Source organism: Oncorhynchus clarkii, chromosome 18, assembly GCF_045791955.1.
Source record: "Oncorhynchus clarkii lewisi isolate Uvic-CL-2024 chromosome 18, UVic_Ocla_1.0, whole genome shotgun sequence".
Classification (NCBI taxonomy): domain Eukaryota; kingdom Metazoa; phylum Chordata; class Actinopteri; order Salmoniformes; family Salmonidae; genus Oncorhynchus; species Oncorhynchus clarkii.
The window spans coordinates 49,880,694-49,952,782 of record NC_092164.1 but is presented as its reverse complement, the minus strand read 5'-3'; the positions used below and the strand labels follow the sequence as shown (position 1 = coordinate 49,952,782).

The 72,089-nt window shown below is 43.9% G+C and overlaps 2 protein-coding genes across 2 annotated transcripts; one reads left to right on the top strand and one right to left on the bottom strand.

Moving 5' to 3' along the window:
- Positions 1–20,814: 20,814 nt before the first annotated feature.
- Positions 20,815–42,415, bottom strand: LOC139372697 (ubiquitin-conjugating enzyme E2Q-like protein 1). Its single transcript, XM_071112485.1, has 3 exons — positions 42,126–42,415; positions 40,882–41,805; positions 20,815–22,069 (listed from the first exon to the last, which is right to left on the bottom strand). The coding sequence occupies exons 2-3, from the start codon at positions 41,608–41,610 to the stop codon at positions 21,938–21,940; spliced, it is 861 nt and encodes a 286-aa protein (XP_070968586.1). The 5' UTR covers positions 41,611–41,805; positions 42,126–42,415; the 3' UTR covers positions 20,815–21,937.
- Positions 42,416–47,049: 4,634 nt separating this feature from the next.
- LOC139372696 (mediator of RNA polymerase II transcription subunit 10) lies at positions 47,050–49,492 on the top strand. Its single transcript, XM_071112483.1, has 4 exons — positions 47,050–47,322; positions 47,676–47,759; positions 48,370–48,472; positions 48,737–49,492. The coding sequence occupies exons 1-4, from the start codon at positions 47,201–47,203 to the stop codon at positions 48,830–48,832; spliced, it is 405 nt and encodes a 134-aa protein (XP_070968584.1). The 5' UTR covers positions 47,050–47,200; the 3' UTR covers positions 48,833–49,492.
- The last annotated feature ends 22,597 nt before the right edge of the window (positions 49,493–72,089 follow it).

Genomic DNA, 72,089 nt, shown 5'->3' with positions numbered 1-72,089 from the left:
TGTATTTTTCACAGATTCCACATCACAATATTGATTCCACCAGTTTTTGCACAGTAGGACTCTGGGTCTGCCCTCAATGTGTCCCGTTAAGATGATCTGTTTTAGCCGTGATGAGGGAGGGTGTGTGCGTGTGCTCACATGCAATTTAGGAGTCCCACCTCAGGCAAACAGGGTATTATAAATCAAGCCATTCTTCAGGGATAGAGAGTCTAGAGAGATAAGATCACCTTGAGGATCCCCAGTGCAGTCTGCATACACACATATGCAATGGAACAACCCCCCCCCCCCCCCCCCCTCCCCTCCCATCCACACACACACACTACGATCCAACCATCTGAGAGCATTAGGAAAAGTCTCTAAAAATATTTTTCTTCCCACATGGACTGTGCCATATAAAATATTTATAGTGACTCCCAGTCCTTTAGCTCTGGCATTGATGCAGCAAGACTCAGAGGGTGTGCATGTGTGTGCGCATGAGTCAAGTTCAGGTTCTAGGTCCCAGGCCACCACACAGACAAGGTTTAAGGAAGTTTGTTTACTTCAAATAATAATTTTGGTTACACCATTGCACACAAATACTCAGTCCCAAACATAATGTGCATGCTTCTACTCATGGTGGCGCTTCTACTCTAACACTCATCCTGTATTTGCCCGTCGGAAGTCGTCGCCAGTCATTCCTGCATGAGCAGGGAGACATTCTGAACAGAAGTAATCAACCAGACTCACATGTTTAAGGGTTGACCGTCCTGCATACAGTATCTGCCTATAGGAGAGTGTGGTCGACTCAGGTCCCCATCTGGCTGCAAGGTCGTTGGTGGCTGGGGTGATGGCGGCAGCAGCAGATTGGCACTAGTCTTACTCCTATAGCAGCAGTCCAGAAATGAGTTAGAAGCTCTATTATAACCAAGCAGGTTCTTCTTAGGTCAATGAGGCCCAGGTGTGGCAGACCGAGGCCAATTACCGTCTCCCAAGGAGAACAGCTGTTATGTTTGAAAAGAAGCAAACCAACACTTGTTCTCAGTTGAGGCTAAACGAGTAGCATCTCACATACAACAGAAATAGAACAACCAAATCACCTAAGGACTTCTGATAACAACAGATAAAACAGACTGTGCAATTGATGATGCGAATCATAGATACTATACCAATCAATCAGGGATAAACACAACAGACCACCAGCCAAAGGGGATGGGTCTACATTCAATAAAATAAGAAAACAAGAGAAACACAGCAAACCAAGGTAAATCATGCAAAGTGAAATGGCAGACGTTTTGGGAAATGAGAAGTCACTGCAAACTCTAAATACATATTAAATACACACAAAGAAGGCTTGTCTATAATTAGAGAAAATCTAGGGAGGGCAGCATGTGTCAAGTGTGTACCAGATTAATAGAAAGGAGACAAGGATACAGCAGTTTGTTTATATTTTTGGGGCCAGATGGATTACCAGGACGTGTAGGTCACTTGACTGACATTTTCAACTTCTCCCTAACCGAGCCTGTAATACCTACATGTTTCAAGCAGACCACCATAGTCCCTGTGCCCAAGAAAGCGAAGGTAACCTGCCTAAATGTCTACTGCCCAGTAGCACCCACGTCGGTAGCCATGAAGTGCTTTGAAAGGGTGGTCATGGCTCACAACACCACCATCCAGGAAACCCTAGACCCACTCCAATTCACATACTTTCTCAACAGATCCACAGATGGCGCAATCTCAATCGCACTCCACACTTCCCTTTATCACCTGGACAAAAGGAACACTGACAGTGGCAAGAAAAAGTATGTGAACCCTTTGGAATTACCTGGACTTCTGCATAAATTGGTCATAAAATGTGATCTGATCTTCATCCATGTCACAACAATAGACAAACACAGTCTGTCACCATCAAGAGCATCCTGACCAGTTGCATCACCGCCTGTCATGGCAGCTGCTTGGCATCCAACCGTAAGGCGCTACAGAGGGTAGCGCCTTACTTAGGCCTTCCTGCCATCCAGGACCTACAGTTGAAGTCGGAAGTTTACATACACCTTACCAAATACATTTAAACTCAGTTTTTCACAATTTCTGACATTTAATCCTGGTAAAAAATCCCTGTTTTAGGTCAGTTAGGATCACCACCTAATTTTAAGAATGTGAAATGTCAGAATAATAGTAGAGAGAATAATTTCTTTCAGCTTTTATTTCTTTCATCACATTCCCAGTGGGTCAGAAGTTTACATACACTCATTTAGTATTTGGTAGCATTGCCTTTAATTGTTTAACTTGGTTCAAACGTTTCGGGTATTCTTCCACAAGCTTCCCACAATAAATTGGGTGAATTTTCGCACATTCCTCCTGACGGAGCTGGTGTAACAGAGTCAGGTTTGTAGGCCTCCTTGCTCGCACACGCTTTTTCAGTTCTGTCCACAAATGTTCTATAGGATTGAGGTCAGGGCTTTGTGATGGCCACTCCAATACCTTGACTTTGTTGTTCTTAAGCCATTTGCCACAACTTTGGAAGTATGCTTGGGGTCACTGTCCATTTGGAAGACTCATTTGCGACCAAGCTTTAACTTCCTGACTGTTGTCAATATAGCACAACATTTTCCTTCCTCAAGATGCCATCTATTTTGTGAAGTGCACCAGCCCCTCCTGCAGCAAAGCACCCCCACAACATGATGCTGCCACCCCTGTGCTTCACGGTTGGGATGGTGTTCTTCGACTTGCAAGCCTCCCCATTTTTCCTCCAAACATAACGATGGTCATTATGGCCAAACAGTTCTTTTTTCATTTCATCAGACCAGAGGCCATTTCTCCAAAAAGGACGATATTTGTCCCCATGTGCAGTTGCAAACCGTAGTCTGGCTTTTTCATGGCTGTTTTGGAGCAGTGGCTACTTCCTTGCTGAACGGCCTTTCAGATTATGTGGATATAGGACTTGTTTTACTGTGGATATAGATATGTTTGTACCTGTTTCCTCCAGCATCTTCACAAGGTCCTTTTGCTGCTGTTCTGGGATTGATTTGAAGTACATTCATCTCTAGGAGACAGAACGCGTCTCCTTCCTGAGCGGTATGACGGCTGAATTGTCCCATGGTGTTTATACTTGCGTACTATTGTTTGTACAGATGAACGTGGTACCTTAAGGCGTTTGGAAATTTCTCCCAAGGATGAACCAGACTTGTGGAGGTCTACAATTTATTTTCTAAGGTCTTGGTTGACTGCTTTTGATTTCTCCCATGATTTCAAGCAAAGAGGCACTGAGTTTGAAGTTAGGCCTTGAAATACATCCACAGGTACACCTCCAATTGACTCAAATGATGTCAATTAGCCTATCAGAAGCTTCTAAATCCATGACATCATTTTCTGGAATTTTCTAAGCTGTTTAAAGGCACAGTCAACTTAGTGTATGTAAAGTTCTGACCCACTGGAATTGTGATACAGTGAATTATAAGTGAAATAATTAAACAATTGTTGGAAAAATGACAAAGTAGATGTCCTAACTGACTTGCCAAAACTATAATTTGTTAACAAGAAATTTGTGGAGTGGTTGAAAAACTAGTTTTAATGACTCCAACCTACATGTATGCAGACCTCCGACTTCTTCTCCCCAAAACATGGTCAAAAACTCCAGTCACCCAAGTCATAGACTGTTTTCTCTGCTACCGCAAGGCAAGCGGTACCGGACTAGGTCCAAAAGGCTCCTTATTAGCTTTTATCCCCAAGCCATAGGGCTGAACAATTTGTTTTTTTGTTTTTACAATGCTGCTACTTGCTGTTTATTATGTATGCATAGTCACTTCACCCCCACCTACATGTACAAATGACCTCAACTAACCTGTACCTGCTCACATTGACTCAGTACCCCCTGTATATAGCCTCAGTATTGTTATTTTATTATGTTACTTTTTCATTTTTTTTAAACTTTTTTTATTTTGTAAATATTTTCTTATCTCTATTTTCTTAAAACTACATTGTTGGTTAAGGGCTTGTAAGTAAGCATTTCACACTGAATTCTACACCTGTTGTATTCGGCACATTTGACAAATCAATTTTATTTTATTTTGAATGGTAAGTATGTGAAGTGATATGATTCAAATATATGTAAAGCTGGTGTGATGATGACAAGTCAAATAACAACCCATTGCGGTATGATTTATATACAGTGCTTCATATATTATTAATTACACACACACCACACGCTCATGTATTAAGAGGGGGATAACATTCATTATTTAACATTATGTCCACAGAAAGCAGTGGTGGTTGTGGGGCTGAATTAATAATGTATAAAATCAAGAATGAAGACTACTCATTCTTCAGTGCATTCGGAAAGTATTCAGACCCCTTCCCTTTTTCCACATTTTGTTACATTACAGCCTTAGTCTAAAATGGATTCATTTGTTTTTTTTTCCCTCATCAATCTACACACATATCCCATAATGACAAAGCAAAAACAGGTTTTTAGAAACGTTTGCAAATGTATTACCAATAAAAATGGAAATATCACATTTAGATAAGTATTCAGACCCTTTGCTCGAAATTGAGCTCAGGTGTATCGTTTCCATTGATCATTCTTGAGATGTTTCTACAACTTTATTGGAGTACACCTGTGGTAAATACAATTGATTGGACATGATTTGGAAAGGCACACACCAGTCCATATAAAGTCCCACACTTGGCAGTGTATGTCAGAGCAAAAACCAAGCCATGTGGTCGAAGCAATTGTCCGTAGAGCTCCGAGACAGGATTGTGTCGAGGCACAGATCTGGGGAGCTCTGACAGAGGTCCAGAGTTCCTCTGTGGAGATGGGAGAACATTCCAGAAGGACAACCATCTCTGCAGAACTCCACCAATCAGGGCGTTATGGTAGAGTGGCCAGACGGGAGCCACTCCTCAGTAAAAGGCACATGACAGCCCGCTTGGAATTTGCCAAAAGGCACCTAAAGGACTCTCAGACCATGAGAAACAAGATTCTCTGGTCTAATGAAACAAAGATTGAACTCTTTGGCCTGAATGCCAAGCGTCACGTCACACGTCTGGATGAAACCTGGCACCATCCCTACGGTGAAGCATGGTGGTGGCAGCATCATGCTGTGGGGATGTTTTTCAGCAGCTGGGACTGGGAGACTGGACAGGATCAAGGGAAAGATGAACAGAATAAAGTACAGAGCGATCCGTGATGAAAACCTGCTCCAGAGCGCTCAGGACCTCAGAATTTGGCCTAGGTTTACATTCCAAAAGGACAATGACCCTAAGCACACAGCCAAGACAACATAGGAGTGGCTTCGAGGCAAGTTTCTGAATGTCCTTGAGTGGCCCAGCCAGAGCCCGGACTTGAACCAGATCGAACATCTCTGCTGCTGTGCAGCGACGCTCCCCATCCGACCTGACAGAGGTTGAGAGGATCTGCAGATAAGAATGGGTGAAACTCCCCAAATACAGGTGTGCCAAGCTTGTAGCGTCATACCCAAGAAGACTCAAGGCTGTAATCGCTGCCAAAGGTGCTTCAACAAAATACTGAGTTAAGGTTATGAATACTTACTTGATATTTCAGGTTTTTATTTTTAATAGATTTGCAAAAATGTCTAAAAAACAGTTTTTGCTTTGTCCTTCTGGGTTATTGTGTGGAGATTAATGAGGGAAAAAAATTAATTAATCAATTTTAGAATAAGGCTGTAACGTAACAAAGTGCGGAAAAAGTCAAGAGGTCTGAATACTTCCCGAATGCACTGTACATGTATAGAGGAGGAGAAGAGAAAACAGGGAAAACTTCCCCTCCTGACCTTCATCCACACCGATCCATTATCCTGGAGGGGGAAAGGAGAAATAAGTTAGCCTAGCCTGAGGGCACTCTGTGGTGGTCAATAAATATCTAACTGAACATTACTAGATAACCTCTACTTAGATGGTGATGGTTCTAGAATGGCTGTAAAATTCCATCTACAAATGTGTAATAGAATGCGATTCTATGGGGCCTCCCGAGTGGCGCAGCGGTCTAAATCCCTTCATTAAAGTGCTTGAGACGTCACTGCAAACCTGGGTGTGATCCCAGGTTCTGTCACAATCGGCTGTGACTGGGAGTCCTATCGGGCGGAGCACAATTGGTCCAGCGTCGTCCGGTTTAGGGGAGGGTTTGGCTGGGGGGACTTTACTTGGTTCATCGCTCTCTAGTGACTCCTTGTGGCGGGTCAGGCGCCTGCAGGCTGACTTCGGTTGTCAGTTGAATAGTGTTAATTAAGGAGCACGGTTTGGCGGATCATGTTTCGGAGGATGCATGACTCAACCTTCACCTCTCCCAAGCTCGTTGGGGAGTTGCAGCAAAATAATTAATTCTCATTCCTTATACCATGGCATTGTTGAATACTAATTTCTGATTGGATTGAAGGGCATCCTAGAGTGTGCATTATTTCCTTATAAAGCATTGGTATATTTGCACGGTATAATTCAATGGCTATAGTTCATTTTTACAGGTTTTGTTTGAGCTGGTTTAAAAAGCAAAATATGAATTGAAACCTGGACTGGAGTATGGACCTCAGCTCATCTTTCAATCACCCATGTGGGTATATGCTCCTTAAAACCATTGAGGAAAATGCTTGTGCGTTTTTGCTCCTAAAAACCAATGAGGAGATGGGAGAGGCGGGACTTGCAGCGTCAGGCGCCACATAGAACCAAGTTGTAACATGCTGACCACATCACTCGCATCGAGTTGCAAAATAAATGAACACACATATTATTCAATCATTGCACCCACACTGCTCGTGCGCGTCAATGCGGTTCTATTAGTTTTACTCGTGAATCTTGATGTGCTGCAAGTCCCACCTCTCCCATCTCATTAGTTTTTAGGCGCATATGCCAATGTGGGTGATTGAAAGATGAACTGAGGTTCACACTCCAGTCCAGTTGGTGGTGGTAATGCACCTTAAAGTTGGTTGCCAACCACCATATAAAGTCCAAAGAAGAAGAAGAAGACTGAAGGGGGAGAGATTACTAGAAATTAACTCGGTTTACCCTTTTATCTGTGGATTAATTGTCTGAGTAGAGGACCTTGTGCATTTCAGGTAAAATAACAACCCGGTGTTTATATCCCAGGACAAATGCGCTAGCAACAGCAAGCTAGCTAGCTAAATTGCCATTAAATGTTTAATGCTTTTTGATGTATCCCCAAATTAATTTACTTGGTTTAGAGTTAATTTTGATATTTCAACCTGCGTGTCTTGATCGCGTCTGGTGTAGGTGGACAAAATCAACATGTGTGCGATGGTGCACGTGGATGAGCTGTCTGGTCAGCATGTAAGGAAGAATTTAACATCCTTCTGTTTTATAGAAATGGGAAGGGTGAGCAGTACAGCATAAGTAGCTACCTGGCACTCCGGAGTGGGCTGAACCAGTTTCTAACTGACCCACCCATCGGTCACAGCTGGTGCCTTATGAAGGACACTGAATTTATCACCTCGAATCATGTATTTCTGGGCAAAATCAAACAGCTAAGAAGGCAAGGAAAATATATCACAAACAGCCACCCTCCCATCACCGATAAGGACATGGCCCAGCTCCAAAACTCCCAGGCTCTGAATCCCGCAGCACCAAGGGGTCTGGCCCAGAAAGTGTGGTTAGACCTCCAGTTACATCTGGGTCAAAGAGGGTAACAGACAACTAAAGCCCAACTCATTCCTCGTAAAAACAGATGAGAACGGTCTAAGGTATGTTGTTCATAGCCTGTTTGTGTTATTTCTAAGTTGCACTCGTAATTAGGCTACTAGAAAACTATATTATAACAACGCATTCTCTCTCAGATACACCACTTTTCCATATAACAAGGCCACAACGAATCATCTGGACCCAAGGGGAGAGGGCGCAGGGAGTCCAAGAGGGGATTCTGGTTTGAGCAGCCAGGGAACCCACTACGCCCGGTTGCATCACTGGGGAAATATCTATCGAAATGCCTGGAGAACGCCCTTGCATTTTATCTCCACCCAAGGAGAGGGGATCAGGGACTCGATCTGGTACACGTCAGAGCCGATGTGCGTAAACTATCTGGCAGCACTTTTACCCAAGATCTGCAGGGCAGCGGGATCAACTATATACACAAATCCCAGCATCAGGACCATGACAGTCCAGAAACTGGCCAATGTTGGTTTAGAAGCGAGGGAGATTATGTCAGTGAGTGGGCATCGGCCCATAGCTACTGGCGTCCCTCAGTTATAGACAGAAAATGCTGGAGCAACATCCTGTCCGAAAACAGAGAATACTGCAGCACCATCAACACCCAAAAGGCTGAAATCAAATCAAATTGTATTTGTCACATACACATGGTTAGCAGATGTTAATGTGAGTGTAGCGAAATGCTTGTGCTTCTAGTTCAGACCATGCAGTAATATCTACCAAGTAATCTAACAATTTCGCAACAACTACCTTATACACACAAGTGTAAAGGAATTAATAAGAATATGTACATAAAAATATATGGATGAGCGATGGCCGAACGGCATAGCAAGATGGTATAGAGTACAGTATATACTGTATGAGATGAGTAATGTAGGGTATGTAAACATTATATAAAGTGGCATTGTTTAAAGTGGCTAGTGATACATTTATTACATCCAATTTTTAATTATTAAAGTGGCTAGAGAGTTGGCAGCAGCCACTCAATGTTAGTGATGGGTGTTTAACAGTCTGATGGCTTTGAGATAGAAGCTGTTTTTCAGTCTCTCGGTCCCAGCTTTGATGCACCTGTACTGACCTCGCCTTCTGGATGATAGCGGGGTGAACAGGCAGTGGCTCGGGTGGTTGTTGTCCTTGATGATCTTTTGGCCTTCCTGTGACTTTGGGTGGTGTAGGTGTCCTGGAGGGCAGGTAGTTTCCCCCTGGATTGTCTTTATTTTGTCTGAACAGTGTCTGGACAAGAGAGCACATTTTCTCTGCATTGCAAAATCGCTCATCATAAGCTCATTGATATAAATGTATCCACATAAATCTAACTAGGAAATAGCTACTTTGCTGTTATTCTGTCTGCACTGTTTGACGTAGTTAGCCGTAGTTGCATAGATAGCGAGCAAGGAATAAGGATGTTGTCAGCCAGTATGGCAATGGAATATTTAGAAGGAACAACTCGGTCGCGTCCATGGATACAGTATATATGTCATCTATAGAGGAAGAATGATTTATTCAACAATGATGCTTATGTAGCGCCCTGTGGTGTAGATGATGGATTGGGCCTTGGCACACCTCAGTTATCCTGGACCAAAGTCTAAACAACATTTTCTATCTTTTTTTAATGCATTGGGAGTCCTAACTTAGTCACACGAGTATACATCCAATTTATTTTTAATGCACTGGGCCGTGATCTCACTCGCAAAAGAACACAGACAATCTTTTTTTTTTTTTCATGTAAATGGTTTCACTACACTGAACAAAAATATAAATGCAACATGTAAAGTGCTGGTTACATGTTTCTTGAGCTGAAATAAAAGATCCCAGAAATGTTCCATACGCACAAAAAGCTTATTTCGCAAAGATGTTGTGCACAAATTTGTTACATCCCTGTAAGTGACAATTTTTTATTTTGTCACGATAATCCATCCACCTGACAGGTGTGGCATATCAAGATGCTGAATAAACAGCATGATCATTACACAAGTGCACCTTGTGCTGGGATAATAAAAGGCCACACTAAAATGTGCAGTTTTGACACACACCACAATGCCACAGATGTCTCAAGTTTTGAGGGAGCGTGCAATTGGCATGCTGACTGCAGGAATGTCCACTAGAGCTGTTGCCAGAGAATTGAATGTTCAATTCTCTACTATTAGCCGTCTCCAACGTCAGAGGATTAGGAGTATTTCTGGCTGTAATAAAGCACTTTTGTGGGGAAAACAAATTCTGATTGGCTGGACCTGGCTCCCCAATGGGTTAGCCTGTCTCCCAAGTGGGTGGGTCTATGCCATCCTAGGCCCACCCATGGCTGCCTAATGAATTCATTTAAATTGACTGATTTCCTTACAGGCTGACTACACCGCTCGTGTCGCGTGCACGAGCGTTGCAAAATAAATTTAGAAATCTATATTATTCAATTATTGCACCCACACTGCTCGCGCGCTTCAACGAGCGTCTGGGTTGGGGCCAAGGGCTGAAATAGAAGTCAGTTTTATTTCTGACGCAGATCGCGCTGCAAGTCCTGCCTCTCCCATCTCCTCATTGGATATACCCATGTGGTTGACTGAAAGACGAAATAGGTCGGTGGCGGTAATGCACGTAATTTATGAAAGTTGCCAATCGCAATATAAAGTCAAGAGAAGAAAAATCATGGAAGGAGAAGAGATGACTAGAAACTATTTGGTTGACCGTGTTATGTGTGGATTAATTGGTGGAGTAGAGGACCTTGTGCATTTCAGGTAAAATAACAACTCAATGTTTATATCCCAGGACAAATTAGCTAGCAACAGCAAGTTAGTTAAATAGGACAAATTAGCTAGCAAGTGCAAGCTAGCTAGCTAAATTTCCATAAATGTTTAATGCTATTCGACCTGTCCCCAAATTAATATAATTGGTTCAGAGTTTGTTTTGATATTTTAACCTGCGTGTCGTGATCGCGTTTGGGGTGGGGGGGACAAAATACAATTATGCACGATGGCGCACGCGCGCAGCCGGTTTGGGTTCCGTGTTATATAAACTGTAACTAAGCAAAATCTTTGAAGTTGTTGCATGTTGTGTTTATATTTTTGTTCAGTATAAACAATAATTTACTGGTATTCATGTAACTTTTTATCATGTATTATGTCATTCAGAATGAGTTGTAAAAGTCCGAAATGTCGATGTACACTACCTGACCAAAAGCATGTGGACACCTTCTCATCCTACAACTCATTCCAAAATCATGTACATTAATATGAATTTGGGCCCCCCTTTGCTGCTGTAACAGCCTCCACTCTTCTGGGAAGGCTTTGGAACAATGCTGCGGGGACTTGCTTACATTCAGCCATGAGCATTAGTGAGGTCGGGCACTGATTTTGGGCAATTACGCCTGGCTCTGAGTCTGCATTCCCATTCATCCCAAAGGTTTTCGATTGAGTTGAAGTCAGGGCTCTGTGCAGGCCAGTCAAGTTCTTACACATCGATCTCGACAAACCATTTCTGTATGGACCTCGCTTTGTGCATGGGGGCATTGTCATGCTGAAACAGGAAAGGGCATTCCCCAAACTGTTGCTACAAAGTTGGAAGCACAGAATCGTCTAGAATGTCATTGTACAGTGCCTTGCAAAAGTATTCATCCCCCTTGGCGTTTTTCCTATTTTGTTGCATTACATCCTGTAATTGAAATGTATTTTTATTTGGATTTCATGTAATGGACATACACAAAATAGTCCAAATTGGCAATGTGAAATTAAAACACTAACTTGTTTAAAAAAAAATGTTTACAAAAAAATACAAAAAACGGTGCAAAGCGGTGCATGCATATGTATTCACTCCTTTTCTATACAGCGCCTTAATAAGACCTGGTGCAATCAATTACCTTCAGAAGTCACATAATTAGTTAAATAAAGTCCACCTGTGTGCAGTCTAAGTGTCATATGAGCTGTCACAGGAAATCAGTATATACAGTTGAAGTCGGAAGTTTACATACACTTAGGTTGGAGTCATTAAAACTTGGTTTTTCAACCACTCCACATATTTCTTGTTAACAAATTATAGTTTTGGCAAGTTGGTTAGGACATCTACTTTGTGCATGACACAAGTAATTTTTCCAACAATTGTTTAATTATTTCACTTATAATTCACTGTATCACAATTCCAGTGGGTCAGAACTTTACGTACACTAAGTTGACAGTGCCTTTAAACAGCTTGGAAAATTCCAGAATATGATATCATGGCTTTAGAAGCTTCTGATCGGCTAATTGACATCATTTGAGTCAATTGGAGGTGTACCTGTGGATGTATTTCAACGCCTTCCAAACTCAGTGCCTCTTTGCTTGACATCATGGGAAAAATCAAAAGAAATCAGCCAAGACCTCAGAAAAAAAAAATTCTCCACCTCCACAAGTCTGGTTCATCCTTGGGAGCAATTTTCAAATGCCTGAAGGTACCACGTTCATCTGTACAAACAATAGTACACAAGTATAAACACTATGGGACCACGCGGCCGTCATTCCGCTCAGGAAGGAGACGCGTTCTGTCTCCTAGAGATGAATGTACTTTGGTGCAAAAAGTTCAAATCAATCCCAGAACAACAGCAAAGGACCTTGTGAAGGTACTGGAGGAAACAGGTACAAAAGTATCTATATCCTGTCACGGTTTTCTGTATGGGAAAGAGAGTCAGACCAAAATGCGGCGTGGCTATTGCGATCCATGTTTAATGAAACTGAAGCAACACGAATCCAATACAAAAAAAATAAACGTAACGAAAACAGCCTAATTCTGGTGCACATACACACGACGGAAAAAGGCCATAAAGACACTAAGGACAATCACCCACAAAACCCAACACCAAACAGGCTACCTAAATATGGTTCCCAATCAGAGACAATGACGAACACCTGCCTCTGATTGAGAACCATATCAGGCCAAACATAGAACTAGACAAACTAGACATGTAACATAGAATGCCCACCCAGCTCACACCCTGACCAACCAAAACATAGAAACATACAAAGCAAACTATGGTCAGGGTGTGACATATCCACAGTAAAATAAATCCTATATCGACATAACCTGAAAGGCCGCTCAGCAAGGAAGAAGCCACTGCTCCAAAACCGCCATAAAAAAGCCAGACTACGGTTTGCAACTGCACATGGGGACAAAGATGGTCCTTTTTGGAGAAATGTCCTCTGGTCTGATGAAACAAAAAAGGAAAAAAAACAGGAAAAAGGGGTAGGCTTGCATGTCGAAGAACACCATCCCAACCGTTGTGGGGGTGCTTTGCTGCAGGAGGAACTGGTGCACTTCACAAAATAGATGGCATCATGATGGAGGAAAATTATGTGCATATATTGAAGCAACATTTCAAGACATCAGTCAGGAAGTTAAAGCTTGGTCGCAAATGGACAATGACCCCAAGCATACTTCCAAATTTGTGACAACAGCTTAAGGACAACAAAGTCAAGGTATTGGAGGGGCCATCGCAAAGCCCTGACCTCAATCCTGTAGAAAATGTGTGGGCAGAACTGAAAAAGTGTGTGCGAGCAAGGAGGCCTACAAACCTGACTCAGTTACACCAGCTCTGTCAGGAGGAATGGGCCAAAATTCACCCAACTTATTTTGGGAGACTTTTGGGAGGCTACCCGAAACGTTTGACCCAAGTTAAACAATTTAAAGGCAATGCTACCAAATACTAATTGAGTGTATGTAAACTTCTGACCCACTGGGAATGTGATGAAAGAAATAAAAGCTGAAATATATCACTCTCTACTATTATTCTGACATTTCTCATTCTTAAAATAAAGTGGTGATCCTAACGGACCTAAGATAGGAAATTTTTACTGGGATTAAATGTCAGGAATTGTGAAAAACTGAGTTTAAATGTATTTGGCTAAGGTGTATGTAAACTTCCAACTTCAACTGTATACACTTGTTCTGAAAGTCCCCAGAGTCTGCAACACCACTAAGCAAGTGGCACCATGAATACCAAGGAGCTCTCCAAACAGATCAGGGTTGGGTTATAAAAAAATATAGGAAACTTTTAACATTCCACGGAGCACCATTAAATACATTATTTAAAAATGGAAAGAATATGGCACCACAACAAACCCGCCAAGAGAGGGCCGCCCACCAAATCACACAAACTAGGCAAGGAGGGCATTAATCATAGAGTCAACAAAGAGACCAAAGATAACCCTGAAGGAGCTGCAAAGCTCCATGGCGGAGATTGGAGTATCTGACTCTGTATCTGACTCTGGTCAGATGAGACTAAAATTGAGCTTTTTGGCCATCAAGGAAAACACTATGTCTGGCGTAAACCCAACACCTTTCATCACCCAGAGAACACCATCTCACCATCCCCACAACATCGTGCTGTGGGATGTTTTTCATCGGCAGGGACTGGGAGGCATACTTCTTGAGGAAAACCTGTTTCAGTCTTCCAGAGATTTGAGACTGGGACGGAGGTTCACGTTCCAGCAGAACAACGACCCTAAGCTTACCGCTAAAGCAACACTCAAGTGGTTTAATGGGAAACATCTAAATGTCTTCGAATGGACATGTGAAAACCCAGATCTCAATCCAATTGAGAATCTGTGGTCTGACTTAAAGATTGCTCTACACCAGCGGAACCCATCCAACTTGAAGGAGATGGAGCAGTTTTGTCTTGAAGAATGGGCAAAAATCCCAGCGGCTAGATGTGCCAAGCTTTGACATTGGCATGTACAAACCCCCCCCCCCAAAATCAATTTTCATTCCAGGTTGTAAGGCAACAGAAAATGAAAAATGCCAAGGGGGGTGAATACTTTCGCAAGCCATTGTATGCTATAGTGTTAAGATTTCCCATCACTGTAACTAAGGGGCCTAGCCCGAACCATGAAAAACAGCCCAAGATCTCCTCCACCAAACTTTACAGTTGACACTATGCATTCGGGCAGGGAAACTTTTTCTGGCATCTGCCAAACCCAGATTCGTCTTTCGGACCTGCCAGATGGTGAAGCGTGATTCATCACTTCAGAGAACACATTTCCACTGCTCCATTGTACAATGGCGGTGAGCTTTACACCACTACAGCTGACATTTGCCATTACACATGGTGATCTTAGGCTTGTGTGCAGCTGCTCGGCCATGCTCGGCCATTTCATGAAGCTCCCGATGAACAGTTCTTGTTGCTTCCAGAGGCAGTTTGGAACTCGGTAGTGAGTGTTGCATCCGAGGACAGACAATTTTTACACGCTACTCGCTTCATCACTCGACGGCTTACCACTTTGCGGCTGAGCTGTTGTTGCTCCTAGACGTTTCCACTTCACGATAACGACACTTACAGTTAACCAGGGCAGCTCTAGCAGGGCAGAAATTTGACTAACTGACTTGTTGGAAAGGTGGCATCCTATGACGATGCCACATTGAATGTCACTGAGATCTTCAGTAAGGCCATTCTACTGCCAATGTTTGTCTCTGGCGATTGCATGGAGGTGTGCTCGATTTTATATACCTGTCAGCAACGTGTTTGGCTGAAATAGCCAAATCCACTCACATGAAGGTGTGGCCACATACTTTGTATATATAGTGATATTTTAGTTATAGTGTGATGACAGAAGTCTACATGATATGTATAGTGAAGTTAAGAGAGTGAGAGGCTAATTACTTAACATAGTGTTTTTAATGTTCCTAGGAGGTTTCTAGGCTTTCTCGGTTTAACATCTCCAGATGTTCTTCACAAACTCCAGAGCTCTGAAATATTCTATTGTATTCTATTCATTTGTACTTGTTTCTATTCTTTTCTATTCAGATGACATGTGATAGGTACATGTGAGATGTACCCTCCCTACTGTAAGTGACTTGGCTGTATGTGTACTCGTAAATGGTCATATTAAATCAATCAATAAATACAATCAATCGACCACTTCCTCTCTGCTGAGCCAATCCAACCTGGCACAGCTGGCTGTGAAGGACTCTGGGAAATCTCATCAGCAGTCTACGGGAAACAGTGAAGTCACTCAGCTAGCCACATGTAGTATAGATAATGCTATTCTGATAGGGGATGCCTTCCACTCTCTCTCTCTTTCTCTCTATATCTCTATCTCACTCCCTATATATATATATCTCTCACTCCCTTTCTCTCAATCTGTTTCTCTATCCTTCTCTCTCTCTCGCTCTCGCTCTCGCTCTCGCTCTCGCTCTCTGTCTCTGTCTCTCTCTCTGTTGTTGTTGTTTTCTATGGTTCTTGTGTCAAGGTAACCTTCAGGGGCTTGTTCCTTGTCTTTGACATTTTAGTGCCTTGGTGTGCATCACAGTGTGTGTGTGTGTGTGTGTGTGTGTGTGTGTGTGTGTGTGTGTGTGTGTGTGTGTGTGTTTTGTCCTGTTGTGAGAGAGCCACTGCCCAAACAGAGACACAGCTCGGCGGACACTATTAACTGCTGTGTAGAATAATATAATAATATCACAATAATATGATAATCAAGTCTTATAGCTGATTGCTAATTCGTTTACATTGTTGTTTCCTCTTTAGTGAGCACAGTGTGTTGTCATACAATACAGCTGCTCTCCTTTCCCCCTCTCTCTCTCTCTCTCTCTCTCTCTCTCTCTCTCTCTTTTCTCTGCCTCTCTCATTATTCTCTGTCTATCTGTTTGTCTGTCTCTCTCTCTTTTCTCTCTGTCTCTGTCTGTCTTTCCACACTATATTTCTCTCTCTCTCTTTCCCCTCTGTCTCTCTATATATAATTGGGTGATGATAGAGAGACAGAAACAAGTGTGCCCATGGATCAATTAAAGGGTTGTGTGTGTGTCCTTCTGCTGCTAATGAAGGTGACTAGGTCACTGTTCACTCTCCTGACACTATCAGTTAGACCGTGATGTGCTGAACTTGTGTAGCCCACAAATGAGTCACACACACACACACACACACAAAGGCACTCTAACACCAGCAGTCCTTGAGATATAGTCATCCATTCCACATAGTCATCCATAAATGATGTGTTAGTGCAGTATGAAGCTATTACTCATCCACTACGTCCAAACTATCTCCCTGTGCTGCACCATGTCCTCCTGTCCCTCCTGTTTTCAACCTCCCTAACTGAGCACCCTATCAGTCCACTGGGCCAGCCATACACCTGAGCTACTTCACTGTTTGTGTATGTGTACTGTATTTTTGGTATGACACCATCACCTAAAAAGGCATACACAAGACCCTTAGAGGGAGAACCATTGAGCAACTGCAATATTTCCTTGTATGCCTTGGAACGTTTTATTTTATTTGTATCCCTAATTACTTGTTCCTTCTGGACTTTTCTGGGTCATGGTTATTGACAGTACTTCTTTGTGTTGTGTTGGTGTGTAGATTGGGATGGAAACTCCACTCTCTGACATGTATTTGAGAGGATGAAGTAGTATGACAGGTAGACTAGTGGTTAGAGCGTTGGGCCAGTAACCGGAAGGCTGCTGGATCGAATCCCTGAGCTGACAAAAAATATGTCCTTCTGCCCCTGAGCAAGGCAGTTAACCCACTGTTCCCTGGGCGCTGTGGATGTCGATGAAGGCAGCCCCCTGCACCTCTCTGATTCAGAGGGGTTGGGTTAAATGTAGAGGACACATTTCAGTTGAATACATTCAGTTGGACAACTGACTATTAATAGCTGAGTGACTGTAGAAACATAGCGTGCTAGCCTAGTGGGTTAATACACACACACAGAGGATGAAAGCTCATAGAAGACATTCTGTTCTGATACCACTTGAACCAGACCTGGTGACTCTTCAGATAGCAGAGACAAAAGATGAATTTAGCTAAGCTCTGAGACAATGGAGAAAGATCCTGTGTTTCAATATAAAACTGGAGAACAAAGTGGGTCTAAAGTGGGCCAAGAAAATGTGTGCAGCAGTATGTTAGTTTACCTCTTCAGGAATAACTTTTCCCTCTGAAAACAGGTGAAAACTTGGTAAGTCAATGCTTAGTACATTTTTGGTAGAGATCCTAACATTGGACGCTGTTGGCTGTGCCTCCACTATTCAATGTACCGTAACTACTCCGGAATAGCTCTAAGGAAAAACAAAGATCTTGGACAGTGAAGAGATAATGATTCACATGGTCATGATGACATGAAAAACATCAACAAAGATCTTGAATAGAGAAGAGATCAATAGATACATGTTTGTGTATCATGTGAGTGAATACAAACAAAACCAGGTCCATTCATCAGTTTCAATAAGCTGTAACTTTTATTGCACATTCCTGTTTGGTCTTGCAACGACCTTTCACCTTTTGAACTTTTGACCTCGGCCTGAACTAGACACTTCAATCGGGAGTAGGGTGAAGTTGCCCCAAGAAGCTGATCTAGGGGCAGATGTGCGTATTCCATTGTAATCGTGAAGGTTAGGATTTAGGCAGGGTAAGCTGATCCTAGATCTGTGCCAAAGGGCAACTTCTACCCGAGCAGTACCGAAGTCTGGAACCAGAAAAAGAAGGATGGACATCAGTGATATCACAGAAGGGAGTAGGAAATACACGTGAGAGCAGAGAATTCCGATTGATCCTTCAGTTCCAGTGGGTTCCATAGAGTTCTGCTCCCAGTGAGATTAGTTCCTGGAGAATGTTGACATCATTGTCTAGTCCTTCTTAATCTGGTTCTTTGAAAGTCCCCTACAAAATATACAACTGAACACCCTCCTTCTGACACAGATAAGCATCATCATTCTTAGTTCGGATTTATTTCTCTTTTTCTGTGACAATACCTGCGACATGCTTCAACATCTTCATTTTGGCAAACCACAAATAAATTAAAACACAAACATTCAAAGAACATAACGTGAAAGTATTTTTTAGGAAGTCGGAACGAAAAATATAAATACAGAAAACGGAAATCAAGAGAACAAGAGAAGATCAGCATTTTGCTGTTCGTGTTTTACCCCGTCGTCGTTTTTTCCATTGTTTTTCTTGAAAAACAGATAGCTAGCTACCAATCACTTACCACATGCAGATATAATACAACAGAACTGATTCACCCAGTTAGTGTCTGCAAACTAACGATCTAAACTATATCACAAAATGATTCTCTTTAAACCAGCAAACACCCAATTTGGAGATATTTTGTCTTATATTAATTCTTAATTTTACAGTAGTTTTCTCCTCTCATCGTAAGCACAGAGAAACGCCCACAGCCAACCCTGACTTGACTGTCCCCAACAGAAAAGTAAGAAGACAGTCAGCACTGACTTAGGCCTCATCCCATTGGCACCCTATTTCCTACATAGGGCTCTGGTCACAAGTAGTGCACTAGATGGGTAATACAGTAGGGTACCATTTTAAAACGTACCCTTTCTCATGATTAGATACCAGATGGGGATGTCTTTAACTGTGTCCAAGAGACCGTCACACACGAGACAACCACTCTCACACACATATCACCCCCCTGATGATGAACATCGTCTATAAGGATGTACTGTAAGAACATTGCTTTACACACAATGTAAAACAAAAAGTGAGTTTGTCTAGAACCCCCGACCCAGCAGTGCAGGGTGTGTGTGTGTGTGTGTGTGTGTGTGTGTGTGTGTGTGTGTGTGTGTGTGTGTGTGTGTGTGTGTGTGTGTGTGTGTGTGTGTGTGTGTGTGTGTGTGTGTGTGTGTGTGTGTGTGTGTGTGTGAGTGAGCAGAGCAGGAGGTGTGACGTCATCACTCTCACTAGTTATTCATCTGACAACTCTCTGGTCAAATGTCACAGCAACTAACTCCTTGTGGTGCTCATTCCCAACCACACATATACTGTACAGCATAACAAGAGGGATGTTGAAGCTACAGTGTGTGTGTGTGTGTGTGTGTGTTTGTACACACACACACACATGCTTTTTTTCAGCCATTCTGGATTCCAGCTGACATTTCGAGGAGCTGGCAGTAAACATCAAAGTTTGCATCCATCTCTCCTTCCCTCTATTCCTCCCTCTCTTCCTCTCTCCTTCCCTCTATTCCTCCCTCTCTTCCTCCCTCTCTCCTTCCCTCTCTTCCTCCCTCTCTCCCCTCTCTCTCCTTCCCCTCTCCCTTCCCCTCTCCCTCCCTCTCTCCCTCCCTCGCTCCTTCCCTCTCTCCCTCCCTCTCTTCCTACCTCTCTCGTTCTCTCTCTCTCCTTCCCTCTCTTCCTCCCTCTCTCCCCTCTCTCTCCTTCCCCTCTCCCTTCCCCTCTCCCTCCCTCTCTCCCTCCCTCGCTCCTTCCCACTCTCCCTCCCTATCTCCCTCCCTCCCTCCAGACATTCATCAGGAGCTCACTGAGACACAGTCATCTCTCAGAGGGCACATGTTTATTATTCCACCACTCCATCCTCGCCAGAGTTCTGCTCTGTCCATCCTAATTTAGGGATGTTATCATCACACACAGCCACGCTGGCAGGTGTGTGTGTGTGCACGCGAGCCAACGCTAAATGCTGAGTGTGCATGTGATGTGCCAATGCACACACCTTTCAGGGGCCTGATTATTAGCTTGACCATCTGGTACCTAAATCATGGATTATGAATTATAGCTGCTGGTCTTCATCTATACATGATAATGTGACCAGAGAGAGAGAGAGAAAGGGGAGAGAGAGAGAGAGAGAGAGAGAGAGAGAGAGAGAGAGAGAGAGAGAGAGAGAGAGAGAGAGAGAGAGAGAGAGAGAGAGAGAGAGAGAGAGAGAGAGAGAGAGAGAGAGAGAGACAGAGAGAGAGAGAGACAGAGAGAGAGAGAGACAGAGAGAGAGAGAGACAGTGAGAGAGAGACAGAGAGAGAGAGAGACAGTGAGAGAGAGACAGCGAGAGAGAGAGACAGAGAGAGAGAGAGAGAGAGAGAGAGAGAGAGAGAGAGAGAGAGAGAGAGAGAGACAAAGAGAGAGGCAGAGAGAGAGAGAGACAGAGAGAGAGAGAGACAGTGAGAGAGAGACAGAGAGAGAGAGAGACAGTGAGAGAGAGACAGCGAGAGAGAGACAAAGACAGAGAGAGAGAGACAAAGAGAGAGAGAGAGAGACAGAGAGAGAGAGAGAGACAGAGAGAGAGAGAGACAGAGAGAGAGAGAGACAGTGAGAGAGAGACAATGAGAGAGAGAGAGCGAGAGAAAGAGAGAGAGAAAGAGAGAGAGAGAGAAAGAGAGAGAGAGAGAGAGAGAGAGAGAGAGAGAGAGAGAGAGGAGAGGAGAGAGAGAGCAAGAGAGAGAGGAAAGAGAGAGAGGAGAGAGAGGAGAGAGAGCAAGAGAGAGAGGAGAGAGAGAGAGAGAGAGAGATTGCTGTGGTTGACTGTCATTCTATTAATCGTACAGTCTCTGCATATAAAGCAAGTGATTTTTTTTCTCGTTGGAAATCAGTAACCGTCTACGCAACACACTGAGGTCTAAATTTAGCCACAAAGAGAGAGAGAGGAGAATTAACGATAGAAAGCGAGATGGAGAGAGAGCACAGCTCTACATACATTACAATCTTCATGTTGCATTGAACTGTGAAAAACAGCACAGTCAAAAGAAAAGAACAGAGGAGAGAAAAATCTAATCAAAAAGAAGGGGTGAATGCATGAGCTGCCGTCCTGCACTGCCTGTATATTAAACATCAGCAGCCTGGTCTGTATTTAAATGATCAGGCAGACTGGATGGACTTCAGTTCAGTGCATTGTAGTGTCAGCTTAGAGAGAGCGATGAGGGATAAGAGGAAGGAAGGTGAGATGGGAGGGTGGGACAAAAGAGGAGAGGAAGGAAGGTGAGATGGGAGGGTGGGACAAAAGAGGAGAGGAAGGAAGGTGAGATGGGAGGGTGGGACAAAAGAGGAGAGGAAGGAAGGTGAGATGGGAGGGTGGGACAAAAGAGGAGAGGGGATACATCTCCCTCTTCTCAGTAGTCTTTCACAGTCTTTCCACAGATCCCCACACAGTCAGTGTGGGTGTGTGGTTGGTGTGTGGTTGGTGTGTGTGTGCGTGTGTTGGAAACCCAATCCATCAACCGCTGTGACAAACACTCCGCTGACACACACACACACACACACTTTCCTGAATAAGTCCGTTCACGCACATCCCGCAGAACCTTCTACTCAGCCGAAGGAGGGATGAACGCAGAGAGAGAGGAGGGAGCGAGGAGTGCAGCGCAGGAGGGAGGCTTGATGATGACGAGATTATGACGATTATCGGCAAAGTGAAGACGAAGTAGGCAAGCGTTCCTTTATTTGTTCCTTCTGAAGTCTCAGTGAGCTGATGAAGACAACAACAAGAAAAAACCCAAAGCAACCGAAAACAACTGGAGCGGTGGAGTGGTATGGTCAAGGAGGAGGAGTCAAGTTAGCGTGGTGTGTCATGGTTAGCATGGCTGGCTAGCGTCATGGCCCGGCCCGTCACCTCAGCCGTCAGACACTGGGGGGGAGACCCAGCCGTACTTCTCGTGGGTCTTCACCAGACTCTTAAAGGTGGCCTCCGCCTCTTTACGGCTAAACGCCTTCTTGGACTTCCCTGATTTTCTGCAGATACGCCCCTACGGAAAGAGAGAGAGAAAGAGAGGGAGAGAAGGGGAGAGAGATGATTAGTAGGGAATTGACGTCATTGATACATTGAAAACACACCCACACAGAAAGAGAGCGAGAGGGAGTGAGAATGAGTACAGTATCATCTGCATTCTACACCCCACTGAGTCAATTATTGCTGAGAAAAGAGAGACCCACAACCATCAACCATCCTTCCACAAGCTCTCTTGGTCCAACTTCCCAAGGTGACTACTAAGTCAGCTCTTTACATAAAAAAACACTTCCTTGTCACAGATATTCAACACCCTTATGTCACCAGTACTGCATCAAAAGGATGAATATCCTCATAAGGATGAATGGTAAAATTATTTTACAGGTGAATAATAACATACACTACATGACCAAAAATATGTGGACAGCTGCTCATTGAACATCTCATTCCAAAATCATGGTCATTAATATGGAGTTGGTCCCCCCTTTGCTGCTATAACAGCCTCCACTCTTCTGGGGAGGCTTTCCACTAGATGTTGGAACATTGCTGCGGGGACTTACTTCCATTCAGCCACAAGAGGTCAGGCACTGATGTTGGGTGATTAGGCCTGGCTCACAGTTGGTGTTCCAATTCATCCCAAATGTGTTCGATGGGGTCGAGGTCAGGGCTCTGTGCAGACCAGTCAAGTTCTTCCACACTGATCTCGACGCTGATCCCCACACTGATCTCAAAGGAATCCCAACTCTGATTTTTTGCCAATTATTTGTCATATTTGATATGTATAAACAGCAACAACAATCTGATCTTTGATACATTCCAAATGATACATTACGCAACCTCAGTCTGGACGCAGATTTTTTTCCACATGACTTGCTGTTACCAAAACAACCACCCAAAATGTAATGGAACAGTGACAGAAAATGGACTGAAAAAAGATCAGACATGAAGAACAAAAACTAAATTGGGTTCTTACGGCCCTGCTATATATCAGCCATCAGGAGAACGCGTTCAAAGAATGTTATGGAAGCTACTATGCTGCTCGCATTGCGATGCGTCCAAGCTCAAGAATCAGCCAGCTTTAATTATCAATGCCTGACACGCACTTTCATTCTATCTTGTGAATTGAAATAATGAAAAATAAAGTTGATTTTGGTTGTTTTCTGTGTAGCAGGTAGAATGTCACATTGAGTGACATGTGTAGTGTAGTGTTAGGGTGGATGTGTAAACAACGTCTTTCACTCTCTTGAATGGGGAAAGATATGCTATCATCTAATCAAATGTGATAAAATAAATAAGCCATCCAAGGTTTTTATTAATAAAAAAAAAATATATATATATTATTTACAAATTCTGTATGGATCTTGCTTTGTGAACAGGGGCATTGTCATGCGGAAACAGGAAAGGGCCTTCCCAGACCATTATTCCTCCTCCACCAAACTTTACAGTTGGCACTATGCATTGGGGTAGGTAGCGTTCTCCTGGCATCCGTCAAACACAGATTCGTCCATCGGACCGCCAGATGGTGAAGCGTAATGCATCACTCCAGAGAAAGCGTTTCCACTGCTCTAGAGTCCAATGGCGGCGAGCTTTACACCACTTCAGCTGACGCTTGGCATTGCACATGGTGATCTTAGGCTTGTGTGCGGCTGCTCGGCCATGAAAACCCATTTCATGAAGCTCCCGATGAACAGTTCTTGTGCTGATGTTGCTTCCAGCAGTTTATACCTCGGTAGTGAGTGCTGCAACCGAGGACAGATGATTATTATGACCTATGTGCTTCAGCACTCAGTGGTCCCGTTCCGTGAGACTGTGTGGCCTACCACTTTGCGGCTGAGCTGTTGTTGCTCCTAGACATTTTCACTTCACAATAACATTTCTCTAGCAGGGCAGAAATGTGACAAACTGACTAGTTGGAAAGGTGGCATCCGATGGCGATGCCACGTTGAAAGTAACTGAGTGCTTCACTAAGACCATTCTACTGCCAATGCTTGTCTATGGAGATTGCAACCTGTCAGCAATGGGTGTGGCTAAAATAGCAGAATAAACTAATTTGAAGGGGAATCCATACACTTTTGTATATATAGTGTATACATGACCACGGTTTTGGTGGTGAAAGCTCAGGTGCTTTGGATGCTGTTGCAACATTAGATTAATGTTGAAGGAAAGAGAAAGGAGAGAAAAACCCAAGATGTCACTCTCGATTGCCAGAGAGAAGGAGCTACTCTGGAGACTAGATCCTCTTCTCAGATCCAACAATGAAACATTTCAACATCACAAATATGAAAATAAAAAGTATGGGAGATAATATTCTTGCGATGGCTGCAAAAAGCGTCCCACAAACAATTGAGTTAGTCAAAGAAGCAATTCCATCCAAACACAATCTCCCATCTTGGTAAAAGGTAAAAAAACAACAAGAACAACTGTATTTCCTACACACACAAAGGCTAATAATATACAGTATGTGGGAGAGGAGGAAAGAAGCGAGTGTAGGCGTTGCATGTGACGCTAAAGCTGGGATGATCTCTTAGCAACAGTGGCTCAGTCTTCTCTAAAGAGGATTGTGTGGGTGGGAGAACAAAATGACAAAACAAAAAAGCCCGGACTTTATCTTCAAAATATTAATATTTAGCCTCAGAGCCACAATAAGAGGCCTACTAAAGCTAATATAAGATGCATGGCTGATTCTGCTTTTGGAGGTGTCGTGTGTTGTCTTAAATGACATCATCTAATTTATGATTCACCTCTGGAGCATAACGCTTTGAAGAGTCAACTCACACACACACACACACACACACAGAGAGAGAGAGAGATAAAGTGAGAGAGATAGAGGGAGGGGGAGGAAGAGAGAGACAGAGCAAGGGAGAGAGAGAAAGAGAGGGAGGGAGAGAGTGAAAGAGATAGAGAAAGCGAGAGAGAAAAAGCGGGAGAGAGGGAAAGAGACAGAGAAAGCGAGAGAGACAGAGAAAGCGAGAGAGAAAAAGCGAGAGAGAGACAGAGAGAGATAAAGAGAGAGAGAGAGAGAGAGAGAGAGAGAGAGAGAGAGAGAGAGAGAGAGAGAGAGAGAGAGACAGAGAAAGCGAGAGAGAAAAAGCGAGAGAGAGACAGAGAGAGATAAAGAGAGAGAGAGAGAGAGAGAGAGAGAGAGAGAGAGAGAGAGAGAGAGAGAGAGAGAGAGAGAGAGAGAGAGAGAAAACACAGGCCAGAATGGCTCCTTGCCACCACCGCAGTAAATCAGTTTCCATTGGTCACACTCAAACCACATTAAAGGGTAATGTATTAAACGAGCGGTTAGTGTGTCTGTACGGTCATTTTGCGTCAAAGGGATCAACCAAATCTCAGTAAGGCTCTGGTCAAATGTTGTGCACGATGCTGACGCTATCTGCAAATCAAATCAAATCCAAGTTTATTTGTCAAGAGCGCCGAATACAACAGGTGTAGACCTTACAGTGAAATGCTTACTTACAGGCTCTAACAAATAGTGCAAAAAATGTATTAGGTGAACAATAGGTAGGTAAAGAAATTAAACAACAGTAAAAAGACAGGCTATATACAGTAGCGAGGCTATAAAAGTAGCGAGGCTACATACCGACACCGGTTAGTCAGGCTGATTGAGGTAGTATGTACATGTAGATATGGTTAAAGTGACTATGCATATATGATAAACAGAGAGTAGCAGTAGCGTAAAAGCATCTGAAATAGCACCCTATTCCTTATATTGTGCATTATCGTAGGATGCAATTTCAGAACCATTCTTTGTCTGGTCAAAAGTAGTGCACTACGTGTGGAACAGGGTGTCAATTGAGACTCTGTTTCAGATTCAGACATTTTGTGTCAAATGGCAGGCTTGTGGGTCTGGTCAGACATTTTGTGTCTTAAAGATTCTGGGGATGAGTAGGATGGGGTCATAATGCTGAGTGGCCAGGTGATTAGGAACACAGTTTCCATGTCTAAATGTGCTGGTTAATGAGACTCAGTGACTAAGACAGACTAGAACAGGAACATAATAAGAACAGGAGGATCATCAGCTCAGAAGGTGGGACCTTTCTCCTGTCTCACAGAGGAGACACAAAGACATTAAGGCTGTATCTCAATAGTCAGAGTAGTAGTAGGCCTACTCTCTCCTCACCTCCTTCTCAAAACCCATTGGAGGTGAAGGTTAGAGAGAAGGGACCTTTGGCTTTCTCATCCAATGGGTTTGAGAAAGAGGCAAGGAGAGAGGGGACGTGAGGAGTATGCAATTGAGATTCTCCCATAGACTATTGAGATTAGTGATGCACGGATATGACATTTTTGGCCAATACCGATATCCAATATTTTCCCTGACAAAAAAAACAACACCGATAACCGATATTGACAATTTTTGCAGCCTTTTGAACATTCTAGAACAGTTAAATAGTTAACACACACACACACACACACATGGACGCAGCAGTCTAAGACACTGCATCTCAGTGCAAGAGGCGTCACTATAGTCCCTGGTTCGAATCCAGGCTGTATCACATCCAGCCGTAATTGGGAGTTCCATTGGGCGGCGCACAGTTGGCCCAGCGTCGTCTGGATTTGGCTGGGTTAGGCCGTCATTGTAAATAAGAATTTGTTGTTAACTGATTTGCCTAGTTAAATAAAGGTTACACACACACACAGACACAGACTGACCAAAAAAGTTATTTTGTTGGCATTTACGTATGTCCCCATTTTACCAGTAAAACATAATCAAAACCTATTTATTTCACTTACTATTTAACACTATTTGACGTGTCAAATAAGTTTGTTTACCAATCAGGACCTGGATATGACTGCACGTCACATAATTATTTAACGCATTCATACATTTTATATGTAGTTATTACACATTGATTACACTATCAATCGTATTTCATATGTCACAATGACTCATCGATACGTAAGGATTAGCCACAACAGTGGACTTTTCGGTTAGCCTTCAAAATAAAAGTATGGCATAATTCTACTATTTGTGTTCATTTGCATCACTGCCAATGACATACATTTATTTTGAAGGCAAACTTGCAAATTCCAATATTGTGCCTAATCCTTATTGTGGCTAGCTTCACAACACATAACCCAGTCCGGTCGAGTCTCACTCGCCAGATGAAGCTAGTTGGCTGCTTATAACGTTAGCTTTGAGCAACAGGGTCGAGTAGCTGGCTAGCTATTTATTGTCAACAACAAGTGGCAACCTAGCTAATACTTACTTACAAGGATTCCTAAATCATTGCTAATAATAAAGAAAATGACTGCAGTTTCTACTGGTCATTGTTTTCAGGCTGGTAGTATTGGTGCTAGCTAGGTACCAAGCTAAAGTTAGCTACCCCAGAAGTTGCGGTCGAACAAATTATGCTTTATTACCAACGCGGTATTGTAAACATATCGCTCGTGGCTGGTGTTTGCTTGTTTGCAGACTTTTTTGTACATCTTTGACAGTTACCTCCTGTCTCTCCTCTGTGAGACAGGAGAAAGGTCCCACCTTCTGAGCTGATGATCCTCCTGTTCTTATTATGTTCCTGTTCTAGTCTGTTCTAGTTTGACACGCAAAGACCCATACGGCGTTCCATTGTATGTATGTTGTGACGCTATTACTGTGTAACTCCGGTAGGGCAACATCGGAAAAATAGCGCACTTGGTAGTGTTAACCGGTGCTCGACCAGTCGGCGAAAGCCAACATCCCCCACGTCAGAGAACGGTTGACTGTCAAGGGCAATGAATTCCATTATCTTGGCTTTAATGGATTTCGCCTTTGAGTTGTCGCGCTGAAATGTTGTTACTTTTTCAAATGACTGCTTGACTTGTTGACTGCTTGACCCACACAGCAGATATTGTGGGCTAAGTTGGGAATGCTGTGCTTCACGTATAGCGCAAAATTTTACGTGGCGTCATTACGTCATGTACCTACGTTATATAGGTATGCAGGTCACCTTGGACATCGGTTTTGCACATCAGTGTTAAACTAGACTTCCGATATGTTCACCTATATATCGTGCATCCCTAATTGAGATGCTCAATAAAGACACTGTGTCAGCAGTAATGGCCACCCTTTCTCAAAACCACTAAAGTTAGTTGAAAAGTGAGAGAAATGTCTTGCTATTTTACCAGGCAAAATAATCCAGTGAAGACTTATGACTTCGAGACAGAAAAAGCCTCTTATCAATAACTCATTGAATTCCTGAAACCTAGGACCCATTCCAGAGAGGTGACAGCTCAACTGGGCGAGACTGTTTAGGTTGCCTAACTAATCGTTACCTTGGTATAATCATGACTGTGTTTTAATAATGTGCCAGTTGACTCTGATACAACCACTGATTTATATATCCACTAGATAACTGGCAGGGGGCACAGTTTTGAAGCCACTGTGCCTTCATCTCGGCACTCCCCCACCGTAGTAAAAAAATATTTTGAAAACTATAGAAATGCATTTATTAATGTCTACATTCATTTTTGACAAATGTATTTTATTATAGACACCTTAATGCAGACTTTTAAATTATATTATATGACATTTTTTTATTTTATTATATAAAATCATTACCCTTAAAGTATAGTTTTTGGAGATTACTATTGTTACTGCCCCCACTACAACTAAAAATACTTGAAACATTAAATTGAAATACTATAGAATTCCATTAATTCCTATGGAGGACTGCTCCTACTAGGGAGTGCAAATATGGCCGACCGGTGGCTTCAAAGCCTCTCAATGGCTAATGCATAGCATCAAAAATCCAGGGTTTATATACATCATTGGTTACAGCCCGACAAAGGTTTGTGGCCATCTTTGCCATGGAGAGAGGTTGCCAGGGCGATCGAGAAGAGTCATTACCTTGGTGATTAATACCAGAGGACGACTGGCCAGTGGCCATTGGTTTAACACACAACCATTATTAGAACAATTTCAATACACACACGCATGCACAGCTAAATTCATCAACCTCATCAATTATGACCAATTAAACAATTAACAAATGACATTCAAAACAATTTCCTGAATTGTCTTGCACTGATTTAATTAAACTGGATATCACAGCCATTTGAGAGCTAAGCCTTATTTCCCCCTAATCAACATTGCCTGGAAGAGAGCAATGTAGAGACTGACTACCGCATTGTTTACATTACATCAATCAACAATATCACTCCACCGGCCAGCACACTCCATTAACGTGTGACGATTATGTCTGTCCCCCTAGCCACTGCACAGCGATTATTTCCTTCCCCTTGGCTGTGTGACGATTATTTCCGTCCCGTCTGCCCTGTGCAATTGGTATTTCCTTCCTTCCTGTGTGTGTGTGTGTGTGCGTGCGTGTGAACAAAATAGGGACTGAAATAACTCGTTCCAGCCCCAGGCATGTCCGGGCTGACTGACGCTTAACAAGACTGAAATAACAGAGAGAGCGAGAGAGAGAGATATAAAGAGAGAGAGACAGAGAGAGAGGGTGAGAGATGGAGGGAGAGAGGGAGAGAGGAAGAGAAAGAAGGAGCAAGAGAGATGGGGAAGAGAGGGAGAGAGAGAGAGAGAAAGGTGTGTTTGTGTTTGTGTGTGTGTTACATCCAGAGTGTGCTTGAGGCTGTACAATACAGTTGTCTATCATTGTTAATCTAGTTCACTTAAGCCTTCCCTTCCTTGCTTGCTCACATCCACAGGGACACACACTAGTCCGTTGTGTGAAGTGAAGTGGTTGATGGGTAATCTTGTGAATGGAGATCAATGGGCTGGGCGGCGGGCACTCCGATCAGGGCCCCAGTGTATCTTGGTAAGAGGCTTTGGGCTTGGGATTATTGCGTAACGCCTAGCTGCATGTGCCAGAGAATCGGATCAAGCTAGAGAAACATGCTATGGTACTGGAGAGCTGGGGATATTGTCAACACATCACTGAAGACTTGTTGACTGTGGAAATTCATGTGTAATATGCAAATAGTTGTGGGTTTAGTGATGTCTGACTGTGTGTAACACACAAGTAGATACAGCACCAGTCAAAAGTTTGGACACACCTACTCATTCAATGGTTTTTCTTTATTTTGACTTATCTACATTGTAGAATAACAGTGAAGACATCAAAACTATGAAATAACACATATGGAATCATGTAGTAACCAAAACAGCATTATCTCAACCAGCTTCACCTGGAATGCTTTTCCAACAGTCTTGAAGGAGTTCCCACATATGCTGAGCACTTGTTGGCTGCTTTTCCTTCAGTCTGCGGTCCAACTCATCCCAAACCATCTCAATTGGGTTGATGTCGGGGGATTGTGGAGGCCAGGTCATCTGATACAGCACACCATCACTCTCCTTCTTGGTCAAATAGCTCTTACACAGTCTGGAGATGTGTTTGGTCATTTTCCCGTTGAAAAACAAATGATAGTCCCACTAAGCGCAAACCAGATGGGATGGCGTATCGCAGCCATGCTGGTTAAGTGTGCCTTGAATTCTAAATAAATCACAGACAGTGTCAACAGCAAAGCACGCCCACACCATCACATCCACCTCCTCCATGCTTCATTGTTTCTTGTCCCAAGAACGTTTCTTCATATTATTGGTGTCCTTTAGTAGTGGTTTCTTTGCAACAATTTGACCATGAAGGCCTGATTCGCGCAGTCTCCTCTGAACACTTGATGTTGAGATGTGTCTGTTACTTGAACTCTGTGAAACATTTATTTGCGCTGCAATCTGAAGTGCAGTTAACTCTAATTAATTTATCCTCTGCAGCAGAGGTAAGTCTGGGTCTTCCTTTCCTGTGACGGTCCTCGTGAGAGACAGTTTCATCATAGCGCTTGATGGTTGTTGCGACTGCACTTGAAATTGACTGACCTTCATGTCTTAAAGTAATGATGGACTGTTGTTTCTCTTTGCTTATTTGAGCCGTTCTTGCCATAATATGGACTTGGTCTTTTACCAAATAGCGCTATATTCTGTATACTACCCCTACCTTGTCACAATACAAATTATTTGCTCAAATGCATTAAGAAGGAAAGAAATTCCACAAATGAACTTCTAACAATTCACACCTGTGAATTTAAATGCATTCCAGGTGACTACCTCATGAAGCTTGGTGAGATAATGCCAAGAGTGTGCAAAGCTCTCTTCAAGCAAGGTGGCAACTTTGAATCTAAAATATATTTTGATTAACATTTTTTTGGTTACTACATGATTCCGTATGTGTAATTTAATAGTTTTGATGTCTTGACTATTATTCTACAATGTAGAAAATGGTAAAAAAAAAAATGATTGGGTGTGTCCAAACTTTTGACTGGTACTGAATATAATGGGTGAATGGTTTCTAGACTTTTAATAATCTATTCCTGGTAAAAGATGAAGTGTAGAAAAGCAAAACATTTGAGAGTGAATTTGGTCTTTATTCAACAAAGGTCCTCTCTGGACGTGGTTATATTCATGGCCATCATGACCACTGACCTAAATAGCTGTGATAACGTGTGATAACGTGTACTCCGAGCATGCGCTGACTAACTGGCAAGTGTCTTCACTGACATTTTCAACCTCTCCCTGTCTGAATCTGTAATACCAACATGTTTCAAGCAGACCACCATAGTCCCTGTGCCGAAGAACACTAAGGTAACCTGCCTAAATGACTACCAACCCGTAGCACTCACGTCTGTAGCCATGAAATGCTTTGAAAGGCTGGTCATGGCTCACATCAACATAATTATCCCAGAAACCCTAGACTCACTCCAATTTGCATACCGCACCAACAGATCTGTATATAGCAATGATGTCGCTCTTGCTGCTGATGATTCTCTGATCCACCTCTACGCACACAACACCATTCTGCATACATCTGGCCCTTCTTTGGACACTGTGCTAACAAACCTCCAAATGAGCTTCAATGCCATACAACACTCCTTCCAACTGATTTTAAATGCAAGTACAACTAAGTGCATGCTCTTCAACCGATTGCTGCCCGCACCTGCCCGTCCATCTAGCATCACTACTCTGGACAGTTCTGACTTAGAATATGTGGACAACTACAAATACCTAGGTGTCTGGTTAGACTGTAAACTCTCCTTCTAGACTCACATTAAGCATCTCCAATCCAAAATTAAATCTAGAATCAGCTTCATATTTTGCAACAAAGCCTCCATCACTCATGCTGCCAAACATACCCTCGTAAAACTGACCATCCTACCAATCCTGGACTTCAGTGATGTAATTTACAAAATAGCCTCCAACACTCTACTCAGCAAACTGGATGTAGTCTATCATAGTGTCATCCGTTTTGTCACCAAAGCCCCATACACTACCCACCACTGCGACCTGTATGCTCTCGTTGGCTGGCCCTCACTACATATTCCTCGCCAAACCCACTGGCTCCAGGTCATCTATAAGTCTATGCTAAGTAAAGCCCCGCCTTATCTCAGCTTACTGGTCACCATAGCAACACCCACCCGTAGCACAAGCTCCAGTAGGTATATTTCACTGGTCACCCCCAAAGCCAACACTTACTTTGGCCACCTTTCCTTCCAGTTCTCTGCTGCCAATGACTGGAATGAATTGCAAAAATCACTGAAGCTGGAGTTATATCTCCCTCTCTAACTTTAAGCTTCAGCTGTCAGAGCAGCTCACAGATCACTGTACCTGTACACAGCCCATCTGTAAATAGCACACCCAACTACCTCATCTTCATATTATTACTTATCCTCTTGCTCTTTTGCACCACAGTATCTCTATTCTCTACTTGCACATCATAATCTGCACATCTATCAGGTAACAACACATCTGCCACGCTGATCCTTAACACGGGGGCCCCTCAGGGGTGCGTGCTCAGTCCCCTCCTGTACTCCCTGTTCACTCATGACTGCACTGGCAGGCACGACTCCAACACCATCATTCAGTTTGCTGATGACAACGTTGAAACAGCCTATAGGGAGGAGGTCAGAGACCTGGCTGTGTGGTGCCAGGACAACAACCTCTCCCTCAACGTGATCAAGACAAAGAAGATGATTGTGGACTACAGGAAAAGGAGGACCGAGCACGCCCCCATTCTCATCGACAGGGCTGTAGTGGAGCAGGTTGAGAGCTTCAAGTTCCTTGGCGTCCACATCACCAACAAACTAACATGGTCCAAGCACACCATGCCAGTCGTGAAGAGGGCACGAGACTGGAAAGATTTGGCATGGGTCCTCAGATCCTCAAAAGGTTTTACAGCTGCACCATCAAGAGCATCCTGACTGGTTGTATCACTGCCTGGTATGGCAACAGCTCGGCCTCCTACCACAAGGGCCAATTTCAAGTTTTCATAACAATCGGTAATCTGCATTTTTGTATGCCGATTATGGCCGATTACATTGCAATCCACGAAAAGAATGCGTGGCAGGCTGACCACCTGTTATGCGAGTGCAGCAAGGAGCCAAGGTAAGTTGTTAGTTAGCATTAAACTTATCTTATAAAAAACAATCAATCTTAACATAATTACTAGTTAACTACACATGGTTGATGATATTACTAGTTTAACTAGCTTGTCCTGCTTTGCATATAATCAATGCTGTGCCTGAAATTGTGTCACTTCTCTTGCGTTCAGTGCATGCAGAGTCAGGGTATATGCAGCAGTTTGGGCCGCCTGGCTCGTTGCGAACTGTGAGAAGACCATTTCTTCCTAACAAAGACCGGAATTAATTTGCCAGAATTGTACATAATTATGACATAACATTTAAGGTTGTGCAATGTAACAGCAATTTATAGACTTAGGGTTGCCACCCGTTCGATAAAATATGGAATGGTTCCGTATTTCACTGAAAGAATAAACGTTTTGTTTTCAAAATGATTGTTTCCAGATTTGACCATATTAATGACCTACGGCTCGTATTTCTGTGTGTTTACTATATTATAATTAAGTCTATGATTTGATATTTGATAGAGCAGTCTGACTGAGCGGTGGTAGGCAGCAACAGGCTCGTAAGCATTCATTCAAACACCACTTTCCTGCGTTTGCCAGCAGCTCTTAGCAATGCTTGAAGCACAGCGCTGTTCATGACTTCAAGCCTATCAACTCCCGAGATTAGGCTGGCAATACTATAGTACCTATAAGAACATCCAATAGTCAAAGGTATATGAAATACAAATGGTATAGTCCTATAATTCCTATAATAACAACAACCTAAAACTTCTTATCTGGGAATATTGAAGACTCATGTTAAAAGGAACCACCAGCTTTCATATGTTCTCATGTTCTGAGCAAGGAACTTAAACATTAGCTTTTTTACATGGCACATATTGCACTTTTACTTTCTTCTCCAACACTGTGTTTTTGCATTATTTAAACCAAATTGAACGTGTTTCTTTATTTACTTGAGACTAAATAGATTTTTATTTATGTATTATATTAAGTTAAAATAAAAGTGTTCATTCAGTATTGTTTTAATTGTCATTATTTCAAATATTTATATATTCATAAAAATCGGCCCGATTAACCGGTATCGGCTTTTTTTGGTCCTCCAATAATCGGTATAGGTGTTGAAAAATCATGATCGATCGACCTCTACTACAGAGGGTAGTGCGTACTGCACAGTACATCACCGGTGCCAAGCTTCCTGCCATCCAGGACCTCTATACCAGGCGGTGTCAGAGGAAGGCCGTAAAAATTGTCAAAGACTCCAGCCACCCTAATCATAGACTGTCCTCTCTTCTACTGCACGGCAAGAGGTACTGGAGCACCAAGTCTAGGTCCAAGAGGCTTCTAAACAGTTCCTACCCCCAAGCCATAAGACTCCTGAACACCTAGTCAAATGGCCACCCAGACTATTTGCAATGCCCCTCTTCTACGCTGCTGCTACTCTCTGTTATTATCTATGCATAGTCACTTTAAGAACTCTACCTACATGTACATATTACCTCAGTTACCTCGACACCGGTTCCCCCTGTATATAGTCACTTTAAGAACTCTACCTACATGTACATATTACCTCAGTTACCTCGACACCGGCACCCCCTGTATATAGTCACTTTAAGAACTCTACCTAGATGTACATATTACCTCAATTACCTCGACACCGGTACCCCCTGTATATAGTCACTTTAAGAACTCTACCTACATGTACATATTACCTCAGTTACCTCGACACCGGTACCCCCTGTATATAGTCACTTTAAGAACTCTACCTAGGAGGACCATCAAGGACCATATCACCTCCACCCTACCTGACACCCTAGACCCACTCCAATTTGCTTACCGCCCAAATAGGTCCACAGACGATGCAATCTCAACCACACTGCACACTGCCCTAACCCATCTGGACAAGAGGAATACCTATGTGAGAATGCTGTTCATCGACTACAGCTCGGCATTCAACACCATAGTACCCTCCAAGCTCGTCATCAAGCTCGAGACCCTGGGTCTCGACCCCGCCCTGTGCAACTGGGTACTGGACTTCCTGACGGGCCGCCCCCAGGTGGTGAGGGTAGGCAACAACATCTCCTCCCCGCTGATCCTCAACACTGGGGCCCCACAAGGTTGCGTTCTGAGCCCTCTCCTGTACTCCCTGTTCACCCACGACTGCGTGGCCACGCACGCCTCCAACTCAATCATCAAGTTTGCGGACGACACAACAGTGGTAGGCTTGATTACCAACAACGATGAGACGGCCTACAGGGAGGAGGTGAGGGCCCTCGGAGTGTGGTGTCAGGAAAACAACCTCACACTCAACGTCAACAAAACTAAGGAGATGATTGTGGACTTCAGGAAACAGCAGAGGGAACACCCCCCTATCCACATCGATGGAACGGTAGTGGAGAGGGTAGCAAGTTTTAAGTTCCTCGGCATACACATCACAGACAAACTGAATTGGTCCACTCACACAGACAGCATCGTGAAGAAGGCGCAGCAGCGCCTCTTCAACCTCAGGAGGCTGAAGAAATTCGGCTTGTCACCAAAAGCACTCACAAACTTCTACAGATGCACAATCGAGAGCATCCTGGCGGGCTGTATCACCGCCTGGTATGGCAACTGCACCGCCCTCAACCGTAAGGCTCTCCAGAGGGTAGTGAGGTCTGCACAACGCATCACCGGGGGCAAACTACCTGCCCTCCAGGACACCTACACCACCCGATGTCACAGGAAGGCCATAAAGATCATCAAGGACATCAACCACCCGAGCCACTGCCTGTTCACCCCGCTATCATCCAGAAGGCGAGGTCAGTACAGGTGCATCAAAGCTGGGACCGAGAGACTGAAAAACAGCTTCTATCTCAAGGCCATCAGACTGTTAAACAGCCACCACTAACACTGAGTGGCTGCTGCCAACACACTGACACTGACTCAACTCCAGCCACTTTAATAATGGGAATTGATGGGAAATGATGTAAATATATCACTAGCCACTTTAAACAATGCTACCTTATATAAATGTTACTTACCCTACATTATTCATCTCATATGCATACGTATATACTGTACTCTATATCATCGACGGTATCCTTATGTAATACATGTATCACTAGCCACTTTATACTATACTATGCCACTTTGTTTACATACTCATCTCATTTGTACATACTGTACCCGATACCATCTACTGTATCTTGCCTATGCTGCTCTGTACCATCACTCATTCATATATCCTTATGTACATATTCTTTATCCCCTTACACTGTGTACAAGACAGTAGTTTTGGAATTGTTAGTTAGATTACTTGTTATTACTGCATTGTCGGAACTAGAAGCACAAGCATTTCGCTACACTCGCATTAACATCTGCTAACCATGTGTATGTGACAAATACAATTTGATTTGATTTGACCTACATGTACATATTACCTCAGTTACCTCGACACCGGTTCCCCCTGTATATAGTCACTTTAAGAACTCTACCTACATGTACATATTACCTCAGTTACCTCGACACCGGTTCCCCCTGTATATAGTCACTTTAAGAACTCTACCTACATGTACATATTACCTCAGTTTTTCTCGACACCGGTTCCCCCTGTATATAGTCACTTTAAGAACTCTACCAACATGTACATATTACCTCAGTTACCTCGACACCGGTTCCCCCTGTATATAGTCACTTCAAGAACTCTACCTACATGTACATATTACCTCAGTTACCTCGACACCGGTTCCCCTGTATATAGTCACTTTAAGAACTCTACCTACATGTACATATTACCTCAGTTACCTCGACACCGGTTCCCCTGTATATAGTCACTTTAAGAACTCTACCTACATGTACATATTACCTCAGTTACCTCGACACCGGTTCCCCTGTATATAGTCACTTTAAGAACTCTACCTACATGTACATATTACCTCAGTTACCTCGACACCGGTTCCCCTGTATATAGTCACTTTAAGAACTCTACCTACATGTACATATTACCTCAGTTACCTCGACACCGGCACCCCCTGTATACAGCCCCGCTATTATTATTTACTGCTCTTTAATTATTTGTTATTCTTATCTCTTACTTTTTTGGGGGTCTTTTCTTAAAATTGCATTTTTGGTTAAGGGCTTGTAAGTAAGCATTTCACTGTAAGGTCTACTACACCTGTCAGACAAATGAAAATGTATTTGATTTGATAATGCTGATAATCACAAACGGTCAAACCACTTCTAAAAACCATTCAGTGCTTGAATTGGAGCGGTGCAGCTCGCATGTTCTACAGCTTGAGTACCACTTATAGAATATTCTCTCTAAGATATGAACTCTGGTACTGTCAAATTAAAGAACCAGCACCTTTTTAATTGGTCTTCAATCTGAAAACCTAAAGTCTTCTTCTGCTACCCTGGGGTCTAGTACACATCCATGTGGAAACCATAGGAATCTATTGTCTTTCAACTGAGTAATTACATCATCGTCCCATTCAGGAGATGGTTGTAATTGGAGGTGATCATTTCTATCTCAAGCAGAACCACCACAGGGAACCACAGAGTAGCAGTACTAGTGGCACTAGAGGAGGAATTATTTTGTGTTAGTTTCACATTCAGGATGTGGCAAACCAATCACATGGTAAATCAGGAAACACACATACAGAGATGCACACGCACACACTTGCATAATTAATCAATATTGTTTTCATTAGCAAACTGGAGGAGGAAGGCACTGGGAAGTTAATTAGTGTATACTGACTGCAGAGCTTCTCTCTCTCTCTCTCTCTCATTCTCTCTCTCTCTCTCTCTCTCTCTCTCTCTCTCATTTTCTCTATCTCTCTCTCTCCCTCTCCCTCTCTCATTCTCTCTCTCTCTCTCTCTCTCTCTCTCTCTCTCTCTCTCTCTCTCCCTCTCGCTCTCTCATTCTCTCTCTCTCTCATTCTCACTCTCTCTCTCTCTCTCTCATTCTCTCTCTCTCTCATTCTCTCTCTCTCTCTCTCATTCTCTCTCTCTCTCTCTCTCTCTCATTCTCTCTCTCTCTCTATCTCTCTCTCTATCTATCTCTCTCTCTCTCATTCTCTCTCTCTCTCTCTCTCTCTCTCATTCTCTCTCTCTCTCCTCTCTCTCTCTCTCTCTCTCTCTCATTCTCTCTCTCTCTCTCTCTCTCTCTCTCTCTCTGTCTCATTCTCTCTCTCTCTCTCTCTCTCTCTCTCTCTCTCTCTGTCTCTCTCTCTCTCTCTCTCTCTCTCTCTCTCTCTCTCTCTCTCTCTCTCTCTCTCTCTCTCTCTCTCTCTCTCTCTCTCTCTCATTCTCTCTCTCTCTCTCTCTCTTACTATCTCCCCATCAGAGTGTAATCAGAGAGATAAGATGGAAAAACCAACCGACTAATCCAGATAATGACATGACAAAAGGTCTTCACTCTCATGAGTCATTTCTAGAACCTTGTGATGTTCTGTCTTGACTGATACTGAAAAAAAAAAGAAAAAAGAAAATGGTGTACTCTGAATACTGAATGTGTGTGTGTGTGTGTGTGTGTGTGTGTGTGTGTGTGTGCGTGCGTGCGTGCGTGCATGCGTGCGTGCGTGTGCGTGTGTGCAATTTTAAGGCCTCAACCAGTGGGATGGAAATGAGAACCACTACGTTCACAGCTGCTTCTGCTCACAATGCATCATTAGGATCTAATTGGCTCGTAATATATTATAAATGTATTAAGTGTAAATGAAATACTTGAGATGACGTGTACATCGCCAATCTATATTATTGATGTCTTTGCTATGGATCCTTTGGGTGTTTTTCCTTACATTGCCCATGCATTTACGATTGTGACCACATCTTATGTGTCAATGTACCTGAATTATTTGAAGTGATATGCACGATATCAATGCATAATATTGAAAACAGAACCACCACACATACCTTTGCTTTACATTGTCCATTAGTCTAAGCATATTTTTCTTCCTCTCTAATAATTCATACATTTAATAGACCTATAATAACACCTGCATGACCCAATGTCAACTGGAATTCAACTGAAATTCCGTTACATCATCAAAGCGAAAAGGGAAAAACTACCACTCTTAGGTCACTGGAGGGAAATCTGGTGACATGCTTACATAAATTCCTCCTGTCATAACGCTGTCATAACAATGACGTCACATGTGACGGGCAAACCCGAACCGTCAGCCAAAGCAGCTAGATTCAAGGAATGACAAGCAATAACGTTCAAATGCATGAAATGCTCTACTTGTTCATGTGGTGTATTTCATGCATCAGCATACTGATTGAATAGGATCAGGTCAACAAACATGATCAATTATAGGGAAATGATCATATTTGATGACAGAGGGGGTGAGAATGTAGCAGTGTCTGATTTACATAAGTTCTGCTCAGTCTGTCTCTGTCAAAGAGGACAGGACAGGCGAGAGCACAGAGGAGAGACAAGCTACTGACTGACTGGATGATGCTTGGTCAATGTGGTTCCAATGACTTCATAGGCTACCTGCAGTAGTTTAATTACATTTTTTATTACATTTTTTACATATATGATTTCAAATCATTCCTGTAGGCTTGAGGAAATGAAACCCCCATGCACATGTATTCTATATCTGGCCAATAATTAGATGATCTGGAGTGACCTTGTCATTTCTATGGTAGACATTTCCCCCCCCCCCCCCTTAATGGTGAGGATTTCTGGAGGTGATAAAAGATGATGCATTCCAATGAGGAGATAGGAGGAGGAATATACATCTCACACAGAGTAGAGAACATTCAGAGCACAGCAGCGAAATGGCGGCTGTAATGTCACAGCTAAAGATTAATCACGTCTAAGATGGGGAGATGGATTCCTGCCTCTCTCTTTCTCCCTCTCAGAGCTGGGGGAGAGATTTAGGTCTCACTAAATGAGATCTGTATCACAGTAAAACACCATTCTGATTCTGCTCAGTTTGGCAGATATGAGCAATGGCAAGCTGCAACTAACTCTCACAGTCTCATGACAGAATTAGACGTTCATCCAAGTTTCTCAAGCATCAAATTTCAAAGTTTTAAGGTTAAGTTAAGGCATTAACTCCGAAATCCTAAAGTACAGGCTGACGTTTGGGATAGGGTTCAAACAAAAATCTCAAAAACAACTTATTACTACAACAATCTATTACTGGATTCCAACTTGCAACCTTTGGAATCAGAGGCAGGTTTTTTTGCCCATCAGTGTCCACAATGCAGTAGAAAAATAGAAACCTACTTGAAAGTAACAGTGCTCAGACATGGATGGACGTCGAATACTGGTTTGTATCATGGATGGACGTCGAATACTGACTTGTAGCTACAACTACTTCGTATTGACAGGTTTTATGCAGTATGGATTCACTAAATTAACATTATGCATGTTGCATGAGTGTCAGGTATGAACATTCAACACTAAATATTCAGCGTCTGCAGCGTCTAATGTTTCTAATGTTTCAAAACACACACGGGAAGAATGCATTAATAAAACAAATATCCTCACCTGTCCTTTTACCAGACTTGCCGCAAATTGTCTCATCACGGCTTCCACTGTGTAGGCGCTGGACCATCCGCGGGGGGTTAACAACTCCATACATATCGCTCCACCGTCCAGAACGTACCCGTTTTCCAACCGGGGGGTGAGCACCCGCATGAATGGCGGAGAGAAGGGGAAATTGTCGGGGAAAGAGACATTCAGCAGAATGAACTCGGTGTTTGTTTCTTTCATGTCCTGCCACAGCGCCGAGTCTTTGTCCACCTGGTGGAGCTTGACGTTCCAGTCAAATAGATTGTCGTCGACCAGCTCGACCGTTATAAAGTTGTCTCCCAACCGCCGGATCTCCTGGAGTTCCTTCATAAGTCTCCTCGTCCGGACTTGGGTGCAGTGCTGCCGGTGAGGGGCTAGTGGTGGTATTGAGGCACTGGTCGCTGATTTTCCAACCCCGATCCCACCTCCTCCTCCGCCTCCCATCTGCTGTTTCTCATTGGCGTCCTTGCCCTGTTGCTTATCCTTTACGGACGGTTTGTCATTGCTGTTGTGCTGGTCCAGCTTCTTCGCTTTGATCTCGGGGGTGCTGAGGATGTTGTTCGTCTCGTTGGTGGTCTGACAGTGCTGCTTAGTGTTCTTCGTGTTCCCCTTGGTTCCCTTTAGTGAGCCCTGGTGATGCTTGGGGTCCTCTGTGTCCCGGTCGTGAAGACGAATCAGACCGATTTTCCGCAGTAGAGTGGCCATTATGTTTTCGCCGAGCGCAGGGCGATCGAAATTCACGATTCTCCCTTTACAGACAACCACTGATGTTAGACTGTGGAACCGTAAAAAAAAAAACGTCAACAGTGTGCCGCAATCGCTCAGCTATACTGCAGCCTCTGGACAGACGCTTGCATGTAGCCTAGTCTTTCTTCAGTGCATCATTCCGATGAGGTCCGACTGAAAAAACACACAAGCCATGAATACATTGATGAACTGCTGTCTAATCGATTTGCAGTCTAATAAATCTGCCACTGAATGTAAAAAATAATCATATTCAATAGTAGCCTAGTGGACTGACTGTGTTGTGGCTATTGACTGCATTCCTAGTTGCAATGGCTGCTTAATATCTCTGCTATTATCCAAAAGGCTACAAAGCGCACCGAATAGAGAGCTGCTTTGAAATAAGCCTATACACTATTATGTATGTTAGAAACGAATATAGTTAACACATAGAACACCAGCTTCTCTATTTTAATATAGCCTACACGTCGACTTACCATTTATAAGTCCGTTCGGGAAAATGTAGCCTTTGCGACGAAAAGGCGAATCTGCAGCAGCTATTACAGTAGAGAGGGATATCAAACGGTTACTATCCAGCAACGTTCGCGTTGATGTGACCTGGAAGAGCGAGCTAAAGCCTTTGATGTAACTGCAGCTGCCGCGACACTATCTACTGAGGACAAACCAACTCCACTAATCCTTGGCGAGGACTCACACAATCCTCGTTAGCTCGCTGCGCTCACACACATATAGCAGTAGCGGAACGGAACGACCGGCCAGACGTGGGTTGGCTTTGGCCGCTCTACCTTGTTGGAATGGATAATGCTGTGGACTGGAGTGAGAGCGATAGATGTGGACGGAAGAGGAGAGCGTGAAAGTGGGCTGGGCTTTTTAGCCAATGTCATCCTATCAGCCGATACATAAGGTCGTTTTCCCCACTCCCCTATAGATCTCCCCTTTGCAGGCCTATATGTCTCAGGGTGGGGTTCAATTCCCTTCAATTCCAGTCAAGTCAGAAAGTAGGGTGATGTCAGCATTAGTGGGACATCAGGTGTTGTGGTACATTTGTGTTTGAGGGTACTGTTCTGTGTTGATTTTGCAACCCAATCACAATAAATGTTATTGGGCTGTTGGTGAATCAAATAAAATGTTATTTGCCATTGCTTCGTAAACAACAGGTATACTAACAGTAGGGTTGGGTAGGTTACTTTCTAAATGTAATATTTTACAGTTATCACCTGTCCAAAATTGTAATCAGTCACGTAACTTTTGGATTACCCAAACTCAGCAACGTAATCTGATTACATTCAATTACTTTCCCCTTACAAAAATGTATGTTACCACTTGAACGACATCTACTGCAGGATAAATCAATGTTAAAGTTTATACAGCTGGCCATATATGGATGTTACATTTGACTTTTTGGGTTGGTTATGTTGGCTTCTTCTAACCCATCACTTACATGTAATAATACGATTAAATTATATCTTTATATTAAAAACCAAGGTCTATCAGATTCCAGTCATTCCAGTAAATGTTATACCCCTTGATCTTCAAGAATAGGACCTGGAAATATGGAAGTATAGATTACCCAAATTGTTCTACCTGAGCATAACTCCAAAACGAAGGACTTATTAGCCAGCCCTACTCTGTTGTTTATGATTTTGTTGTCATGGAGGACTGATTGGGCTCATTAATAAATGCTGCGCTCATAGAATGGCATGCTTTGAGCACCACTGAAAAGTGCTATTTACATGTGAAAAATAAATGCTGTATGCTGAATTTGCTGTAGGCCGATTGTTTACCTTTTTGTTGGTGACACTTTGATATCGTGATAATATGCAGCTGTTTAAATCCACAGAAGAAACAATAACAAAACGGTTGCCCCGCCTCTGTTTTGGTAAAAAGCTGAGGGATGGGTCTGGAAAAATGAAACCACTCTCAGATTAATAGACAGAGCTATGGATGCAAGGACTGACCATCCATGATATATAAAGTATTGTTTTAACCATGTTATGAGGTTATACCGTGTTTGTTTACAGTTATGATGTTTACAAACATTGGAGATATACAAGCTTATATTTTGGGTTCTCGTGGAGTGTGACTAAATTCATGAGGCATTTATTTATAAGTTATATTCTTCAAGAATCAGTGGATATATATAGTACCAGTCAAAAGTTTTTAATCACCTGCTCATTTAATGGTTTTTCTTTATTTGTACTATTTTCTACATTGTAATAATAGTGAAAACATCAAAACTATGAAATAACACATTTGGAATCATGTAGTAACCCAAAAAGTGTTTTAAAAAAAGAGATTATTCAAATAGCCACCCTTTGCCTTGATGACAGCTTTGCACACTCTTGGCATTCTCTCAACCAACTTCATGAGGATACATTTAAAAGAACAGGTGTGCCTTCTTAAAAGTTAATCTGTGGAATTTCTTTCCTTCTTAATGCATTTGAGCCAATCAGGTGTTGTGACAAGGTAGGAGGGTATACAGAATATAGCCCTATTTGGTAAAAGACCAAGTCCATATTATGGCAAGAACAGCTCAAATAAGCAATGAGAAAAAACAGTCCGTTACTTTAAGACATCAAGGTCATTCAATACGGAACATTTCAAGAACTTTGACAGTTTCTTCAAGTGCTGTCCAAAAACCATCAAGCGCTATGATGAAACTGGCTCTCATGAAGACTGCCACAGGAATGAAAGACCCAGAGTTACTTCTGCTGCAGAGGATACGTTCATTAGAGTTACCAGCCTCAGAAATTGCAGCCCAAATAAATGCTTCACAGAGTTCAAGTAACAGACACATCTCAACATAAACTGTTCAGAGAAGATTGTGAATCAGGTCTTCATGGTCCAATTACTGCAAAGAAACAACAACTAAATGACGCCAATAATAAGAAGAGACTTGCTTCGGCCAAGAAACACGAGCAATGGACATTAGACCAGTGGACATTTGAGATGGTTTGGGATTAGTTGGACCGCAGAGTGAAGGAAAAGCAGCCAACAAGTGCCCAGCATATTAGGGAACTCCTTCACCTTCCAGGTGAATCTGGTTGAGAGAATGCCAAGAGTGTGCAAAGCAGTCATCATGGTTACGACATGATTCCATACGTGTTTTTTCATAGTTTTGATGTATTCACTATTATTCTACAATGTAGAAAATAGTAAAAATAAAGAAAAATGCTTGAATGAGTAGGTGTTCTTAAACTTTGGACCGGTAGTGTATGTTGGGTGAATTCAGAAAAACGGGGACACTTTTTGCATCTCCTTTTTCTGTAACCTCTTTCGACATATATCCAAGATACAGTATTAGCCCAACACATGATACATTGACATGTCTGAAATCCTCAACTGAGTCTAAACCATTTGTTCAGTTTACATTTGGTAGACTGGGACAGCAGGTTAGATAAATTGGGACAACATTGTTAAAGTCCTAATTGTACCCCAATGACAATTCAATTCAATGTTGTATGATTAGGAAACGTCTGAGGATTTCAGAAATGTATCATGTGTTGGGCTAATATGTTGGGCATACAGTATGTGTACAAAACATTAAGAACACCTTCCTAGCATTGAGTTGCCCTCCCTCAGAACAGCCTCAATTCGTCGGGACATGGACTCTATAAGGTGTTGAAAATATTCCACAGGGATGCTGGCCCATATTGACTCCAATGCTTCCCACAGTTGTATCAAGTCGGCTGGTGGTCCTTTGGGTGGTGGACCATTCTTGATACACAAGGGAAATTGTTGAGTGTGAAAAATCCAGCAGTGTTGCAGTTCTTGACACAAACCTAGGCAACAGGATAGATAATAAACAGTAGCATCAGCATATGTGATCTGTCAAAAGTGTTAGTGCAAAAAGTGTCAATGCAGATAGTCAGGGTAGCTATTGCTTAACTATTTAACTAACTATTTAGCAGTCTAATGGCTTGGGCGTAGAAGCTGTTCAGGGTCCTGTTGGTTTCAGACTTGGTGCATTGGTACGGCTTGCATGTGCGTTAGCAGAGAGAACAGTCTATGGCTTGGGTGGCTGGAGTCTGACAATTTTTAGGACCTTCCTCTGACACAACCTGGGATAGAGGTCCTGGATGGCTGGGAACTCGGTCCCGGGGATGTACGCACTACCCTCTGTAGTGCCTTGTGTCGGATGCCAAGCATTTGCCATACCAAGCGAGGATGCAGCCAGTCAAAATGCTGTCAATGGTGCAGCTGTAGACCTTTTTGAGGATCAGAGGGCCCATGACAAATCTTTTCAGCCTCCCGAGGGGCTGAATATGTTCTGTGCATTAACCATTTTTTAAAGTTAATGTGTTCTGGCTTCCTAGATGGGGTGACATGTTGAAACTCATGAAAAACCGTCATGTGAAACCTTAAAAATAAAGCTTTCATTCTATCAGTTATAATTCAACAATCTCGCTTTTGGTGTTAAAATTAGTAGTTATTGGTAGTGTTTTAAAATATAATAACTAGTCATGTAAACAGTTGTTATATTTTATGAAATCAGATTTATAGCACTGTTCCACTTCCCCTGAATGGTGTTTGAATAGTGGGACAGGGACCTTTTCAGCTATAAAAATGCACAAAATGGACCTTTAATAAATGCAAATGCATTTTCCTTCATTAGATGTTGTATAATACACTGACATATGTTGTTTTAGTTGTTCATAACATCTCTGAAGCGATTTATTTGCTATATAGCAAATAAACAGCATAGGATGACGGTGGAAGGAATTAGAGGGAAATAATAAGATAGGAAAGAAAGGAAGCACATGATGTTCAATAAAGGGGGATAGAAAAGAGGCTACATTCATGAAAGGGGGCAGAATTTTGGGAAAGTAGAGGTGTTTCAGGATCAAGTAAAAGTTGTGCAGACTCCTTTAGTTAGATTTTCACCAAGAGCCTGGAAGGTCCCCAAATCAATTTTCCAAAGGCATGGAGAGGGTTTTGTAAAAAGGTTATTGTCACATATTTGTAAAAAACAAGTTTGTTATCGGATCGTTATCTACAAGCTTCTACAAAGTCTTATTGATGAATTCATAACAAGTGTGAGGTGAAGTGGGACACTAGGGTAAGGTTATTTATTATATTACAAAGTAGCATTCAACCAGCTGTCCTAAGTAGCCTACAAAGTATTTTACTATATTTTGTATGTTTTATTGCTTTATTGCACTGCTTTTATGAATTGAAAACATTTATAAAACACTGTCCATCAAATATAAACACATACCTTCAAATTACCTGTATTAAAAATGCATGGTGATGATGATACATTGTAACAATCAATGTTACGAGTTATAAGACCTTGTACAAACAGCAAGTTGCAACAATGTGTCTCTGACTATTTCAGAGCACGACGCTTTGCAGCAATCTGGAGCGGCATACGGCAGGCTGTCGCTACGGCAACTACACATTCGCCAATGATTGGTTCTTACCCTTCGGAAAAGCAGTGCAGCGCTATGGGAGTCTGGATAGCGACTGAAATTGTGATGAATTGATAAAAGGCTTTGTTTGTCTTTTTACATTTCATGTTTATGAGAACTGAAGACATTTGGTTTGAGACATGGCTGAGAAATTTGATAACCTCGAGGAGCATCTCGAAAAGTTTGTTGAAAATATTCGACAAATGGGAATCATCGTTAGCGACTTCCAACCTAGCAGTCAAACAGGACTCAACCAAAAACTGTAAGTTTTGCCAGTTGGCTAGCTAGCTAGGTGTTTCTAGTATTACTAGCCATCATAGCTAGCCACTTAAATATGTGACTGCCAACTCCCCGTTATCAATACACCACAGTTGTGTAAAAAAGGCAAACTGGTTAGTCAATGCTAACTAGCTTCCACATAGCGAGCTAGCTAGCTAGTACAGTCAATAAATGTTATAGACACACAGCATGGTATAAAATACTTAACATATATTAATGACCTGATTTAATTGCTGACTATCAGTCATGTTGAGGTAGTTAGTTGTATGGTAGTTGTAGATTTTGCCTGCTAACGTTAGTTGTTGAAATGTCTATCCTTGATTCTGTGCCTTTCAGAAACTACATGATCACGGGACTGCAGGACATTGAGAAATGTCGCCAGCAGCTACACGAGATCAACGTTCCTCTCGAGGCATTTGAGTGAGTAGATGTACCTACCAACTTGTACATACACCTGCCATTTCTAGCTCTAGTTTGTGAGCCTCGGAAGCCCAGGCTTCTCATGTAACTTCTGAAAGCCTGGGAAAGTTCACCTCATGAATAAGATACAAATGGGTGGAGAGTACGGTGGAGTCGAGATGGAAAGTAGTTATGCGCCATTTCAAACCAATCACATAGTTTGTATGGGTGACACTGGAGCAGGAAACAGATTGTTTCTGAAAATAAATCTGGCTTGCATCAGGCGAGCATGCATTCATACGATACTCAACAAATGCTGCATAAGCTATAAGACTTTGTCTGACAGGGTATGAAAAGGGACACAGACAAAACAAGGAATTGCCTCTCTTGAGGGGAAACTGAGTAGTAATTTATTTGCAGAGCCAGTCAAATGCGAGTGTTGGATGCCAGCGCTCCCATTCAAATAGTCGAGTCAACGAGATGAGATTTGTAACGATGGCTACTCAAGACTGTGGTGAGCTTAATAGAAGGAAAGTCACCCTTATACCAGCCCTTTCTCACCCTCAGACCTCCACTTGGCCACAAACCCTCAGCCTAACTAAACCAATGTTTTGTAATGTTATGTTGTCAGATACATAGACCAGGGTCGTAACCCCCAGCTGTACACTAAGGAGTGTCTGGAAAGGGCCCTGGCCAAGAACGAGCAGGTTAAAGGCAAGATTGACACCATGACGGTAAGTGGGAGTAGATTCAAGCCTAATAAAGACATGGAAATAGATTCAAGAAGTTACTTAATGACAAGTAGTCATGGTTACACTTTACTCAAAGTCGGTTGGTATAATGCCTTAGGATTATAATGGATTGTAAGACTTGTCATAAGAATATATAATCCTCTTATATTGTCTTATTACCATTAAGGCCATAATGGTTCTTACTAAATAACAGTAAATAAACTTTAGCTTCAAACTCTGACCCCTCTGTTCTGTTTCTGGTTGCAGAAGTTTAAGAGCCTGCTGATCTCTGAGCTGGGCAAGGTTTTTCCAGAGGAGATGACCAAGTACAAGGCTATCCATGGAGATGACCCCCCATCATAGTGACCCCAGAACTTTAACCCTGACCCCTAACCCCCTACTCAAAGCCACAGTGAGGTTTCACAGGGCAGGATCGATGAGTCAGCCAGATGACGTGTATTCATATTCAGGGTTTATTAATGGGAAAGTGTGTTGTTGACATTGAGAAATCACCTAGTCTGAGATGAGACAGCTGTAGAGGTAGTTGGAGGAGAAATTCTTTGATGTGGGGAGAGTAATGTGGCAGGAATTTTCCATGGAAGGGTACAAAATATTGTGGACAAAAAAAAAAAATCACAAATGAGCTGAGGATTGGATAGTAAGAACTGGCAGCCAAGAACCTATTGCCTTTTTGACTATCTTTTTGTTGTACTGGAAATGTCATTTACTCAGAATGTGATATCTGGCTTACTGTTTCCTCCTGCTGTGTGAGATCTCACCTAGAACATGTATATAATGTTTCTACTTATACAGAACCTTTTTTGTAAAGACTAAAGATCATTGTACAACACTGAAGATCTGGACTGGGACTCTGTTTTGTATCAAGTTCAAGTATCTAAATGTATCTTGTACATGATCAACAAACTAGATCAGGGGTTTACAACACACATTTTGTGTTTTGATTGAATCTTGTTTGTTTTGCTTTTTGTTTTATATTGCGAATAAATGGTCTTGTGATTGGAAGATTAGTGTGGTATTTACTCCCATGTTAGCGCCTTGTAGACTACAATTCATAAGCAGGAACTTGATTTATAACAGGTATAAGTGGTAAAGGCCTCAATAATGTCCCATTCTTTCACCCAAAGGTCAATCACTATGGACATTACATTATAAGAGCTTGTGTTCAGTGGGTATTAAAGAAAGAAATGGAAGAAAATATTTTTAACCAACAGATATTCAATGTTTTTTTTACCCACATACCAATAGGTGCCCTTCTTTGCGAGGCATTGGAAAACCTCTTTGGTCTTTGTGGTTGAATCTGTTAGAAATGCACTGCTTGACTGAGGGATCTTACAGATAATAGTATGTGTGAGGTACAGAAATGAGGTAGTCATTCAAAAATCATGTTGAACTATTATTGCACACACGGTGAGTCCATGCAACTTATTATGTGACTTAAGCACATTTTTACTCCTGAGCTTATTTAGGCTTGCCATAACAAAGGGGTTGAATACTTATTGACTCAAAACATTTCAGCTTTAAATTTTGAATTAATAAAAAAACAAACACATGAATCCACTTTGACGTTATGGGGTATTGTGTGTAAACCAGTGACACAATCTCAATTGAATCAATTTTCAATTCAGGCTGTAACAACAAAATGTGGATAATGTCAAGTGGTGTGAATACTTTCTGAAGGCACTGCAGGTATCGACTTCTCAGCCGATGAGGCTGCCATCAACCTTCACGATGCCCTGAGGTCGCAGTTGATTAATTCCACTTAGGTTCTCCACAATGCAGGTGTGTGTGCTCCTGGATGACTGGTTGCTTAGTAATTGGTGCGTTAATGACAGAGCCCTCAGTGCTCTTTAGTGACGCACAGACGTGACAATGCAACCTGTCCTCAGGGGAAACAGGTGACGTCATATGTGTGTGCAGGGTACAGGTGGCTGATGTCATCAAACAGACACTATTCTCAGTGCTTTTTTTTCTCATCTCTCTTCCTCCCCTACTTGTCTTTGTCCTTTACTTGTACTGTGCTGTCAACATCTTATCTCCTCTTCCGATGTATTTTCATCACCTGCTAACCTCTCCCATTTCTCAATGAGTTTTGAAGGAATTGTCAGTGACAATGCATCATAGGTCAGGGGTAGACCTTTCAGTCGCCAGCAACACAGGGAAAGGCTTTTGATGTAAATGTACTTTGGATGTTTTTGTTCAGTTTATTGTTATTCACTTTTTATTCGGTTTGCGTACGTAGATGAAAATGGCTGTGGCATTTCTCTAGCTGAATGTGTGTGTGTATGAGAATTACTTCTTGTGAGGTACGTTTGACTTCCTCCCTCTGTTTCCCTCGTCCTCCTCATGTGCTCTCAGGCTAGTCGCCTCCAACGCGAACATCCTCGGTCGTTACCTAGGTTACCTACCTTCTACCTTCTCTATTTTATGATGGCCACATTCTTTTTATTTGATTTTTTTTTTTGTCTTCAGAATTCCTCCCAGGAGTGAGACAGAAAGAGAGGGGGAATGTGGGGTTTCTTGATTGAAATAGTCTTGCTGCTAGAGGTGGATCCTCTTGCTCTTTGTTATATGCAGTTCCTGGCCTTGAGTAGTGTTTATGACACTGAATGCTATCTAGTTCAATGAGGGTACTGGAAAAAAATAATTTTAGTTCCTAACAGTTACTTTTATTAGTTAAAGTGATGTCGTATTCCTATTGTAAACTATAGATGGTACATTTATGAAGTTGTGTACATTAATGCAACATAATTAACATAGTTAAGGCTCTGTCCTGTGTAGCCCAGTTGGTAGAGCATGGCACTTGCAGTGCAGGGTTGTGGGTTCAATTCCCACAGGGGTCCAGTACGAAGAAAATGTCATTTCACAAGTGTAAGTCACTTACGCAACAGCAATCTCTTCCTTGATAAGGGTCAGAAAACAGTCCTTCTGTCGCTCCTGTTACTATGGTAACACCCCTCCCCGGTCCCTGGCTAGATGCAGAGACAATTGCCCATGCCATGTGTGTGTTTAATTGCATATTAAGTGAGAAGGCAGTAGGTGTGTGTTTGTTATTCATATTAGAGCCCTAGAGGACAATAAAGGCAGCCAATAGAATCCGCTTTGATGAGACCGACACACACACACACACACACACCAGCCTTAGAACAGAAGGTCGTCAGGTCACCAGAGAGGCATTGACGATCTCTAGGATCACTTTACTTATTCAGTTACCTGTAGTAGAGACGGATAGAATGACTGTTACCTAGTACGTCTATGGTTCCTCTAGGTCCATTTACACACTAGTTGTTAACATGAATCACCAAGGAAAAAGACACCTCTACCCTGGCACCATTCTGAAATATCCCTGCTTAGAGGAGATGGAGATGAGAGAGAAATACTCAGAGAGAGAGAAGAGGAGAGGGGGAGAAACATTCAGAGAGAGAGAAGAGGAGAGGGGGGAGAAACATTCAGAGAGAGAGGAGAGGGGGAGAAACATTCAGAGAGAGAGAAGAGGAGAGATGAGAAATAGAGGGTGATTGAGAGAGGAGATAGATGGTTGAGAGAGAAATGAGAGGAGAGATGAGAAATAGAGGGTGATTGAGAGGGGAGATAGATGGTTCAGAGAGAAATGAGAGGAGACAGATGAGAAAAAGAGTGAAATAGAGGGGGATTGAGAGAGAAAGGAGAGAAGAGAGATGGGAAAGAGGGAAATAGATGGGGATTGAGAGAGACAGAGTCGAGAGAAAGGGGGAGAGAGATACTACGCCCAGGGGTGTAGTATTGTCCAGTGAGGAGGATGGGACACTAAATGTTAAATGAAACCTATAAATTACCAGTTAGTTGTCTGCACACCCAGACTCCACTGATAAATCACATTACTGAGTAGGAGAAAGTGACTGATTGCACTTTTATTGTTACAAATGGTACTAATACATGGAAGGATATCTTTATTTCAGGATTATGCCTGCTCTATCAGTATTTCTAACCATTTTTTCTCTCCTCCACTCCTCTCCTCTCTCTCCTTGACATCCCTCTCTCCCTCCCCCATCGCTCTCTCCACCCTGCCCAAGAGTCCCCATTTAATCTACAATCAGAGAGATTTGCTAAGGAGCAGTGTGTGCAGGGTGAACCAGAGGGAGCAGGAGGAGGGGAGAGACAGACAGACAGACAGACAGACAGAGAGGGAGGGAGAGAGGGAGAGATAGACAGACAGACAGAAGGAGAGATTGTAAAATGAGAGAGAAAGAGAATGTATAAAAGGATTCTATAATTTCCCCCCGGTTTAATTATCTACCTTTGTAGACAGCTCTGCTCTCTCCCTATCAGTGTTAAGTGTGTGTGTGTGTGTGCAAGCGTGTGTGTAGGTGTTAGGACACTGCTCCCCGTCTCAGCATTAAGTGTGCCTTAATAACACTGAATTATAATCCCTCCATAACACACACAACCCCCCTACACACACACACACACACACACACACACACACACACACACACACACACACACACACACACACACACACACACACACACACACACACACACACACACACACACAGACACTACTGGATGAATGGAGGGAATAGATCACTTTCATGTTTCTCCAGCACTTTGTGTTGTTGTGATCAGTTATGTCATTACAATCATTTTGATGATGTATATGTAATCATGTATCTGTATTATGTCTGGGAAAAGTGGCAGGTATGCATAAATTGAAGTCTAGGTTAATTCCACAAGCTTAAATAACGGCTGTGAATGATACCAACAATGATTCTCACATTCTATTCATTATTTTGTCTTCAGACATTTAGCCACAGGCTGTTTTGACCTGACGCTGAGGGAATTTGGGAATGTGGTTGTACACTGAGTAAGCATACCAAACATTAGGAACACCTTCCTAATATTGAGTTGAACCCCCTCCTACCTTTTGCCCTCAATTTATTGGGGCACTGACTCTTATTGGCCCGTGATACACGTCAGTATTCCATGTCCATCCATGTCTGAGGTTGGGAGATGATGTAGAAAACGCCCACTAGGGGCAACAGTGAGCGATGTTACCTTCAAGTAGGTTTCGGTTTTGTTAGTGCGTTGAGGACGGGGATGGCGGATGGACGTAAGCATCTGATTCCAAAGGTTGCAAGTTCAAATCCAACAATAGAGAGTTGTTTTCTATACTTTTGTTTTAAGCCTATTTCAAACCTTAACCCTTTCCTTAACCATTCAGAGTTGATGCCGAACCTTCAAAATTCAGTTAATGCCTTAACTTAACCTTAAACACTTCAAAATTTGACGTTTGGAACAACTTTGAAATATGACGTTTGGAACAACTTTGAAATATGACGTTTGAGAAACATGACTGAACATCTCATTTTGACGTGAGACTGTGAGAGATGGCAGGGACTCCACAAGGTGTCGAAAGCATTCCACAGGGATGCTGGCCCATGTTGACTCCAATGCTTCCCGCAGTTGTGTCAAATTGGCCGGATGTCCTTTGGATGGTTGAGCGTGAAAAACCCAGCAGTGTTGAATTTCTTGACACAATCCAATGCGGGATCATAGCTTTCACCTGGATTCACCTGGTCAGTCTATGTCATGGAAATAGCAGGTGTTCTTAATGATTTGTATACTCAGTGTATGTGGTTCCTTTTGGGGAAAAAGGCCTCTGCTTTGCTCTGTAGGCGACCTCCCCAGGAACAGAAGGGGTGAGTAGAGATGTGTCCCAAATGGATGAATAAAATGTACATTTGTCTCCTCTATAGTCAGCTGTTAGCCCCGCTCACTATTGTCCTCCGAGACAACACACACACACACACACACACACACACACACACACACACACACACACACACACACACACACACACACACACACACACAGAGTCAGGCCTCATGAAACTGCCCACCACACACAGGCTTTGTCTAGCCATGTGGCCCACACTGCTGTGCTCATATGTGGTCCTTGGTAGGGACATCGCACGCACGCTCAAACTCACACACACACCCCACAGACTGCAACACACAGGCACATGCATGCACATTTCGCCATGAGCCAACCCTCTCCCAAAGAGCCAGGAGAAGGAAAGACAGGACAGAGAGAGAGGGAGAGGGGAGAGACCACTGTTGTCTGGGGTGTGTGCTAGCAGTAAGGTTGGGGTTGGATGTAGGCCACTAAGAGTGGGAGGTGGGGTGAGGGTCAGGCAAGTGTTCAGGGACGTCACACACCTCGTCATCGGCTGTTAGAGACCAAGGACGGCCGGGGTGGGGGCATGTAGAATGTGTATAGGTCATGTCAGGGTTGTGTGTGTGTGTGAGGGGGAGGTTGACCCCCTGGTATAATGGGGTTGTGATGGCCATATTGTTTCCGGCTCGTGCTGAGGTCTGGCCCTGTCAGCAGATGTGGTGTTACACACAACATAATGAATCACTGTCTGCTGTGTGTGTGTATGGCTAGATGGGTGTCTGTTGATGTCCATTTGTGATGTCAGTTATATGTGTGTAAGCAGTTTTTGATGATGAAGTGTGTGTGTGTGACTCACTAAGATCAGTTAATATCCCCCTAGGGACTGATGGGGTATAACAGGGACCAACAGTCTAATTTAAATCATAGCTATGGGGCTATTGTGACCCCATCTTTATAACACACACACACACACACACACACACACACACACACACACACACACACACACACACACACACACACACACACACACACACACACACACACACAAATGCTCATAAAAGGCACGGGAGGGTCATTACTAGTCTGCAACACTCTTTTCTCCCCCTCCCTCCCTCCTCCCCCTCCTCCTCTTCTCTCTACCCCTCCCCCCTCCTCCTCTTCTCTCTCCTCCTCTCTCCCTCTCCCCATCTCCTCCCCCAGTCATTATCTCTTTATCAACCATTTACCATGTAGGTGCCACCACCACACCTTCAGTCACTAATAACACACATATTGTATCTGTGCTAGTTTCCACCACCACACCTTCAGTCACTAATAACACACATTACTGTATCTGTGCTAGTTTCCACCACCACACCTTCAGTCACTAATAACACACATTACTGTATCTGTGCTAGTTGCCACCACCAAGCCTTCATAAAGGTTTATATGTGTGACATATGTAGGGATACTTGGCAAAACGCACATCACTACTGTGCACTGGTGATGGAACATTGAAAAGGGCATGAAAACAAACAGCTAGCTGACAAAGGATTGACCTTTTAGGAGCAGGATTCTTTTTGTCGTCTCATGGTGGACATACTGTAGAGATAGAAATCCACTCTTAGTGAAACAGATGCTGTCCCCATAGGAGAACCGCTTGAAGTACCCTTTTTGGTTCCAGGTAGAACCATTTTAGTTACAGGTAAACCTCTTTGGGTTACATGTAGAATCCTTTCCACAGAGGGTTCTACCTGGAACCAAAAAAGGGTCTCCTATGGTGACGAAGGAAAGCTTCTGAAACCTTTTTTCTAAGAAGTTACATTTGAACCTTTTTATGTAACTTCTGGTCTATTTTGGGAGATTGGTGAGATACAATAGACTACCATCTAGTCACTGCAATGCCCACTCACGATTCCAACCCACGCAGGGCTGTATACTGGAGTTGTGATACAATATATACTACTCAAACCTATTTTTACAGAAGATGATGAAAAAGGTGTCCACATGCTTGATGTCAAACCCACATACCTTATCGGCCTACATGTTCTTCTTATGTCTCATTCTCCTACATATACATATCTCCCTTCCTCTCTCTACCTAGCTCCCATCTCTCTCTCTACCTAGCTCCCATCTCTCTCTCTCTCTCTCCCTTCTCTCTCTCTCTCTACCTAGCTCCCATCTCTCTCTCTCTCTCCCTTCCCTCTCTCTCTACCTAGCTCCAATCTCTCTCTCTCTCTCCCTTCCTTCTCTCTCTCCCTTCCCTCTCTCTCTACCTCGCTCCCTTCCCTCTCTCTCTACCTAGCTCCCATCTCTCTCTCTCCCTTCCCTTTCTCTCTACCTAGCTCCCATTTCTCTACCTTCTCTCTCTCTCTCCCTTCCTCTTTCTCTCTCCCTTCCTCTCTCTCTCTCCCTTCTCTCTCTCTCTCTATCTCTCTCTCTCTCTCTCTCTCTCTACCTAGTTCCCATCTCTCTCTCGCTCTCTCTCTCTCTCTTCCTTCCCTCTCTCTCTCTACCTCGCTCCCATCTCTCTCTCTCTCTCTCCCTTCCCCCTCTCTCTACCTAGCTCCCATCTCTCTACTTTCCCTCTCTCTCTCTCTCTCTCCCTTCCACTCTCTACCTAGCTCCCGTCTCTCTCTCTCTCTTCCTCTCTCTCTCCTTTCTCTCTCGCTCTACCTAGCTCCAATCTCTCTCTACCTAGCTCCCATCTCTCTCTCCCTTCCTCTCTCTCTCTCCCTTCCCTCTCTCTCTACCTAGCTCCCATCTCTCTCTCTCGCTCTCTCTCTCTCTCCCTCTCTCTCTTCCTCTCTCTCTCCCTTCCTCTCTCTCTACTTAGCTCCTGTCTGTCTCTCTTTCTTCCTCTCTCTCTCCCTTCCCTCTCTCTCTACCTCGCTCCCATCTCTCTCTCTCTTCCCTCTCTCTCTACCTCGCTCCCATCTCTCTCTCTCTTCCTCTCTCTCTCTCTCTCTCTCTCTCTCTCTCTCTCTCTCCCTTCCTCTCTCTCTCTCTTCCCCTCTCTCTCCCTTCCTTCTCTCTCTACCTAGCTCCCATCTCACACTCTCCCTTCCTCTCTCTCTCTCTCTCTCTCCCTTCCCTCTCTCTCTACCTTGCTCCCATCTCTCTCTCTCTCCCTTCCTCTCTCTCTCCCTTCCCTTTCTCTCTACCTAGCTCCCATCTCTCTCTCTCTCTTCCTCTCTCTCTTTTCCTCTCTCTCTCTCCCTTCCTCTCTCTCTCTCCCTTCCTCTCTCTCTCTCTTCCTCTCTCTCTCCCTTCCGTCTCTCTCTACCTAGCTCCCATCTCTCTCTCTTCCTTCCTCTCTCCCTTCCCTCTCTCTCTACCTAGCTCCCATCTCTCTCTCTCTCTCTCTCTCTCTCTCTTTTCCTCTCTCTCTCTCCCTTCCTCTCTCTCTCTTCCTCTCTCTCTCCCTTCCTTCTCTCTCTACCTAGCTCCCATCTCACACTCTCCCTTCCTCTCTCTCTCCCTTCCCTCTCTCTCTACCTCGCTCCCATCTCTCTCTCTCCCTTCCTCTCTCTCTCCTTTCCCTTTCTCTCTACCTAGCTCCCATCTCTCTCTCTCTTCCTCTCTCGCTCCCTTCCTCTCTCTCTCTCCCTTCCCTCTCTACCTAGCTCCCATCTCTCTCTCTCTCTCTCTCTCTCCCTTCTCTCCCTCTACCTAGCTCCCATCTCTCTCTCTTTCTTCCTCTCTCTCTCCCTTCCCTCTCTCTCTACCTCACTCCCATCTCTCTCTCTCTCTCTCTCTCCCTTCCCCCCTCTCTCTCTCCCTTCCCTCTCTCTCTACCTAGCTCCCATCTCTCTCTTTCTCTTCCCCTCTCTCTCTCCCTTCTCTCTCTCTCTCTCTCTCTCTCTCTCTCTCTCTCTTCCTCTCTCTCTCCCTTCCCTCTCTCTCTACCTAGCTCCCATCTCTCTCTCTCCCTCCCTCTCTCTCTCTCCCTTCCCTCTCTCTCTACCTAGCTCCCATCTCTCTTTCTCCCTTCCCTCTCTCTCTACCTAGCTCCCATCTCTCTCCCTCTCTTCCTCACTCTCTCTCCCTTCTCTCTCTCTCTACCTAGCTCCCATCTTTCTCTCTCTCTTCATCTCTCTCTCTCTCCCTTCCCTCTCTCTCTACCTAGCTCCCATCTCTCTCTCTCTCTTCCTCGCTCTCTCTCCCTTCCCTCTCTCTCTACCGCGCTCCCCTCCCTCTCTCTCTTGCTCCCATCTCTCTCTCTCTCTCTCTCTCTCTCTTTCTACCTCTCCACGCTCGCTCGTTCGCTCTCTCTCTCCCTTCCCCCTCTCTCTACCTCGCTCCCATCTCTCTCTCTCCCTTCCCTCTCTCTCTCTACCTCGCTCCCATCGCTCTCTCTTCCTCTCTCTCTCCCTTCTCTCTCTCTCTACCTAGCTCCCATCTCTCTCTCCATCTCTCTCTCTCTCCCTCCCTTCCCTCTCTCTCTACCTAGCTCCCATCTCTCTCTCTCTCTCTCTCTCTCTCTCTCTCTCTCTCTCTCTCTCTCTCTCTCTCTTCATCTCTCTCTCCCTTCCCTCTCTCTCTACCTAGCTCCCATCTCTCTCTCTCCCTTCCCTCTCTCTCTACCTCGCTCGCTCCCTTCCCTCTCTCTCTTGCTCCCATCTCTCTCTCTCTCTCTTTCTACCTCTCCCCTCTCTCCCCCGCTCGCTCTCTCTCTCTCTCTTCCCCCCCTCTCTCTCTTTCTCTCTCCTTTCATGTCTGCTTAAATCCTATGGGGATGATGGTGATGTTTTCCCAGGTCTGTGTAATGAGTATTGATTCAGTTATTCTACCAGAACTAATTACAATACTGTTGATTCTTGGTTTCCTACAGATGACATATACTAAAGCACCATACACTGTAGTGTCTGTCTCTCTGTCTGCACCATACACTGCAGTGTGGTGTGTCCCGTCCGGCCGTCCGTCCCCATCTACCTTATTGTATTCTTACCAAGAGCAGCATCGCTACAATACATTCACACTGACCTCAGACTGAAGAGGTGTGTCTGGAAATAGCCTCCTGTTGACAGCTTTGTCCCTTGTTCTAGGTAGGACACACACACACGTCTAATGGAGGAGCTTAGGGGGAGGACGATGCTTGTGTCAGCATGTCACGTAATAGATTTTATCATTGTGTCCAAAAGAGCATCGAGCCAAACCATCTCTCACACACACACATGCCCCACTGTGAACATCTTCAAGGTCGTGCCGACCTGCTGCTAGACATACACACACACACACACACACACACACACACACACACACACACACACACACACACACACACACACACACACACACACACACACACACACACACACACACACAGTATAAACATAACAGATCAAGGCGTCTTTTGAGACAGTTGCTTCAGACGCTGACGGTGTGTGTGTATCAGATGGTATCTTTAGCCCTCATTAAGCTGTGTTGTAAGGGTGATGAGCTTAATTGCCAGTCCTGGCTAGCAGGGTGCTCAGTCTGCAGAGGCAGGGGGAATTATATAAAACGATTTACAGTTTTTTCCAATTGCTAACACACTAAAATGACATGCACAGCACAATTATTTAAACTGACACACAGAGAGAAAAACCTCTTCTCAAGTCTCCAAAAGTCTAAACACATTTTCTGCTTTACACACATTTTGCAATTCAAAATGGCACTTTTTAAATGCACTGCACACGGTTCTCTGCATAAGACACAACAATCTGACATAAAGTCACATGTTTGCCATTTCAAAACACTGCCATTCAAAATGACACTACATGAGCTAATTGGCCAATACATGAGCCACCTGACCAAACACCTCAATGGTTAAATGTTACCACTTCAATCAGGAAGTAAGTACTATGAAAAGACCACAGGTGAGCGAGCACCTTTTTATTTTACAGCAACAATGGAAGCCGTTGCAGAGAGAGGAAGAGGGAGGGTGAGAATGAGAGGGGGAGGAAGAGTGAGAGGTAGGAGTAGGGCTTGTAGAGGAGTTCATGGCCAAAGAAGACAACAACTTTCAAATGAAATCAGAGCAACCTTAGTTGATCATGTCATCAACCATGGGCTGACAATGCGAGAGGCTGGACAGAGAGTGCAGCCCAACTTGAGCCGTTTTACTGTCGCCTGTGTCATCCGGACATTTAGACTGGAGTACAGGTATGTAACCAACATTTCTTTCACACTATGTAGCACACCCCATGTCATAGTGTATCAGTTGGGTGACACCTGTTTACTTCATGAATGGCTGATGTCATACACTAACTGCACAAATTTCATGTAGAATTTACTCTACTGTGGGGGAAATATATTTAGGCTGCATTGTCCAAGCCCTATATTTAAGTTGTTTTGTTTTTATAAAGGGCTGAGAGAGGCAACCATGGTGGAGGAAGGGGCCAAATGTTCACCGGGGTACAGGAAGCTAACATTGTAAACTTGGTTTTGAAAAATAATGAAATCAGATTACGAGAAATTCAAAGCCACATCATCCAAGACAACACCATAGTCAACAACATTCAACGAGTCAGTCTGTCCACATTGGCTCGCATTCTCAAGAGAAACCAAATCAGAATGAAACAACTTTATAAGGTGCTGTTTGAGAGAAACTCTCAAAGAAACAAAGAGGTCAGACGACCATATGTGGATGTAAGTACAATATTGACTGCAGTACACTACACGCAACATTGTTTCCCAGTGTACTGGATAACACCATATTGACTGCAGTACACTACGCCCAACATTGTTTCCCAGTGTACTGGATAACACCATATTGACTGCAGTACACTACACGCAACATTGTTTCCCAGTGTACTGGATAACACCATATTGACTGCAGTACACTACGCCCAACATTGTTTCCCAGTGTACTGGATAACACCATATTGACTGCAGTACACTACACGCAACATTGTTTCCCAGTGTACTGGATAACACCATATTGACTGCAGTACACTACACGCAACATTGTTTCCCAGTGTACTGGATAACACCATATTGACTGCAGTACACTACACGCAACATTGTTTCCCAGTGTACTGGATAACACCATATTGACTGCAGTACACTACACGCAACATTGTTTCCCAGTGTACTGGATAACACCATATTGACTGCAGTACACTACACGCAACATTGTTTCCCAGTGTACTGGATAACACCATATTGACTGCAGTACACTACACGCAACATTGTTTCCCAGTGTACTGGATAACACCATATTGACTGCAGTACACTACACGCAACATTGTTTCCCAGTGTACTGGATAACACCATATTGACTGCAGTACACTACACGCAACATTGTTTCCCAGTGTACTGGATAACACCATATTGACTGCAGTACACTACGCCCAACATTGTTTCCCAGTGTACTGGATAACACCATATTGACTGCAGTACACTACACGCAACATTGTTTCCCAGTGTACTGGATAACACCATATTGACTGCAGTACACTACACGCAACATTGTTTCCCAGTGTACTGGATAACACCATATTGACTGCAGTACACTACACGCAACATTGTTTCCCAGTGTACTGGATAACACCATATTGACTGCAGTACACTACACGCAACATTGTTTCCCAGTGTACTGGATAACACCATATTGACTGCAGTACACTACACGCAACATTGTTTCCCAGTGTACTGGATAACACCATATTGACTGCAGTACACTACACGCAACATTGTTTCCCAGTGTACTGGATAACACCATATTGACTGCAGTACACTACACGCAACATTGTTTCCCAGTGTACTGGATAACACCATATTGACTGCAGTACACTACGCCCAACATTGTTTCCCAGTGTACTGGATAACACCATATTGACTGCAGTACACTACACGCAACATTGTTTCCCAGTGTACTGGATAACACCATATTGACTGCAGTACACTACACGCAACATTGTTTCCCAGTGTACTGGATAACACCATATTGACTGCAGTACACTACACGCAACATTGTTTCCCAGTGTACTGGATAACACCATATTGACTGCAGTACACTACACGCAACATTGTTTCCCAGTGTACTGGATAACACCATATTGACTGCAGTACACTACGCCCAACATTGTTTCCCAGTGTACTGGATAACACCATATTGACTGCAGTACACTACACGCAACATTGTTTCCCAGTGTACTGGATAACACCATATTGACTGCAGTACACTACACGCAACATTGTTTCCCAGTGTACTGGATAACACCATATTGACTGCAGTACACTACACGCAACATTGTTTCCCAGTGTACTGGATAACACCATATTGACTACAGTACACTACACGCAACATTGTTTCCCAGTGTACTGGATAACACCATATTGACTGCAGTACACTACACGCAACATTGTTTCCCAGTGTACTGGATAACACCATATTGACTGCAGTACACTACACGCAACATTGTTTCCCAGTGTACTGGATAACACCATATTGACTGCAGTACACTACACGCAACATTGTTTCCCAGTGTACTGGATAACACCATATTGACTGCAGTACACTACACGCAACATTGTTTCCCAGTGTACTGGATAACACCATATTGACTGCAGTACACTACGCCCAACATTGTTTCCCAGTGTACTGGATAACACCATATTGACTGCTTTTGTTCTTTGTTTTCAGGGAGTACCTGAAATGGATGCTCATGCAATCCCACATGAGTTCATCTTTATAGATGAGGCTGGGTTCAACCTAGCAAAGACCAGAAGAAGGGGGAGAAACGTCATTGGCCACAGCATTGGCCACAGAGCCTTTATAGATGTTCCTGGCCAACGTGGTGGGAACATCACAATGTGCGCTGCCATCTCCAATACGCATGGTGTCCTCCACCGTCATGCCAACCTTGGACCATACAACACAGCCCATATTCTCACATTTCTGGACAGACTCCACAACATTCTCATACCACCAGAGCTGAATGATGCAGACCATCAAAGAACCCGGTACGTTGTAGTATGGGACAGCTTGAGCTTTCATTGTGCAGCCCCAGTCCAAAACTGGTTTGCTGACCACCCACCATTTCTCGTGCAATACCTCCCACCATACTCACCATTTCTGAACCCCATAGAATAGTTATTTTCGGCATGGCGGTGGAAGGTATACGACCGGCAGCCCTTTGTGCGCAGGCCTCTTGTGCAGGCTATGGAAGAGGCATGTGATGAGATTGATGTGGGTGCGATTCAGGGATGGATAAGGCACTCAAGGCGCTTCTTCCCTTGATGTCTGGCAAGGGAAGATATTGCCTGTGATGTGGACGAGGCGTTGTGGCCAGACCCAGCTGTGATGTGGACGAGGCGTTGTGGCCAGACCCAGCTGTGCGGCAAGATGCTGCCTAATTCTTTTTCTTGACTCTTTTTTTCTATATATTCTTTCTGCAATTTTCTTTTTCAGTTTACTGTTTTTTTGTGAGGATATTTTTGTTCAGTCCAATGTAAATATATATACTGTGCATATGTTGCACTGACTTGTTTGGTGAAAAATGCAAAATGTTTCAACAGGATGTGTGTGTATCTGCAAATATTTCTGTGCATCTGAAGAATTTTCTACAATTTGAACTATTTTAGTATTATGGCAAAGCATACTAAAGATGAGAGTGCTTTTCATTATGCCCAACAGTGTGTAGTTGGTTAGACAAAAATCTGGCAATATGAATGAAGTGTGTGTAGTTGGTTAGACAAAAATCTGGCAATATGAATGAAGTGTGTGTAGTTGGTTAGACATAAATCTGGCAATATGAATGAAGTGTGTGTAGTTGGTTAGACATAAATCTGGCAATATGAATGAAGTGTGTGTAGTTGGTTAGACATAAATCTGGCAATATGAATGAAGTGTGTGTAGTTGGTTAGACATAAATCTGGCAATATGAATGAAGTGTGTGTAGTTGGTTAGACATAAATCTGGCAATATGAATGAAGTGTGTGTAGTTGGTTAGACATAAATCTGGCAATATGAATGAAGTGTGTGTAGTTGGTTAGACATAAATCTGGCAATATGAATGAAGTGTGTGCCATTTGATTTTGATAATGCTATATGTAGTTTTGGTTGCAGTGCTTCATTTTGCAGGATATAAGAGGTATTTTGCAGTTTGGGTGTGTGGTTTTGTTAATTGTGTTAAGTATTTTGATAAAACCGGCCTAGTTTGCAAAATTATGCATTAGCAATTGGGAAAAACTGTAACTGAAGACCTGAGCAGAGAGAGTTTAACAGGAATACTGTCACTTCACGACACAGACCAAAACAAACCAAAATATGCTGCTGCCTTCACCATTCTGAACCATGATAAATGTTTTTATCTGAGATCTGCACGCTGAAGAATCATTTTTTCAGTGACGTCAATGAATGTGTGTGTTTGTCCGCATATGTGCATGTCCGTGCATGAGTGTATGTGCTGGTATAGAAGTGATGGCAGTATATTACTGAGTCAGTGGAAAGAGCAACAACACCTGTTCAAGGAAATGATGGATGCAGGACCCTATTCTCCTTGACAAGCCTAGGCCTCGATCTCTCCATACCTGCCTGTACCACTTTCTGAAAGGCAAAGACGAGGAAATACAGGAGTTGTTTCGAGAGAGAGGGGGAGTGTGTGTGTGTGTGTGTGTGTGTGTGCAATTTATATATAGATATACATTGAGTGTAAAAACATGAAGAACTCTTTCCATGACATAGATTATCCAGGTGAAAGCTAATATCTCTTATTGATGCCACTTGTTAAATCTCCTTCCATCAGGGTCGATGTGTACCTCCATCAGTCCCAAGTGTACCTACTACTACTTAGGAGGAGGTGAGGGGGGGGTAGTTCTAAGTGCAGCGAAGCCAGACAAATTTAGATTGGCGTAAAAGTGCTGACATTCCTACGCAGTCAGCACTTTGTGTGTTCTGTGGAGACGTGCTGAAATTAAGAGGTGAGTAAAACAAGTCCATAAAGAGAGAAAGGGTAAAGGAGAAATGACTATCCCCTCTTAGTGCAGAACATGTCTCTAACTCCTCTAACTCAGCAGAACCTGAACCTAATGGAACTCTAGGTCTATTTATATTTGACTTATGCAATGGTGCAGGTTAACATCATCAGTCTCTCTCTCTTCTCTCCATCCACCCCTCCATTTATATCTTTCCCTCTACTTTCTTTCCTCTTCCTCCATCACTCCCCTCTCCCCTCATTTACTCTATCGCTCCACCTGTTCACCCCTCTTATCCTCCACTCCTTCCTTCCCACCCTGCATCTCTCTCTCTCTGATCCTCTATATCTTGTCAGACAGATCTCAGTAGGAGGATGGAGGCTGATGACAGACAGAGCTCAGTAGGAGGATGGAGGCTGATGACAGACAGATCTCAGTAGGAGGATGGAGGCTGATGACAGACAGAGCTCAGTAGGAGGATGGAGGCTGATGACAGACAGATCTCAGTAGGAGGATGGAGGCTGATGACAGACAGATCTCAGTAGGAGGATGGAGGCTGATGACAGACAGATCTCAGTAGGAGGATGGAGGCTGATGACAGACAGATCTCAGTAGGAGGATGGAGGCTGATGACAGACATATCTCAGTAGGAGGATGGAGGCTGATGACAGACAGATCTCAGTAGGAGGATGGAGGCTGATGACAGACAGATCTCAGTAGGAGGATGGAGGCTGATGACAGACAGATCTCAGTAGGAGGATGGAGGCTGATGACAGACATATCTCAGTAGGAGGATGGAGGCTGATGACAGACAGAGCTCAGTAGGAGGATGGAGGCTGATGACAGACAGATCTCAGTAGGAGGATGGAGGCTGATGACAGACAGATCTCAGTAGGAGGATGGAGGCTGATGACAGACAGATCTCAGTAGGAGGATGGAGGCTGATGACAGACAGATCTCAGTAGGAGGATGGAGGCTGATGACAGACATATCTCAGTAGGAGGATGGAGGCTGATGACAGACATATCTCAGTAGGAAGAGTTTTTTTTCACCTTTATTTAACTAGGCAAGTCACTTAAGAACAAATTCTTATTTACAATGACGGCCTACCCCGACCAAACTTGGACGACGCTGGGCCAATTGTGCGCCGCCCTATGGGACTCCCAAATAAAGGCCGGATGTGATAGGGCCTGGATGGAGGCTGATGACAGACAGATCTCAGTAGGAAGATGGAGGCTGATAACTGACAGATCTCAGTAGGAAGATGACAGACAGATCTCAGTAGGAAGATGGAGGCTGATGACTGACAGATCTCAGTAGGAAGATGGAGGCTGATGACAGACAGATCTCAGTAGGAACATGGAGGCTGATGACAAGCATGTTCCAGTGCTATCTCATCCCTGACATATTCAAGCATAAGCCTGTCCTTGTTTCTTGTCACGCCCTGACCTTAGAGATCCTTTATTCTCTATTTTGGTTAGGTCGGGGTGTGACTAGGGTGGGCGTTCTAGTTTCTTTATTTCTAGGTTGGCTTGGTATGGTTCCCAATCAGAGGCAGCTTTTGTGTAGTGCCTGTGAGCACTGCATTTGCGTCACGTTTCGTTACTCTTTACTGTTTTTGTGAGTTTCATTGAATAAACATGTGGAACTCTACGCACACTGCGCCTTGGTCCATTTATTCCAACGATCGTGACATTTCTAGGGGTTCAGTGTAAGGCTTAGGTCAGTTCCATTTAAACTAATTCAATTCAATTGCTCAATCTTGGTTGGGGTCAATTCCAAGTCAATTAATTCAGTCCATTTTAGTTCATTCAACTCCACCATAGATTGAGAGTAACCAAAGAACTTTACAATACACTGCTTTACAGAAATGTCACTCATGTCCCATTCATCCCTGTAGTCTGCGTTTCGCCTTCACCTTTCTGTTAGGACAGGCTGTATAATCCTCTTTGCTGTGAATGGGAACACACTCATACACATACAGTTGAAGTCGGAATTTTACATACACTTAGGTTGGAGTCATTAAAACTTGTTTTTCAACCACTCCACACATGTCTTGTTAAAAAACGGTCAGGACATCTACTTTGTGCATGACACAAGTAATTGTTCCACCAAATGTTCACAGACAGATTATTTCACTTATAATTCACTATATCACAATTCCAGTGGGTCAGAAGTTTACGTACACTAAGTTGACTTTGCCTTTAAACAGCTTGGAAAATTCCAGAAAATGATGCCATGGCTTTAGAAGCTTCTGAAAGGCTAATTGACATAATTTGAGTCAATTGGAGGTGTACCTGTGGATGTATTTCAAGGCCTACCTTCAAACTCGGTGCCTCTTTGCTTGACATCATGGAAAAATCAAAGGAAATCAGCCAAGGCCTCAGAAAAAAATTGTGGAACTCCACAACTCTGGTTCATCCTTAGGAGCAATTTCCTAAAGCCTGAAGGTACCACGTTCATCTGTACTAACAATTGTACGCAAGTACAAACACCATGGGACCACGCAGCCAGCATACCGCTCAGGAAGTAGATGCGTTCTGTCTCCTAGAGATGAACGTACTTTGGTGCGAAAAGTGCAAATCAATCCCAGAACAACAGCAAAGGACCTTGTGAAGCTGCTGGAGGAAACAGGTACAACAGTATCTATATCCACAGGAAAACGAGTCCTATATCGACATAACCTGAAAGGCCGCTCAGCAAGAAAGAAGTCACTGCTCCAAAACCGTCATAAAAAAACCAGACTATGGTTTGCAACTGCACATGGGGACAAAGATTGTACATTTTGGAGAATTGTCCTCTGGTCTGATGAATCAAAAATAGAACAATATGGCCATAATGACCATCTTTATGTTTGGAGGAAAAAGGGGGAGGCTTGCAAGCCGAAGAACACCATCCCAACCGTGAAGCACGGGGGTGGCAGCATCATGTTGTCGGTGTGCTTTGCTGCTGTTACGGTGCGTGAATGAGGACCCAAAAGCGAATTAACTTAAACAGAGCTTCTTTAATTACCAAACATAGGTAGGCTCAGACGGACCGGCAGATTCCGACAGGACAAGACAAGGTTACAGCAAACATGACGACAGTCTGGTTCAGGCATGAAACACAACAAACAAGAATCCGACAAAGACAGGAGCAGAAACAGAGAGAGATATAGGGACCTAATCAGAGGGAAAAAGGGAACAGGTGGGAAAAGGGGTGACGAGGTGGTTAGGAGGAGACAAGGCACAGCTGGGGGAAAGAGGGGGAGAAAAGGTAACCTAACAACGACCAGCAGAGGGAGACAGGGTGAAGGGAAAGGACAGAGACAAGACACAACATGACAGTACATGACAGTACCCCCCCACTCACCGAGCGCCTCCTGGCGCACTCGAGGAGGAAACCTGGCGGCAACGGAGGAAATCCTCGATCAGCGCACGGTCCAGCACGTCCCGAGAGGGAACCCAACTCCTCTCCTCAGGACCGTACCCCTCCCAATCTACGAGGTACTGGTGACCACGGCCCCGAGGACGCATGTCCAAAATTCTACGGACCCTGTAGATGGGTGCGCCCTCGACAAGGATGGGGGGGGGGGGGGGAAGACGAGCGGGGGCGCGAAGGACGGGCTTGATGCAGGAGACATGGAAGACCGGGTGGACGCGACGAAGGTATCGCGGAAGAAGAAGTCGAACTGCGACAGGATTAATGACCCGAGAAATACGGAACGGACCAATGAACCGCGGGGTCAACTTGCGAGAAGCCGTCTTAAGGGGAAGGTTCTGAGTGGAGAGCCAAACTCTCTGACCGCGACAATATCTAGGACTCTTAGTTCTACGCTTATTAGCAGCCCTCACAGTCTGCGTCCTATAACGGCAAAGTGCAGACCTGACCCTCTTCCAGGTGCGCTCGCAACGTTGGACAAAAGCCTGAGCGGAGGGGACGCTGGACTCGGCGAACTGAGATGAGAACAGCGGAGGCTGGTACCCGAGGCTACTCTGAAAAGGAGATAGCCCGGTCGCAGACGAAGGAAGCGAGTTGTGGGCGTATTCTGCCCAGGGGAGCTGTTCTGACCAAGACGCAGGGTTGCGAAAAGAAAGACTGCGTAAGATGCGACCAATAGTCTGATTGGCCCGTTCTGCTTGACCGTTAGACTGGGGGTGAAAGCCGGAAGAGAGACTGACGGAAGCCCCAATCAAACGGCAGAACTCCCTCCAAAATTGAGACGTGAATTGCGGACCTCTGTCCGAAACGACGTCTGACGGAAGGCCATGAATTCTGAAAACATTCTCGATGATGATTTGTGCCGTCTCTTTAGCAGAAGGAAGCTTAGCAAGGGGAATGAAATGAGCCGCCTTAGAGAACCTATCGACAACCGTAAGAATAACAGTCTTCCCCGCTGACGAAGGCAGTCCGGTGACAAAATCTAAGGCGATGTGAGACCACGGTCGAGAGGGAATAGGAAGCGGCCTGAGACGGCCGGCAGGAGGAGAGTTACCGGACTTAGTCTGCGCGCAGACCGAACAAGCAGCCACGAAACGACGCGTGTCATGCTCCCGGGTGGGCCACCAAAAACGCTGGCGAATGGAAGCAAGCGTACCCCGAACGCCAGGGTGGCCGGCTAACTTGGCAGAGTGAGCCCACTGAAGAACGGCCAGACGAGTAGGAACGGGAACGAAAAGAAGGTTCCTAGGACAAGCGCGCGGCGACGGAGTGTGAGTGAGCGCTTGTTTTACCTGCCTCTCAATTCCCCAGACAGTCAACCCGACAACACGCCCCTCAGGGAGAATCCCCTCGGGGTCAGTGGAGGCTACTGAAGAACTGAAGAGACGAGACAAAGCATCAGGCTTGGTGTTCTTAGAGCCCGGACGATAAGAAATCACGAACTCGAAACGAGCGAAAAACAGCGCCCAACGCGCCTGACGCGCATTAAGTCGTTTGGCAGAACGGATGTACTCAAGGTTCCTATGGTCAGTCCAAACGACAAAAGGAACGGTCGCCCCCTCCAACCACTGTCGCCATTCGCCTAGGGCTAACCGGATGGCGAGCAGTTCGCGGTTACCCACATCATAGTTACGTTCCGACGGCGACAGGCGATGAGAAAAATACGCGCATGGGTGGACCTTGTCGTCAGAGAGGGAGCGCTGAGAAAGAATGGCTCCCACGCCCACCTCTGACGCGTCAACCTCGACAACGAACTGTCTAGAGACGTCAGGTGTAACAAGGATAGGAGCGGATGTAAAACGATTCTTGAGGAGATCAAAAGCTCCCTGGGCGGAAACGGACCACTTAAAGCACGTCTTGACAGAAGTAAGTGCTGTGAGAGGAGCTGCCACCTGACCGAAATTACGGATGAAACGACGATAGAAGTTCGCGAAGCCGAGAAAGCGCTGCAGCTCGACGCGTGACTTAGGGACGGGCCAATCAATGACAGCTTGGACCTTAGCGGGATCCATCTTAATGCCTTCAGCGGAAATAACAGAACCGAGAAATGTGACGGAGGAGGCATGAAAAGTGCACTTCTCAGCCTTCACAAAAAGACAATTCTCTAAAAGGCGCTGGAGGACACGTCGAACGTGCTGAACATGAATCTGGAGTGACGGTGAAAAAATCAGGATATCGTCAAGGTAAACGAAAACAAAGATGTTCAGCATGTCTCTCAGGACATCATTGACTAATGCCTGAAAGACAGCTGGAGCGTTAGCGAGGCCGAAAGGAAGGACCCGGTATTCAAAGTGCCCTAACGGAGTGTTAAACGCCGTCTTCCACTCGTCCCCCTCCCTGATGCGCACGAGATGGTAAGCGTTACGAAGGTCCAACTTAGTGAAAAACCTGGCTCCCTGCAGGATCTCGAAGGCTGAAGACATAAGAGGAAGCGGATAACGATTCTTCACTGTTATGTCATTCAGCCCTCGATAATCTATGCAGGGGCGCAGAGACCCGTCCTTCTTCTTGGCAAAAAAAAACCCCGCTCCGGCGGGAGAGGAGGAGGGGACTATGGTACCGGCGTCAAGAGCTACAGACAAATAATCTTCGAGAGCCTTACGTTCGGGAGCCGACAGAGAGTATAGTCTACCCCGGGGGGGGGTGGTTCCCGGAAGGAGATCAATACTACAATCATACGACCGGTGTGGAGGAAGAGAGGTGGCCCTGGACCGACTGAACACCGTGCGCAGATCGTGATATTCCTCCGGCACCCCTGTCAAATCACCAGGCTCCTCCTGTGAAGAAGAGACAGAGGAAACAGGAGGGATAGCAGACATTAAACATTTCACATGACAAGAGACGTTCCAGGAGAGGATAGAATTACTAGACCAATTAATGGAAGGATTATGACAAACTAGCCAGGGATGGCCCAAAACAACAGGTGTAAAAGGTGAACGAAAAATTAAAAAAGAAATGGTTTCACTATGATTACCAGAAACAATGAGGGTTAAAGGTAGCGTCTCACGCTGAATCCTGGGGAGAGGACTACCATCCAGGGCGAACAAGGCCGTGGGCTCCTTTAACTGTCTGAGAGGAATGTCATGTTCCCGAGCCCAGGTCTCGTCCATAAAACAGCCCTCCGCCCCAGAGTCTATTAAGGCACTGCAGGAAGCTGACGAACCGGTCCAGCGTAGATGGACCGACAAGGTAGTGCAGGATCTTGAAGGAGAGACAGGAGTAGTAGCGCTCACCAGTAGCCCTCCGCTTACTGACGAGCTCTGGCCTTTTACTGGACATGAAGTGACAAAATGACCAGCGGAACCGCAATAGAGACAGAGGCGGTTGGTGATTCTCCGTTCCCTCTCCTTAGTCGAGATGCGGATACCTCCCAGCTGCATGGGCTCAGCACCCGAGCCGGCAGAGGAAGATGGTAGTGATGCGGAGAGGGGAGCGACGGAGAGCGCGAGCTCCTTTCCACGAGCTCGGTGACGAAGATCAACCCGTCGCTCAATGCGAATAGCGAGTTCAATCAAGGAATCCACGCTGGAAGGAACCTCCCGGGAGAGAATCTCATCCTTTACCTCTGCGCGGAGACCCTCCAGAAGACGAGCGAGCAAGGCCGGCTCGTTCCAGCCACTGGAGACAGCAAGAGTGCG

What these genes read in the sequence shown, in the direction of transcription:
- LOC139372696 (XM_071112483.1), top strand. Translation starts at nt 47,201, where the DNA reads ATGGCTGAGAAATTTGATAACCTCGAGGAGCATCTCGAAAAGTTTGTT. An exon ending in ACAGGACTCAACCAAAAACT is followed by an intron (nt 47,323 to 47,675) that starts GTAAGTTTTGCC and finishes TGTGCCTTTCAG; the next exon opens with AAACTACATGATCACGGGAC. An exon ending in GCAAGATTGACACCATGACG is followed by an intron (nt 48,473 to 48,736) that starts GTAAGTGGGAGT and finishes TTCTGGTTGCAG; the next exon opens with AAGTTTAAGAGCCTGCTGAT.
- LOC139372697 (XM_071112485.1), bottom strand. Translation starts at nt 41,610, where the DNA reads ATGGCCACTCTACTGCGGAAAATCGGTCTGATTCGTCTTCACGACCGG. An exon ending in CAAGTCTGGTAAAAGGACAG is followed by an intron (nt 22,070 to 40,881) that starts GTGAGGATATTT and finishes CTCTTTCCGTAG; the next exon opens with GGGCGTATCTGCAGAAAATC.